Source organism: Phragmites australis, chromosome 17 (assembly GCF_958298935.1).
Source record: "Phragmites australis chromosome 17, lpPhrAust1.1, whole genome shotgun sequence".
NCBI lineage: Eukaryota > Viridiplantae > Streptophyta > Magnoliopsida > Poales > Poaceae > Phragmites > Phragmites australis.
In genome coordinates this window covers 14,400,773-14,472,323 of record NC_084937.1, presented here as the reverse complement: position 1 = coordinate 14,472,323, position 71,551 = coordinate 14,400,773, and the positions used below count along the sequence as shown (strand labels likewise).

The window sequence follows — 71,551 nt, the reverse complement described above, 5'->3', positions numbered from 1 at the left end:
TTGGGTGTGGATGCGGCTGCCATTATAATATCGCTTGAAGGGTCAAAGCTATGCTATGCCGCCAGGCTCCATTTTCAGACGACCAACAACATTGCAGAATATGATGCAGTGTTGTTGGGGCTTCGAAAGGCCAAGGCCCTGGGGCTTTTAGTAAAAACAGTTTCATAGCTTGTGACGGGCCAAGTTGACAAGTCCTTTCAGACCAAGGATCCAGAGATGGCCAAGTATTTTTAATCGGTGGTCCGAATGCAAAGTCACTTCTTGGGCTTCATGCTAAGAGCCATCTCGAGAGGAGAAAATCAAGAAGCAGATGCCCTCACGAAGGCTGCGGCCCAGGGCACCTCTCTACCCTCCGAAGTGTTCTTCGAGGTTCTCGAAGCCCCGGCGATAAGGTCAAAGGAATATTCGACAAGTGTCACAGTGATAACGGAGATTGATTGGCGAACCCCTTTGTTGGCCTACGTACAGGATCAAACAGTACCTGAAGATGAAGCTGAAGCAAAGAGAATATCATGCATGACCAGAATCTACCGAGTAAATTACGGCAAATTGTACAGGGGGTGTACTCCTTTTGCGATGCATGTTGAAGGCCAAGGGCTAGGAGGTACTTCGAAAGATGCATCAAGGGATTTGTGGATCTCGCATAGGACCTAGAGCTCTCGTATCGAAGGCGTTTCAATAGGGTTCCTATTGGCCCACAGTGGTTTCGGATGTGGAGGCCATGGTTCGAACATGCCTAGGATGCCAGTGGATGGGGAGACAGTCACATGTTCAACAACACCTTCTATAGCCCATTCCTCCGGTGTGGCCATTGGACAAGGGGCGAACACCCGAAGGCCCCCACGTCTCTACTGAAGACATAAACGACGAGCAAATGACCACCTAAGGCAGAGTGAAGGACCGAAGGGAAGCTTGAAGGTAGTCTCCCGTAGCGATGAAGGGCCAGCCGACACATGTACTTAACGTAATGATGATGGGAGTGGTTGAGGTGTAGCTATAAATACCCCCACTAGTGATGTGATGATATGAACAGTCGAAAATACCACCAAATACTAGTCCGTTGTTGCGGCTAATTATGTTAGTATTGCTTATTGTGTTGTGATCGAGATTCCAACAATAGGAATCCCTAGAAAACATATATAACATGCTTCCATGGAAACATGTTTGTTGTATGTATTCTATATATGAATCAATTCTTAATGAATTTTGATTTCTATATATATATTTTACGAGAGACAACCAGATGGAGGAGTGCTTAGTGGATAGTTGTACCACTAACACTATATAAAGGGAGACTAAATATTTTTATACTCTTAAAAAGAGGCAAGGAAATACTATGACTACCGTTGGATGTGAAGTTTTGATTGTTGGTTCCGATAGAGCCACAATCATTCTTCCAATGGGCAGGGATGGCCAAATGGGCCTATCAGGCTGGCTCGGCACGGGCCCGACTAGGCACGACTTGGCTACGGTACGACCTAATAGGCCCGGTGAGTTTCATGGGCCGGGCCGTGCCGGTCCACGCCCACGGCCCACGTTGTGGCCCATGAAGCACAATGTTGCGGCATGACGGGTCGTGCCGGGTGGGATGGTCGGGCGGCGGTGCAACTAGTCGGGACGGGGGTGGCGCGACACGGCTAGTCGAGGCGGGGGCGGCGCAGGGGCGGGCGGCCCGGGTGAGGCAAGGCGGTCGGATGGAGCGGCGCAAGACGATCGAGGGGTGGCACTGGGGCTAGGGCGGGGCGGTTGGCCGGAGCAGGGGCGGTGCGGTTGGGCGGAGCGGGAGCGGGCGACGCAAGGCGGGTGGGGCGGGGCACGGATGGGACAGCCAGGCGACCAGACTGGCTGTGCCCGTGCCGACCCACTGTGCTGAGGCGTCGGCCCAGGCACAGCCCGGCTAGCCGTGCCGTGCTGGCCCGCCCCATCTAACCTCGTGCCTAAGCTGTGCCTACAGTGTTGTGCCTCAAGCCGGCCTAGTAGGCACTGCCCAGTTAGCCATCTTTACCAATGAATACTCAAATAGTAATCGAGTATGCCCTCTTATATCCTAATTCAACATGTACCCTGTTAAGTTATAAAAATATCCGTCAAAATAGTTTCCACATAAAAACCCATAATGACAACAATGATGAATATATCTTTATCATAAAAAATAATGGATATAACAAGCAAGTACTTGAGAGAATTCTTTCTGTATCCTCTGAGTGGTACTATACATACATCAAACTCGTACCATATGTTATGTTCAAGATAATTTTTCAGAATCTTAATGAATTCAAGACTTGGCATGATCACCATGATCATCCTGGTATATGGATGATGAGAAAAGTTATCACCAATTCTATTGGTCGTAGTATCAATGTTGTAAAATTTTCAAAATTCTCAAATTTTGTATGCACCGTATGTACCACACGGAAATTAATTTTAAGGTCCTCTTACATTAAAATTAAAAATAAGCCACTAAATTTCCTTAAACACATTCAAGGTGATATATTTGATCATATTTAACCATTAACTAGACCAGATACTTTATGGTGCTCATAGATACATCTACAAGAGAAACACATGTGTGTCTACTATCCACAAGGAACCATGTGTTCGCCATACTTACTGTTCAAATTATCAAATTAAGAATGGATAAAATCCATTATAATGGATAATGCTACTAAATTTACTTCATGAGCCTTTAATGATTATTATATGGTCTTAGGTATTAACATGGAGCACTCAATACCTTATGTGCAAAATGGTCTGGATGAATCTCTTATTAAAAGAGTTAAATTAATTGCAATACTATTATTACAGAATTACAATTTACCAACCACATGTTGGGGTCATATGGTTGTACACGCCGCAGACTTGTTTCAAATAAGACCAACCGCATATCATACGTCTTCCTGTTACAATTTGTACGTGAAAATTAACCAAGTATTTCTCATTTGCTAAAATTCGATTGCACTGTATACATATTGATATCACCACCGTAACATACATTAATGGTCCCTCACAGAAAATTAGGATCTATATGGGGCATAATTCTTCATCAATCATAAAATACCTCGAGCCTCTAACATAGGACTTATTTATAGCCTGATACACTGATTGTATCTTTGTTGAGGATAATTTCCCGGCATTAGGGGATCAAAAGTACCACAAAAAATGCAAGAAAATAAACTGGAAGGTCACAAACATTCGGTCCTTAGATTAACATAGTAAAGATTATGAACTTGAAGTTCACATAATTATAAATTTGTTATTCATTGCAAATAATCTGCTACATGTATTGACTGACTACAAAAGTATCACTAAATCTCATATTTCCGCTGTCAATGTGCTAGAATGAGTGGAAATACCAAAACCCACTCAACTCCCAAATACAAATAAGAGGGGGAGAAGTATAGTCATAAGGAATAATGCTTCTCAAAAGCATCCACGTAAACAAATAAAAAAAGCTAACTTCTAAAGTAGTAAATGCAAATCAACTTGAAGTTGAGAAACACCTTATTGATATTGAATATCCAAGGCCAATATATGCTCAACATCCAAAACCTAGCACAAATATGTGTAATGATTTAGGTGCTGGGATATTAGAACATTCTAACTCCATTGTTGTGGAAAATCACAAGAAGTTGGAAGGGGTAAACAAAATGTCTACAAATTATATTGATTCAGAAAAATCATATAATAGAAAGGCTAAAATTGTCAACATCTAATTCACCTAAAAAATAGCCAAAAACCTCAAAAAGATCCAAAACCAAAAACCATAGCATAGTGCATAAAGCGTTCAGACTAAATCAAATAAAAGGAGGCATTGAAGAAGAATTACGTTCACTTAAAAAAATAGGGGTATTTATATCAGTAATACCTACTCCTCACAATACCTTCCCTATGGGTTCAAAATGGGTTTTTGTCTGCAAACAGAATAAAAACAATGAGGTGGTGAGATACAAAGCGAGACTTCTAGCACAAAGGTTCGCGTAGAGACTTATTCTCCTATTATGAGTGGAATAACATTATGATACTTAATATTTTTAGCAGTTCAAAAGAATCTATTCATGGAGTTGATGGATGTAGTGACCGCATACTTATATGGGCCACTTGATTTGGATATTTACATGAAAGTCCCTAAATGACTTAAAATTCAGAATCCATATATAAATCGCAACATGTATTGTGCTAATTTGAAAAGGTCATTTTATGGCTTGAAGCAGTCAGGTAGGATGTGCTACAACCGACCGAGCGGGTTTCTTTTGTAGAAATATCACTCCAACAATGGTGATTACCTATGTGTATTTACAAAGAAATCCTTCAAATGATTTGTATCATCTCAATGTATCTCGATGATGTCAATATTATCAGAAACACACAAGATATAAATGAAACATGCAATCATCTAACGATGGAATTTGAGATGAAAGATTTGAGTAAACCAAATTCTGCTTATGTCCTCAACTTGAGCACCTTCTCTCAGGAATACTTATGCACCAGTTGTAACACCCCTAGAACCAAGAAACTCTGGGATGCCACCCAACTACGCTGCAAGAATGTTGAACATAAAATTTTGGCAGCATATACATAGGAAAAAAAGAGCAACACCGAAGTAACAACATATAAGCATGTTAAGAACATGATATTGTTCAAGCTGAACGATATGAATAAGTCAAATTAAGGAACTAAACCACATGTTTAACATCACTATGTTTCTTATTAAGAAAAAAACTTTGTCATATAGATTCTTAATACAACACAACATTAAAGGATTTTGGGATAATGCAAAAGTGAATAATGTGCTGCTAATCTCTTCTCTTCATGCTAGCTTCAAGCAGAGAACCTGGGTGGAAAATTACAAGAGTGAGATTAGAAAATCTCAACAAGTGAATTACTTTAACAAGCCATTTAAACCACAATTATTAAAACATCAATTTTATACTTCAACAAGTATAAAAGATAATACATAATATGATCATTATTCAGCGGATTCATTTTACATAAATGTAAAGAGGCACTTCTTCATATATAAATGTTAAGTGATCATAGTAAAACAACTACAATATAAGATGCTTGAAGTATCACTCATCACATATGACATGGTATGAACAACATAAACAAAAATCTAAATTTCAAAGACTTAAATAAGTAAGATGTGAGGATCACTCCAGCAAGGACATCATGAATAAAATTGAAACCACATGAAACAAAGTACATCAACTCCACTAAGATCATCCACTTTTAACCCCATACAATCTGCAAGTAATATTATTATTTAAATAACTGTATGCGATCCATCACAATCAAAATCAATGTAAAAGCTTCTCCAATGCAATATAGTGCATGCAAATGTTATGCAATGCAAATCCACATATAACTTCACATTCTCTTCAAATCCACAAGTTACAAACTACATATAAACTTCTGAGAAGCATCACTTCTCATAATAACTTTCATGACAAAACTTTAATATATAATACTTCAATATGAATAAATTTCAATGATTGCGAATGCAATGCAAATGCCATATCCTCGTATTACAGAAATATACGATGTTGTACCGGTACGGTCACAATCATAGGTTCACGACATAACTTCAAAGGCAATGCAATGCAATTCAAATAATATACTTCAAGCGCCAAACAAAGCATACATAAAGACAAATAACATATACATAAAGATAAATAGCATAAATCATGATTTTCCACATATACCTACATGTAAAGCATACTTCAAATAGAGCCATAGACTACACCATTATAAGATCCCATATGAATAGAACTGCTTCTATGCAAAGTATCACAAGATAACTCCTGATCAACCCCTTTCATCTTTAAAACATGTATAAGACAACAAGATTTCTATCGAATATCTAACTATAGAGTATATATGCATAAGGAATATATCATATATGAATAGGGTATGTACAATACATATTAAGAAGTTTTAGATATCACGAAACCAAATCAGCGGTACCTAATACACCCAGAATCACAGAAGTACATATAAGGAAGGTTGCGATTAGTTACCTAACTCGATACGGTTAGTACTCAAAATAGATCTATCTACTTGGATGTCAAGGAAGACAACTCCCTATCGACCACAGCTGGATAGGAGTCGATACTCCCACCCCTATATAAGGCGAATAGGCTGGGGGGAAGAGGACACGAGAAGACACACAAGGAAAACATAGGAAGAGAGAACTCGAGGCAAGCATCAAGACCCTAGCAGAGAAGGTACTCGGCGACCTTAGCTTTAGGTTAGATCAGATCTGATATACTCTCTCTAATAGATTTAGCCCCATTGCTTGTACTCAAGATCATCAATATACGGCAGCAACACCCTCACGGGACGTAGGGTATTACTCCAATCGGAGGCCCGAACCTGTATACATTTATTGTCCCGTCTCATGATTAATCCCTGCACTCCAAGGCACCCAGTCTATTTACGGACACATTGTCAGAAATTAATGTTCGACAGTTGGCACGCTAGGTAGGGACCTTCTTCTGCTCTACAGGATTAATCATGTCTTGGGCTCACGTTTACGTTGGATTCTCCGATGACAGCTTCTACAACCACTTTGAGTCGACGACGGATAGCTTCGAGTCCCCTCTCGTCAACTCGGAGGTCATCTTCAGATACATGGTTTTCCATTGGGACGGTCAAGGTGGACTGATCCATACCGGTACCCTCGAATCTAGACCAGTCGATGCGTACCGTGAGGTGGGATATCTCGAGTGGGATCCTACGGAGCCTAATGTTCTCCACTTTATAGACACTGACAGCGACGAGGGTGGCGGCAGTGATTCTAACACTAGCCAGAGCAGCCAAGCAGATTGATTCGTGTATATGGCTAGAAGCAATGATCCCCATCAACTGACCCAATGGCGATAGATCCAGAGGCCGGAGTCGATCGTGGCACAAAAATTCCCAAAGGTCAGGCGATAGCTATCGTCCTGACGGTACCAGCACCGAGTTACCACCAGAAACATCCGCAGCTGGAGCCTTGCGTGCACCCGACATGACCCTTCACCGATGGACCACAGGAGAACAGATGCCTCCTGGCCTCTCCTGATGACTTTCGGTGGATACGCCTCTGCCAGTGATGACTCACAGCTCGAGGGAGAAGCTCCCTCCGAACAGTCACCATGAGGCCTCATCGGCTCGACTGCCATCGAGCCTTGGTAACAACGTGTTCAATACTCTGGATGCTAACATACGAGGAGCGCATCTGATCCTTCTATCCCTTCCAGAGTTAGATCCGATGAACCCGCTAACCCATATGGTTAATCAAGTCAAGACCCTACTCGATACAGCTCAGATCCAAGTTGCTCGAGCAAATAATCCCAGTAATTCCAGACCCCCCAGTCGGTATGGTCCCGGCTCGAGGAGCCACAAGCGGGAACGCTCTCGAGTATGGGAATCTCAGACGGGAAGCTTAGGTGGTCGAGCCCAAACACGACAATGTGGGCCAAACTGTAACTACCCCGTCCATAAGCACAAAAACCAGGAAGACCTAAGGAATCGTATTCCTCGCAATCGGCATGATCTACGGATGATGATCGAAAACCAGCGTGAAGAATGCCATGAAGATGATCGCCGCTACTATGACCGTAGATCTACGGGACGGGATGGTTGACATGACTCCCCTGCTCGAAGAGGCAGGCATGAAAGTCCCCCACCACCTCCTCCTGATGAGTTTGACAGAGGTTGTGAGGCTTTCGTACACGAACTTCGGTCAAGTCGATGGCCTGAGAAGTTCAAAGCAGGCCTAATCCAGAAATATGACGGGAAAATCAATCCCAACGAGTGGTTGCAGATCTACTCCACTATTATTTGAGCAACCGGTGGTGACAATCGAGTAATAGCCAATTACCTGTTAATCACCCTCGATGGACCCGCAAGGTCCTGGTTGCTAAACTTGCCGCCCAACTCGTTTAGTTCATGGGCAGAACTGATGGCTCAGTTCATAGCCAATTTCCAAGGCACATTCGAGCGACCAGGAATGGAGAATGATCTCCACCAGCTACACCAAGGTGATAGTGAATCTCTTCGAGATTTTATCTGTCGGTTCAACGACAAGCGTAACACGATCCCGAACATCTCCGACGAGTCAGTAATCATCGCTTTCAAATGAGGTGTTCAGGACACAGATTTACATGGAAAGATGGCTACTCGAAGATCTGTACGGTCAAAGAGCTTTTCGAGTTAGCCAACAAGTGCGTAAAATGAGCAGAAACCTTCAATCTAGTAAGGACAAACCCGAGTCCTCGAAGAGTGGAGGAAAGAAAACCAAACCCGGTGACAAGCGCAAGGGACCCGATACGACTATAGATGCAGTCGACAGGAACAAATCGCGCAACACCAGGGACAACAAAGGCCTCAGTCGAGGTGGCAGGAAGTGGTGTCCCATCCATCAGAGCAACCAGCATGACTTCGATGAGTGATATGTGTTCAAGAAAAAGCTTGACAAAAGATCAAGGCGAACGCTGAGGTGGCAATAAGCAGGCTATGTTGAGGGCAGTGAGCCCCAGTTCCATGAGGCAGACCATAGCTTGGCGCACATCTTTGGAGGATCCGACACGTATGAGTTCAAAAGGCAGTACAAGACGATCGAGCCAGAAGTCAATTTGGCCCTAACTGGGCCCACTCGGTATCTCAGGTGGTCGAAACAATCGATCACCTTTGGTCAAACCGATCATCCGGTTGCAATACCACATCCTAGTTGGTACCCGGTTGTGCTTCAGCCGACCATACTCAACGTCAAAGTTTCCAGAACTCTGGTCGATGGTGGTAGTTCACTCAATCTCATTTTCTCCAAAACCTTGGATAAGATGGGAATTCAAAGATCAGAGCTTAAAATAGGAGTCGAGCCTTTCCACGGCATAACTCCCAACTCATCGACCATGCCTCTTGACTGGGTCGAGCTGCCGGTCACGTTTGGCACACCCGACAATTTCCGCACAAAAAGCTAACCTTTGATGTTGCGGACTTCGAGACGACGTATAATGTGATTCTAGGCTGCCCAATGCTTGGCAAGTTCATGGCGGTGGTTCACTATACTTACCAAATGCTTAAGATCCCGGGTCCTAAGGGGGCCATTACAATTAAAGGGGATTAGCGCGCAATGGTCAAATGCGACAAGCAAAGCCTGAATATGGTCAAACACTTCGGTTGAGTAGCTATCATCCCCAAGGACGCGAATTCTAAGCGACAAAAGGCACCAAGATGTCATCGAGGCCAAAAACTCCAGGCTCGTACGTCTTGCTAGCACCTCTGAGTTTGACGATGCCGAAGGCAAGATCAACGATGGCATCAACGATAAGAAAATCGGTGGTTGTGTCAAGGCAGTGCCCCTCGACCCGTCTGAACCATCTAAGATGGTTAAGATCGGGGCCAGACCCTAAATAGGAACTTGAGCTCGTCACCTTCCTCTAGGAAAACTAAGACGTGTTCGCATGGTAGCCGTCCGATATGCCGGGGTCCCCTGGGAGGTGATCGAGCACCGACTAGCTGTTAAACCTGATGCCAAACCTGTGGCGTAGAAGTAATGAAGATTTGCGGAAGATAGGAAGCGGGCCATCCAGGAGGAGGTCGATAAACTCCTAACGGCGGGCTTCATTCGAGAAGTGCGTCATCCTACATGGCTTGCGAACCCCGTCCTCGTCAAGAAGGCCAATGGCAGATGGAGAATGTGCGTTGACTTCACTGACCTCAACAAAGCTTGCCCCAAGGATCCTTTTCCTCTCCCGCGCATCGACCAGATCATCGACTCTACGGCAGGCTGCGAATTGCTATGTTTTCTAGATGTCTATTCGGGGTATCACCAAATTAGCATGGGATTAGAGGATGCAGAGAAAATAGCTTTTACTACTCCCTTCGGTGTATTTTGTTATATAAAGATGCCTTTCGGTTTAAAAAATGCTGGTGCTACGTATCAAAGGTGTATCCAAAACTGTCTACAACCCCAAATTGGGCGTAATGTAGAGGCATACGTCGATGATGTTGTAGTCAAGTCGAAAACCAGAAACGCATTGGTTAACGATCTCACGAAAATATTCGACAACCTCAGGAAGTATTGCATGATGCTCAACCCCGAAAAGTGCACGTTCGGTGTGCCGTCCGTCAAGGCATTGAGGCCAACCCACACAAAATTGAGACTCTCGACCAGATACGGTCACCTCGAATACTGAAGGAGGTTCAGAAACTGAGAGGTTGCATCGCTGCTCTTAGTCAGTTCATCTCTAGGATGGGCAAGTGAGGAATGCCTTTCTTCAGGTTGTTGAAGAAACAAGATCGATTCGAGTGGACAGAGGAAGCGGAATGCGCCTTCCAGAACTTAAAAAGGTACTTATCTTCCCCATTGATTCTTACACTGCCTAACGAGAAAGAGGAGCTCTTTTTTATATTGCAGCTACCCCACAAGTCGTAAGCACGGTACTGGCAGTCGAGCGGGAATGCCCCGAGAAAAAGGCCAAGGTCCAAAAACCTGTTTATTACGTGGGTGAAGTTCTACACGATGCTAAGCTACAATACCCGCAAGTACAGAAGCTGATATATGCAGTCTTGATGTCTTCTCAAAAATTACGGCACTACTTCCAAGCGCACAGGATCACGGTCTTAATGACGTATCCACTGAAGGATGTAATACACAACCGGGAAGCTACTGGACGAATCGCGGAATGGGCGGTAGAACTAAATGAGTTCAACGTAAGCTAGGCACCACGCACAAGCATGAAATCCAGAGTGTTAGCAGATTTCATCGCCGAATGGACAAGCGTTGAGGAAAAAAGGCCAAACATGGTCGAAGATCACTGGACGCTCTTTTTCGATGAATCACTCATGCTCTAGGGCTCAGGGGCTGACATTGTGCTCAAATATTCAATGGGCGACGAACTTAGGTATGTTGTTCAGTTAGACTTCAAAGCCTCTAATAATGTTGTAGAATATGAAGGACTGGTAAACAGGCTCCGCATAGCTGCATCGCTTGGGATTAAATGACTTCTTGTGAATGGGGACTCACACCTAGTCGTAAACCAAGTTCAAAAGGACTACCAGTTCAAAAGCTCGAGCAAAAGTTCGAAGGGCTAGAAGTGACGCACATCAGAAGGAGTGATAACTCTGGTGCGGATGAACTTGCTAGACTTGCTTGTTCTTGAGCACCGGTACCCATAGGGGTCTTCGTTGAGAAACTACTTAAACCATCTGTCCCGACAGTTCGGCGAACGGATGCTACCCAACCCGACTAGCTATCTGGTTAGGTCAGCGAGGCAGAACCCGCACGCATGGATGCTGCACTACTCAAATGCAACCCGATTTGGATGACTCCGTACCAATCCTATCTCGAGGGTCGAGACATCCCTGATGATGATGCGTCTGCAGAGAAAATTGCTCGTAAATCCAAGCTCTACATTTTGGTAGACGGCAAGCTCTACCGAAAGAGGAGTAACGGAATCTTGATGAAGTGCATCACTCAAGAAGAGGGCAATAAAATATTGCTCGATATCCATGGAGGCACATGTGGTAATCATGCATCTTCTCGCACCTTGGTCGGAAAAATTTTCCACCAGGGATTCTATTGGTCGACTGCCCTTCAGGATGCTTCCGAGCTGGTCAAAAAGTGCGAAAGCTGCCAATTTTTTGGAAGATAGACCACTCGACCAACCCAAGCTCTGTAAACAATCTTTCTTTCTTGGCCTTTCTCCATCTGGGGTTTGGATATCCTGGGACCGTTCCCAAGGGCCCAAGGTGGTTACAAGTTCCTATTCGTGGCTATCGACACGTTCACCAAGTTGATAGAGGCCAAACCCGTAGGAAAAATAACTGCAGAAGAGGCCAAGAAATTCATTAGAAGCATCATTACTCGATTCGGCATTCCGCATCTGATAATTACGGATAACGGTAGCTAGTTCAGAAGCGGAACTTTTTTTGTGTTTTGTGAAGAATACGGCATTAAGACTTGTTGCGCCTTAGTAGCTCACCTACATAGTAATGGTCAAGTTGAGTGTGCTAATGGTATAGTCTTGCAGGGTATCAAAACTCGGGTTTTCAACAGGCTAAAGGCTTACTCGAAACGCTGGGTAAAAGAGCTTCTTTCGGTACTATGGGCCATTCGTACGTCGACTAATAGGGCCACCGGTGAAACTCCTTTGTTCTTGGTTTATGGAGCAGAAACGTTGCTCCTGACTGAGTAACAGTTCGGATCACCTCGAGTGAAAAATTACTCTGAAGAAGGACAGGAGCACTTGCGAGTGGATGGCATAAATTTACTCGAGGAGTACCGAGATCGAGCGTCTATTCGAGCGGCTAAGTATCAGCAAGTGTTGCGTAGATATCAAAGCCAGAAAATTCAACCCAGGCAACTCGCTGCTGGGGACCTTGTCCTACAGAAGGTGTAGAAATAGGCCCAGCGCCACAAGCTATCGCCTAAGTGGGAAGGACCTTACATAGTAGTCGTGGTCACTCGACCTGGGTCGGTACGACTATCTACTCCAAATGGCGAGATACTCGAGCACTCGTGGAACATCGACCAGCTCTGAAGTTTTATTCATAGAAAAGATAGGTTACAGATAAGTCGATTACATTTAATTCGGTTGGCTACTCGATTACATAGTTTTTCTCGTTCACGCTAATCTGCATGTCTAGTGCAAAATTGATAGAATGGATCACCTTAGATCTTTAAAAAAAACCTTATTCGCCCTTGAACGAGTCGAGGAACCTTTTATACTCCTCCCTCGGGCAGCAGCTGATCACCCCAGGAATCGGTCGTCGACCAGCATAAAGGCCAGGAAAAGTGGCCGAGGCGAAGGCCCTGCTGAGCTGATGACCGACGCCGGTGATGCCGAGTGGTCTTCTGCCTGGTGCGAGGGCGGTCTGGTGGTTGTCAATGAGGAAGACGACCACGCCTCCCTAGCTGGTGATGACCTGAAGGCTCCACTGCCGAAGACCTTGATGGCTGCTTGGTCGATGATCCGGTCGAGATCACCACCATCCTCAATCCTCCCTCATGCAAAGCGTTGCGCCGTCTAGCTTGAAGCGTAGGCCTTGATGTAATGGCGAACGCGCTGAATGGGGGGACGACGATTGTCTGCGGTGGGCACTTCTTCCTTCTTTTTCTTAGGCCTACCACTCGAGTCCTCGTTGTCGGGAGCAAACAATGATGATTTCAGGAGGGACCATGGCAAGAGGCCTAGGGGAAAGGACTTATGGGATTAGTTCATGAGGAGGAGATGGAGTGGAGGCCATGGCTTCAAGCTCTACAAATCCTAGAAGGCAATGGGCAAAGGAACAAAGGGTGGGGGGGGGGGCGATATGAAAGACAGACGACTTTGAGTCCACTCTATTTATAATGGGGGGAACTGGTCTTATGTTATAAATGTAGTCATTAGGATCCGAAACGATGGTGTCGCCTCAGGCGCGTAGCGCGTTCAGCGAAGTCAAGACGCCTTTATGGCTTGTCTCGTCTCTGCAAAGAGGGATGGACGGTCATTATGGTGTGTCAAATCAAGATTGCGGTGAAAACGAGCACAAACGAGAGTGGGTTTTTAATGCCCACCTGCCCGACGGTTCGAGCTCACTCGATATTCACATCGCAGTTAAAACAATAGTGCTCGGGGGCTTGCACTCTCGAGTGTTCAGTCGAGGATGGTGTGTCAATGCATATGCTCTACTCTCTGTCTTGATTGCTACAACAAACAGAGAGTCGGGGGCTACATCGCATACCTTCGATGCTGGAACTTTACTCTTTGTTCGACTACATTATCGACCAACAGTACAGGTATGTCCTTTTTTACTCTCCGATCGAGTAATTTCTTCCTCGACCATAGAGTCGGGGGCTACATCATAATACCATATTTTTTGCAAAATTTTATCTGTGCGTTGATCACATTGAATAGAACCAGCAGAGACATGTGTTAGGTCGATAACGGACGACTATACCTCAGGAGGCATAACAGCACGAAGATTGTCAGACATCTCACGCCTAATGGCCAAAAGGTTTCTGAAGTCCTAGTCTGCCTCGCGTGTGCTCTCTATCGAGTTCATGTTTATGTGCTGATTGAGTGCGCAAGTTGATAAAAGTTCGCAGAAGATCCGATATGTTCTAAGCTCTGTATTAGTCTTTTTCCTTACTATTACGGTCTTCTCGAGTACTCGAGGGCCGTACATCTAATGACTTGTTTAGCTATGATTTCAGGTATCACAGATATACCATTGATCGATCTTGAGAATAACGATAGCATGCTCTGATCGGTTTTGCATCTATTCGTGCTAAACTCTATTTCATAGACAAGGAAATAGTAGTGGTAGCATATTAGACAGGCAAAATATCAGCAGCACCTCCAGTACAATTATCAAACAAGAAGAAGCCTATTACATATTTAAGGAAAAAGTTTTGGTGATATCTATTTACAAGAACGCCACTTGAAATTTCCTTCAAGGGACTTTATGGTTCTGGACACTCTGTCATAGGAAACTTCAAGCGCGTTATAATTGTCTCGGTCATAAGCTGAATTCGTCTGGCGGAAGCTCAGAATTCAATTAGGATTGGTAATCCCGGGTACTGAAGAGACGGCTTCAGACATCAGGCCCAGCAGGATTGTTCTTTCCTTCGACTAGGGGACATCTTCCCATTCTAGCGGCTCCCATATGTTATCACCAAATGTGTGAAGGGCAATCGGCGTTAGTGTGCTATGCTCGGATGGATCATCAATCTGCTCTCCAACTTTCAAGAAAAATGCATAAGTGTCGACCGGAAGCAGTCAAGAACCTCTCAGACTAGGTTGCCAGATCTCGAACTCAGGGGTCAATTGCTCTAATGATGCCACTGCGCATGATGGATCTCCTGAAGCCACTCTATCCAAGAAATCCGCAATATGCCACCAAAACTTGCTACTGGAAACTCGGAACCATCGCAGTGGCCTGTCAACAAGATATGCATGCACTCCCTCTGTCATCTAAAGGTGAAAGCAATGCATCCTCAGGACAACGATGATGAACAATTTCCTATTCCTCCGCATTGCACATCCTTCTAGACTGACCCAGAATGCGTTGTACAAAAGCAGAGGAAGGTCAGAAAACCATCGTGTTATCGGGTTGATCACCCTACCTTTGACTTGACACCCTCATTCAATGACGATTAGGAGCCCGTTCGAAGCCCCGATTATCTCCCAGCTGTCGCCAGCCAGGCCTCGGAAACAAAGGTCAATAACTGCTTCACTCCCCAGATGATGCACCTCCACAAAGCCGTCCTCATGTATGAACGGCCCTTTCAAGATCCATGGAGAAAATTCTGCCGTTCTATGCACTTCTCGTCACGCGGTGTAGACACATCGAAAGAAGGCGAAATCCTCCGGATGAACCAGCTTGTTGGAGATGATGTTGAGCACTCCCAAGGGAAGAGCTGCGCAATCAAAAGTCTCCGCTATAAGAATTAGGGAAAAGATGAAGTTCTCCGAGTAGAACGCGAACAATGGTGGACGAGATCGAAGGGCAGGGTTGAAATGAATGTCACAAGAGTAGGGCGATAGAGCTTTCTACTTAGATAAATAGGCCCTGCCTCAAGGTATGACACGGAAGACGTTTCCGCTTTGGAAAAGGAGGATTTACCGTCTCTTCGACAACAACGCACATTTTTACCATGCTTCGACTGGCGTGAAAAGCGGTATGATGACAACGTTCAAATCTTTGCACACCCTTCTACCCGCATTAAATGCCCTATACCCGTCGTTTCAAATTTTGAAAGGTTTTTTTTAACTCTACTCGGAGTCGGGTGTCGATCAATTGAGTTCTTTAGTCTTTTCCTTTAAGTCTCGAGTGCGGTTAACCGCAGGGCGCTCGACCCAACTGAGCTTCCATTCGATACTCGAGAAAGGACCCGCCTATGCTCGATTCCTTCGACCATGAGACTGATCCACTTTACTTGACCAAACTTAAACTTGGCGATACTCAAGTGGATGCTTATGGAAACCTCTCCTCCTGAGTAGAGTTAGGGGCTACTGTCGAATATCTAACTATAGGGTATATGCGCATAAGAAATATATCATATATGAACAGGGCATGTACAACACGTATTAAGAAGTTTTAGATATCACGGAACCGAATCAGTTGTACTTGATACACCCCGAATCACGGAAGTACATATCAGGAAGGTTTTGATTAGTTACCTAACTCGATAGGGTTAGTACTCAAAATACATCTATCTACTTGGACATCAAGGAAGACAATTCCCTATCGACCACGGTTTTATGGGAGTCGATACTCCCACCCCTATATAAGGCGAAAAGGCTGGGGGAAAGAGGACACGAGAAGACACACAAGGAAAACATAGGAAGAGAGGACTCGAGGCAAGCATCAAGGCCCTAGCAGAGAAGGTACTCTGTGACCTTAGCTTTAGGTTAGATCAGAGCTGATATAATCTCTGTAATAGATTTAGCCCCATTGCTCGTACTCGAGATCATCAATATACTGTAGCAACACCCCCACAGGACATAGGGTATTACTCCAATCGAAGGCGTGAACATGTATACATCGATTGTCCCGTCTCATGATTAATCCCTGCACTCGAAGGTATCCAGTCTATTTACGGACACATTGTTAGGAATTAATCTTCAACAATTTCATTATCAATAATAGTTATCAGACATACAAAACAACCTCGAGTTATGAACTTCAATTAAACACCTAACAACGAGTCCATTTTTAGTTCCATATAGTATAGTTTACCAATTCTACTTCACTATCCCATCAAAGGTTAGTATGTCCACTCCTATAAGCTTTCACATAACCACATTATTATCCTCATGTATTACAACCATTGAAAGACATAAGGAGTGGATGTGCTAAAATGACTAAAACCCACAAATAAGTAATATTGCCACTGTATTAAATTCCACCTTCTATGTAACCAATAAGAATTATTACATCATCTTCATGAATATAACAAAAGTGGACCATAGCAAAAATAATCTACATGTGCATATGTCACGTATGTGCCTTATAAATTAACCAGACTGCAAGAGCCTCCATACAGAGCATACCCATGTAAGCAACATACTATCACCATACTCGCATAGCAAAAAAAACTCAACCATCTTAACATAATTAAATCATCACTTAAAGTCATCTTTCATATTATTAAGTCTAAACATTTGTATTACGTTTATAGGTGGAGGTAATAAAAATATCATATTAAAGTTATAGACAACTGCTACATTCACTTGCCTCTACCAAAGATGAAGATAAGCTATACATGCCTTGACGTAGCACCACCTGCTCAAGCACTTAGGGTGTGTTTGATTCAGCAGATGGGGTGGGATGGGAGGGACGATCCCTATTTTTATGGTATTTGGTTCAGGGGCAGTAGGGATGTGATCATCACTGTTAGGGAATATTTTCTCAATATACTGGATGAAGCTATCCGTCCAAATCGGTTGGACGAAGCCATCCACCTTTGCTAATTATGCTCATTAGTAAAATGATTAGTGATATTAGTATTTTGTATTACTTATTAGTATATATTACTATGATATTAGTATTTGTAAGGGTTAATGTGCTAATTAGTGGTAATTAATGAGTTAATTAGAGTATGATTATGGCTAATTAGCATATTTTATTGTTAATTAGTAATAAATATGGTAAGAATAACATTAATACGCGTTGTGCATGTTGATTAGTGTATTATTAATATTATTTAAAATTAAAAGATATAATTAGTTGATGATTCTCTTCCCCATCTGTCCCCGTCTCTCCAACCAAATAAAAAGAGGCTCATCACATCCATCCAACTAAACAAAAAAGAGGATCATCCCATCTAAAAACAGAGACGACAGCAAGGAACGTGGTACTACAACCGACAACCCATCAAACAAACAAAACAACAAACCATACTTAAAATACCATAATTTCTAGTTGGAAAGCATTGTGAATATTAAACTAAATCATAATAAAAAAATAGCTACAACACTAATCCATCCACTGCAGTACAATTGAATTGTTATTTTCATATCTATTTCTATACAACAGGGAAAATAACAAATAAGCTCACTAGAATTATCTATACAGAATTTTCTACAATTTCGGTATTCACCACACAATTTAATTCTGGTGTTTTCTATATCTAATATGAGTCACAAGGTAAACATACAGTTTTCCCCGTTGGTCTGCAAACATATTGAATCAAAAAAATCTGTATGTGCTGATAGATTCATCCAAATTCAGAGGTTGAATACCATTAAGGAAAGATAATGAAGTTCCTTACAACTCTCTAATACATCACATTCTAAGATTTGGCACTTAAGAAATCCTAAACTTTGATTAGACCAAAACTACGCAGACTAAAAAAATCTGCAGCAGAAACCCTCACGAGCAGCATGATGTCCGGCGAGATTAGGCCTAATTACCCACCCTAAAGCCAACCTTCAAATGGTGGCTTGATCAACCCTGCACGCAGACCAAAAAAATTACTGCACCAGAGTTCACGCGAGCAGCCAGACTTCAAACAAGGTTCAGCCTAATTATCAGTTCTAAACCAAACCAAGACGGTAGCGACAGCAGAGAAACGATTTTGGTTTGATACCTAGCAAAAACAATCGGATAGCAACCCGTCGCTTCCCTCTCCCTCCCCTCCGTCCTTTCACCCTTGTTGCCTGCAACACGTCACAACCCCCTGATGCTACAGCGAGCAGCACCCAATCAGAGAGAGAGAGACAGCAGACAACGCTAGGGGAACCTCGTTTTACCTAGCGGCGGTCTGATTTGCACCCAGGCCACGCTCGGCAGAGCATGCCACACTTTGGAGCGACGAGGGGAAGGGAGGTGCCACCGCTTCCTTCTGTCAATAACTCCCGATCAAAGGCAGTTGCTCACTATGGCAATGACATGGGAAGGGTAGGGTTTACTAGGTTTCCTAATCTCCCACGAATTGGACTCTAAATTTGCCCATTTGACCCCCACAATCAGCCCACTAATTAGGCTATTTGGCACTAATACATACATATTTTCCAAAAGTCCATAATATTAATTATTTTTGTTATGGGATATTACACTAGTATGTTTATATCTAAAAGATATTAGACAAATTCAATATGGATAAGGCATATCTATTGAAAACACATATAGTTGTTAGAACTCTTTATATAGATAAAAATCCATTCAGATCTAGAGATGACGATGAAGAGATATTGGGACCAGGACCCATATCCTCAGTGATATTGGAGCGCTAATATATCTTGCAAATTGTATCAGACATGATATTGCATTTGCAGTGAATTTACTAGCTAGACACAGCACAACTCCAACTAAATGCTATTTGACAAGAGTAAAGAATATCCTCAGATATCTCAATGGCACTAAAGATCTTGTTTTATTCTATCAGAAAAATCAAGATATCACTATGATTGGATACACAAATACTGGTTATCTATCATATCCTCATAATACCATATCTTAGATGAGATTCATATTCCTATATGATGGGACAATATTTTCACGGAAATCATTTAAACAGACCCTTATGGCAACTTTCACTAATTATTCTGAAATAATTGCATTATATAAAGTATCAGGTGAATGTGTATGGCTTCGCAGAATGATTAGTATTGGTGCATTAGAATCACCAACAATGAAGATAATACAACTTGTATTGCACAAATGCAAACATATTACATAAAGAGGAATATTATAAAACATATTGCTCCTAAGTTATTCTATCATCATGAATTACAGAAAAATAGAGAGATAGAAATTTTGCAAATAAAATCTTGTGATAATGTTACAGATTTATTCACAAAGTCTTTACTGAAATCTATATTCTGGAAATATGTACATGGAATTGGAACAAGAAGACTTCGAGATTTCCAAAGTTCAGAGAGATTAAACTCCTAATATATATATATTTGTTAATTATTCATAGATCATAAATATTATACTCTTATTCTTTATAAATTTTTCTAATATGGTTTCTCATATAAGGTTTTTAATGAGACAATATCAATACAAGCATATATATGTTATACTATTTTTTTTTATTTTTTTCTACTATGTTTTTAAGGAATTTTTTATGGCATATCACGGATATATATTTCCTCATATTTTTTTCAATGAGTTTTCAGAGAAGTCTTCAAGTTGATGTATACAATTGATGGTTTTGATCGAGAAACAGTGTTACGAAGATCAAAAGAAACCGCCTATAGCGGTTGCTCCCATCCGTTGAGAAATGATGTCTCTCAACCTATAAGACGCTCATTAAACATGTATATAGATGTACATCAAGATTATGAATGAAGTATTGATTTCACTCTTATTTTCCACTGGCTTTCTCTACTGTTCCGATTACTTGCAACAGTTTCACCCCCACAGAGATGTTTGGTACGCTCGGCTCGGCAGCCTGCAGAACAGCACCGGTATGCCAGTAAATTAATCTTACACGCCCAGCGGACTGTCGCCGTCGTGTCATCGTTTTCTTAAAAAAAACACATCATTATCCTTAGGATTAAAATGCACATAGTATCTTTTAACAGAACGACTGATCCACAGTCACTCGTTATTCGTTGTGTTTAGGTGTGGCAATTTCCCGGACGGGACAGGGAAGGTTACCCCATGACAGACCGTGGGGACGTGATGCGAATTAAGAAAATATACTTTTATTTATGTCTCATAGATTTCTGGTATGATAAATACATTTTTACACATTTGAATATTTGTATTTAGACAAAAAAATGTGTCTTTTTAAACTTTACATCGAGAAGTTACGTACTTAAAGTACTTACATATTAATAAACTAGTAAGGTGCCCGTGCTTTGCTACGGTATCTATGTTTCGGACACAAACACTACTGTTATGATAACATAAAAAAGAAAGAAGAAAAATATGATCTAAAAATACTATATTATTCAAACACAACATATTGCATAGCGATAGTCCCAATTGTTTTGCCCTTGACATGATTACAAACAAAAATATTAAATTATTATGTCAAACATGACATGAATACAAACTGTAAAGTGACGTAGCACATTATAATTCTGTAAAGGGACGTAACATATTATAATTCCTGAGTTGCCTCCTTCCCCGTAAAATCTCTACAAGGCAAAAAAATAATTAAAATAAGGCAAGAACCAGGAAAAACAAGCCATAACTATGACTAATTATTGTAGAGTTGGCGAGCAACATGAGTTGAAAATTTGCACACAATAACATTCCTCGACTATGGTGTGAGGATCTCTCTGTAGACGATATTCTTAGTGCACGTCCCACTCTGATTTGAGCGCTTCTCCTTTTTCTTACCTTCATCCGGGGCGGCGAGGATCTTGATGTTCCTTCTAGCAGTGGCTCTAGATAGTGCGACGTATAGCTGGCCATGAGAGAACACTGGCTGGGGAAGGTACACACCGATGTTCGGGATGGTCTGTCCCTGTGCCTTGTTAATTGTCATGGCGAAGCTTGATAGGAAATTGCTTCCGCTTGAACCGGAAAGGAAACATCTCATCATCAGAGGGACATAGGGGGATACGAGGCAGGAAAATCCTCTTCCCAGCATGCTGCCCGAGCACGATCTCTGCGTCAATAGCATTTCTTTGGAATCCCCGGACCACAAGCCTTGTCTCGTTGCAAAGTCCATTGGTGGGGTCAATATTTCTGAGCAGTATGACAGAACAGTTAACCTTGAGCTTCAGCACATGCGGAGGCAGCCCGTTTGGGGTCAGGGAGTTAAGGAATTCCGAGGGGTAGTAGTTGTGGGGGTCATCTTCAGCACAATCAAAGCTATGGTACACCATCTCGTCCCCCCGGAAACGACTAATCATCTTCATGTTAATCGTATCCACGCACTCGTTTCGTGTGGACAGGATGGTTCTCGACGTGATGTAGTTCGGGTCAGCTAGGTTAGCGTCGAGCATCAAAAACACGCTATCTATAAGTTTATCAAGGTCTGCGTCCTTTACTGTATACGGCACACATATATCATCAGGAAGTCGTATATTGCCATCACCATCACCCTCCTCAGTGCCATTACTGATGCGCAGTAGGTATTCCGCAAACCATGGGTCGCTCTGAGACCTCATGTTACGCATGAGCCTTAGGTGTTGCATGCGCTCCCACAGGTAGGACCTGCGTAGCGTCGAATCAACTATCTGAGATCTTGACCCCTTTCGAACAACAGGAAGGACCTGTCTAAAGTCACCACCAAACACAACCGTCTTCCCGCCAAACGTGACATTTGACCGACCCATTTGTCACGCATGCTGTTGTCCAGGGCCTCCACCGCCTGCCTCTTAGTCATGGAGGCTTCATCCCACATAATCAGTGATGTCGCCTGCAGAAGCTTAGCCGTCCCACTTTGCTTTGTGAAACTACAGTAACCCCCATCATCAATGGTTAGAGGTATCTTGAATCGTGAGTGCACGGTTCTTCCTCAGGGCATTATAGAAGCAGCAACACCAGACGTAGCTGTCGCCACGGCAATCTTCCCCTGGCCGCGGACCATCGCAAGCAGTGCCTTGTAAAGAAAAGTTTTCCATGTGCCTCCAGGGCCATCAACGAAGAACATGCCTCCTTCGCCGCTATCAACCGCGGCTAGAATCTCGTCATAGGTGACCCTCTGCTCGACGTTGAGGGAGTCAGATAAGGCTATGTGCTCATGGTCCACACTGATCATAGACTCCTCAAATATCTCCCTCGGCACACCGTTTGCCATGTCAAGTGCCTCATCGATATCAGGAAGAGGGAACGATCTTATATCCTTCCCCATCGACTGCAGCATGTTCCTAACATCTATCAAAACCTTCTGCTCGACCGTGTGTGTGCATTGATCGGTGTGGCGGTAGTCATCCGACATTGCCTCAAGGTGTCTGTTCCAAAGGCCACGCACATCGCTGGGCTCACAAAATACCAATATTGTTGCAAAGAGCCTTTGGAGCGACGATGGCATCTAAACAACTCGGCCTCCATGAGGCACTCGTCCAGCGTATTGTCTGCCTCAATCAGTCCCCTTCTCTCCGCGGCATCACGGAAGGACGGTAGTATCTCGCCATCAACTGTCCTCAAGTCCTCATAGGATGTGGCGCTTGTCACGTGGTTCAGTAGAACCCGGAGGTAGTAGCGTTCCCCCTCGGTCGGATGGGCCGTCACAATTCTACCGACTTGTCCGCCACGTTTCCTCGTTTGCCAAAACTTTCTATTTTTCCCTGTTTGCCAAGTAAACCACTCGGGGAAGTCACGGTAGAGGATGCCTCTTGCTTGCTCGTGTACTCTGTTTGCCTTGAAGTACTCTGTCAGCATTGACTTCTTGGCATCATCACGGTCGAGCACCTCCTGTATGTCCTGGCCCCCTCGGTACGAAACCATGTGCATGTTTGGGAGATGAAGTTGTAGTTGCATCACAGGTGGAGAGTTCTTGCTCAGGTCAAAGCCGTATATCCTCCACAAGGCTTCCGGTGGGGTAACCCACCTCGCCTCCCTGTACTGCTTAATCTCGTCGATGTCATTGTTGTCGGCCTTGTTCACAGATACGGACGCCAGGTCGTGGCCCTTGTATATGTACTTGAAAAGGTACTTGACAACCTTTATGCTCGAGTAGACCTCAACATTGATGTGGCTATTGAACAGCCGCAAGAGGTAAGGATTGTAAGGGACGACCCACCTATTGTCTAGCTGGAATTTTCGAACCATTGCATGGCGACCGTCATCGCGTCTCCTGTACACCGGGTAGGAATCCTTGCCTTGCATGGTAGCCACATTGAAAGGACGCGGATAATGGTTCTTGCATGACCCATGATCCTTTGTACACGGGCACTGGGAGTTCAACACACCACAAGGGCCATGCATCATGTGCTTGACGACCATCTTGTATAGCTCTAGGTACTTGTGCTTATCCGGGAGCTCGGCAGAGATGATACAATTATACTGCTCCGGACACACGAGCTTGTACTTGCCCTGCATGATCAGCAGGAAGTGGGCGTGCGGCAATCCCCTCTTCTGGAACTCCACAACATAGACATAGGCCTGGACCTTGCCGAGCATGTACTTCTCAAACAACTGTTTCTTTAGTTCCTCGAGCTTCGCCCTGAAAACACGCACGACGAGATCCGGGCAATCCTGGGTTATTTGGCCATGCTCGAGCCCACGTGTGATCTCTTCCCAGTTAGGGTTGCAGGTCATCGTGAGGAAGACGTCCGGCTTCCCGTACTTCCGCACCAATGCCATAGCATCCATGCATCGACGCCTCATATCTCGAGGTCCTCCGATAAACGATGTAGCCAGCACGGTCCGTTTGTCGACCGCGTTCGCTCTGCTCTCTCCAGCATTAAAGCTATCCACCAAGCCTTGATAGAGATCCGCCCTTATCTCCTTCTGATGATTCCATATGTAGTCTAGCCGCGAACTCTCGATCTTGATGTAAGTATCGACAGCGAACTGCTGAAAAAGACGTTTGCCGAACAGTATTGGGTTGAATATCCCTAGCCTCATCTGGAATTTGTAGCAATAGTAGTCCCTCACAGAGACGCACAACCTGCTATTTGAATCTGCGTGGAGCGTAAGATGACAGATGTTAGTGCGAGATATAAACGAATGCAAAGGTAAAACATGTGCTAAAAACATTAATTGTACGAGAATATCAACCTGGGTCCTCATTATTGTTACCACGAGCCGCCCGAGCCGCATCCATAGATACACCAACCTTTGGGATATCGGGATGCCAGCCAATTTCGCCTCTCGGGAAGAAGAGAGGGTATAACAGGGGGTCATAACACGCATGATACGGTCGGACGCCATACGTCTCATTGTTGTTCCCATGCAGGATAACGCTACAGTCGAAGTTTTTCCGTTGCTCGCTGCCCTCGACCCACACGACTGCCACCTCTGAAGTGAGTGGTACATTGTACATCCTCTGGTCAAGCCTATTATCAAGATTTAGTGTCACACGGTAATCCTCAAGGTCTTCGACCTGTCCCATACTCCTGAAATGCTGAGAGTATGGGTTGTCACGAAGTATGCCAACCAGCCTCGCGATGACTTCTTGGTCTTGCCGGTATTGCTTCTCGCGACATCGCCGATACCGGTGCTCTAGACTTGGGTCATCATCATAGAAGTACATCTCTAGATGCTGGGGGTCCAAGCCATTACCTCCAAATGAATGTATGTTGTGGTACATTTGGCCGTGGGCTCGAAACGTGTAGATACCACTAGTTGCCATGTTAGTGGTCTCGCTGTCAAGGCGACAGTAAAGAGAAGTGAATGAGAAATGACCATTGAAGAACCTAATACTGTCCCGAAAATGCTTGGCGTCCAAATCCGCGCTTGACCATAGCCTCATAAGTTCGGGTGGCGTATCTGGATTGGACAGACTAATCTTTCCGTCACGGCAACAGAACCCCTTAGGCTCACACTCGAACTTCTTCGCGTCACAGAATTCACAGTTCGGTTGGGGCTTAAGCACGTGCGTGCTTTGGGGTATGTTGCTATACACGTGGTCATACGGATCGGAGACGCTCGAGGCCGTGACAGTGGAATAGTCAGCTTCATCAAATTCGACATCATCATTGTCCCCATCTGAAGAGATTTAGCTTCAAGGGGTTAGAGGAGGCTTAGTGTTATGATACTAACAAGGGATGCGACCGGTGCAAAAAGTACCTTGACCAGTGAACATGTAGTCCTCCTTGTTCGTGTCCTCTTCGAATATGGCTTCATCATCACCTGTGGAACATTACGATAAATAGTGGTTCCTTTTGTATTGTATTTCAAAAGCAAACAAATACAACATAGAACTTTACTGTCTTCATTAACAGATGAGCGTGTTGGAGACGTTGTGATGTTGGCAGGTTGAGAGGTTGAAGAGGGGTCTTCTGTCAAATGAACATGAGTTCATGTACATGAGGGTAGGTTTCGTATTGGAAATACAAGAAGAAATATACACAACTGAGGGAATTACCATTGTTTGCAACGCCTGATTGTGTTGGAGGGTCCACACAGCTGGTGTCCTGTGTTTCTGTTGTAGGATTTTCTTCGGATGCAACATAAGCTCCCGTGCATCGTCTAGCTGCTAAGGCTGCATTACGACGGGCAAGTAAGGTTTGCCTTTCTCCTAGTGTTACCCGTTGTCTATGTGATCTTTGACAATCATTCATATCTCGGATCTCCACCTCTACAGGGGAACATTCAACACCAGGTGTGGGACAGTCGTCAGAGATTACACCATCAGGAACAGATGCACTAAGTGAAAGAGGCACATCTAATTGGTTATACAAAGGGTTCTCCATTGCGATGGAATCTTTACTCGGAGTGTTGCGTCGCAACGCACGGCGTGCATTTTCGTGGTCTCTCTTAGACTTCATTTGCTCGGGTGTCTTTTTGGCATAACGTGCCCTAGCACTTGCACGCCTTGCTTCGATTTGCTCGGATGTTAGTACTTGCTCAGTACGGGCTTCACGAGTTTTTCTTTCTGCTGGTCAGACATCTGTGCATATCGATCCCTATCCCTTTGCCTCTTACGTTCTTTGGGATCTACAAGTGATGGTAGAGCACTGGATGTCATGGATCCACCAACATTGCCAATGATCATGCCATCTTAAAAAAGTACAACACTTAGTCATGGATAGCAAGCTATAACGTCTGAAACTATTACATACGATACAAAATCGTGCGTTCACTTTTTTCGTTACGATACACCGATTTTAGATTTTGAATTGAAATATTAAAATATAGCTGCAGATTATTGTTCAATGTACTTAGGATAGAGCAAGTTGGGGACTGACTGCAATTCAAGATGCTTTCCTGGCCAACCATCTTTCCAGTAGGTGGTGTGAAGTCACCTGCATCGTGTTTAGCAATGCAACAAAATTTTAAACAAATGTATATTATTTCATATTGGAACTTAAATCATATAGTCTTCAATTTAAATTGCGTAGTGGACGCACTTGACGATCACGATACTTGATAGTTGAATAGTGGAAACTGTTGTCTGAGTACCAACCAAGATGTTTTCTTGGCACTCGAATAACATATTCACTTGTTGCCTCTGGTACGTATCGTTTCTATGTAGCCAGTCAATACTTTCGATAGGAGGCATATTTTCCTGGTTGCTTGTGGTGGCTCCTTCAAACAGTTTGGTGCACTTAATTAGAATATGTAAAGATTATGCTTACAGATAATATGGTGATTTGTGTTGAAGCGATACCTTCTGAAGTTGGAGTGTATCGTAGCTCGCTGAGTGCAGATTGTCCTGGTTGATGGCGTTCAACATTGCTAATGGTTGCAACTTTCTTTTGCTGACAGGCTTCACGACGCTGTTTTAATAATTCTTCTTTCCGTTCGACCGACATTTGTGCATATCGATCCCTGTCCCTTTGCCTGTTATGTTCTTTTGGATCTAAGAGTTGAGGTTGTTGCGCATTGGATGTCGTGTGTCCACCAACATTGATTGTGTTGATGGTATTAGTTAGGTCTCTGAATGGTGTGGATCCATCAGTTCCATTCGAAGAAGCCATCTACGAGAAAGATGAACAACATTTGATCTAGGAGTTGATCATATACTAATACTAACTTAGCAAAAAAAAAAATTAAGTCATGCAACCTTCTCATTTATATCAAATAAAAAGGTTTTTTTCGATACAACAGTAGCATCATTCCATCGATCCATACATACACAGACATGGCCTTTTTTCACTATGAAAGAGAAAAAGAAGGGGATTAATACCTATGTGTAGGATTCCCTCAGGCCAGGTCATCGGATCGAGCAGGGGAGCCGGCAGCGGGTTCTCTACAAACAAAGTGTAGATATTTATTTATTGAAACCAATTGTATGAGGCAATGAGAACAACTAAATGCAAGGAACAGACTCTTTAAACACTCAATACTTTACTAACATAAGGGGTTCTCTACAAACAAAGTATAGATATTTATTACTCATCCAGAAGCAGCCAAGATAAATAAATATTTTCCTGTGGAATTCAGCATGCAGCATATCCACTCAATGTGGCTTAGGCCCCATTTGAAACACGGGAATATCAGAGGAATTTCGTAGGAGGTTTATTTCCCCCCAAAAAAACCTGCTCCCAAACAAGGGTTTAAGCTGTGGATTCGTAGGAGGTTATAATTAGTTGCAAAAGTACATTCGTAGAGGGTTGCTGTGGATTTTATATCATCTCCAGGGTTTAGTTTCAAAAGTATGGTATGCTAAGAGAACTAAGTTAATGCAAAAAATAGCCTACCTTCGTGCACCTTGGTCTTGATATTATTAGATGCAAACAATTTAAATGCTTGTCTGGAGTCTGTACACAAATTGTTTGCATACAAAAGATCAGTTGTTTTGATGTACACAAATTGTTTCTTGTGAACTGATGACCATTACACTATCATCTGGTAGGCGTATGAAAGAATAGAACAGATGCTTCCAGAAGGGAGGTGATGACTGCCAGGAAGAAAAAGTAGGCGAAGCTCCGGATGCTCTATAATGCAAGCTTCATCTACCGTTCAATAATTGAATGACTGAATCATATGATCATAATTAATCTTATAGTTTGTTCTGAGAGTTTTGCACCCCTATGAGTCAGTTTATCTGAAAAAGGCATAACTCCTATGAGTCATGAGAGGTACTGATTTTTTATCCATTGCTGTTCAAACAAATTTTTAGAGACTAAGTTTGAAATGTTATTATAAAAACTGATTTACTGATGTAACTCTCTTCTCTCTTGTAATGAACTCTTGGGTCACAGGAACTTGTTGTGTGGCAGTACGTGTGTTGCCTAGGAGTCTAGGACACCGAACTTGAAGGTGAGGAATGGCAAGTGATTTTTCTACAGAATGGGACACCGCATGGAATGCTGCTGCTTTTGTTTTCCATAGCTCTTCTGCTGTATGCTTGGGTTATTATATGTGTAGGGCTTCAAGCTCTCTCTACAAGGGGATGGCTGTAGTGTTAGAATCAGATTGCTGTAGTGTCATGTAAGAAGGTTGTTGGACAAGGGGATTGCTGTAGTGTTCTGTAAGAATATACAGGTTAGCTAAAGAATGTTATAGTGCCCACCAGATGAGGGTTAGCTAATGCCACAAACATAAAGTTCAGGTACTATAATTTTGTCATTTCCTAGTAAGGTATCCGTGTGTTGCAACAGCTCAAAAATATGACACGCAATATATAGATTCCACGAGATAAAATAGTTTACGAGTGGTTGTTCCCCATGTTGTAAAGAATCAATGTGTTTTACCGTACGTTGTAACAGGAGGAAAAAAAATTCCACGAGTTACATGCCTGTACGTTACAACGGTTTCTAAATTGTATATCCGAGGTATTTTATTTTCTCACATAAAGCGAACAAACAAAAATAAATAGGTAGTTCATGCATAGCTACCTTGCACTCGATATTATATTAGAATGGAATTAAACGAGACATAAGAACGCGCGAAGAGCCATTTTAAAGCTCCAGTGTCTACTGATTTCTTGAGCTCGTTGCCGAGGCTTACCAGGAATCTATCAAAGGTCTTCAGCGGATATAGCAAATGGACCAGAAATTCTTTCCTATACCACAGTTACGCTCTACAAAATGGGACAGACCCAATCATTTCTCCTCTATAAAATCTAAAGAAATGCTATTCAACTAAACTTGTTTCTCTCATCATCAAATGAGTTAGCCTCTACACACATTGGGACATGCACAAACGTTTGCTCTATGTAAAATTTAAAGAAATGCTACTCAACCAAACCCGTTCCCCCGTCATCAAGTGCTAAGCACAAGAAAATTGCCCATGTTGTAAAGAATCAATGTGTCACTATATCTAATTTTTGAAAGTAGCAATTCATATCCAACCATACAACACAAAGAAGTCACTAAAGAGTCATTTTTACCGGACAATACATAATGCTCTTCCATGTCATCGATCCGGCCACAACTCACAGGGCAATTTTCCACGACGTTTTGCACATCCATCATGTTGTTAATATCGTGTTTGTTTTTTTTTGGCTGATTATACCACTCAATTCTAATATACTGAGAATTTCTGAAAATTTTAATTGAGCTTAACCATGAGCTCTCCACATTAAACTGCTACCAAATTGCCCCATCTAATAACTGATATCCATGTTTATCAGCGGTGGATCCATTTGTACGTGGATTCTGCATTAATTCCATATGATAACGAAGAAAGAACTCTATTACCTGATAATGCAAAGATACGATGCTCTCGAACAGCAGCGTGCCAAGAGGTCGACGTCAACTGTAGAATCGCCTCAACATTCTACACACGCTCACAAGTTGCACCTCAGCAGTCCTCCCTCTATCGGCTGCTGCGAGCTCGATCCTGCCCCTCTGGCTGATCATCCAGCGCAAAGCTTGTCACAATAGCAGGCCACAATTCAGTGCTAGATCTGTTGGCCTGAAAAAAAACATGGGGTCAAAACGTCAGGCCGGAGCCCAGCTTGATGCAATCAGCATAAGCCCGATGCCCAGCCTGAAGCCCGACGCTCCCGTAAAAGAACAGCAAAAAATAGCTTTTACATTGCGGAATACACATATTCCAAATTTACAACAGATAAAGCACAATATATCTCATAGTTAAAATTCACATAAATACTGTAGCGCATAAGCTATCTGGTATTGGAGCCAAGCTAGGGCCGGGTGGTGTGTCAATTAATTTGGCCTGATGCTGCTCCAGACGATGTAATCGTTCTTGTGGCCATGGACTTATCGTCGGCCTCTAGTTAATGGAATCACTTTCCATCTCAAAAGAACAAAATAAATGAACACATTCACAAATAAGTGATGGAATGAATCAATGAAGATGTGCAAAATGCACACAAGTTGTGCTTCATTGTTCAGGCTCTCAAAATTGATTTAAACCATTGCTCACGTACGCAACACATCCAGTAAACCGAGCCATTGACTAAGAATTGAGAAATTAACCGAGCAAGCAAGTACGTACGTTTCAGTTTCAACAACGCTGCATCTAGTATTCCAATTATCCATGTGAGAATGTGGCTTATGTCCGTCAGTACGAACCTTGACTCCTTGAGAACTTGACAGGGGACCTGCCGCTGGGGAGCACGCTTGGCAAAAGAAGGTCGCCGCTGTGCGCATGCGCTACCAAGGGTCGTCGGCTCGCCGCTTGCGTACGCGCGACGATGGCTGCTGCTAGGCGCACGCGCAGCCTAGGGTTGAGGATGATCAAGGCGTCCTTGCCATCATCGCTGTCAACATGGCTGCTGGCGGATGGTGAGGCGAGGAAGAGGAAGGACGCCGCGCTCAGATCTGCCGCCCTCCGCTGGCGCCTCCACCATCCCGCGTGGGGTCGACGAGGTCCTCCACCTTCCGACGGATACCTTGCTAGGAAATAACAAAATTATAGTACCTCCTGGGTCAGGCGCGCGCCTACGCAGAGCGCGCGGGAGGCGTTAGAGAGGAGGCCGTCGGCCTGGAGGCGGGCGAAGGCGCGTGCGAAGGCGTCCACCTTGCGGCGCCAGTCGCGAGTGGACCAGACGCGTCGGAGGCGCGGGTCGAGCGTCTTGTTGAGCTGGTGGCGGAGGTAGTCGTCGTAGGAGCGGAAGCGCGCGCGGCGCATGCGGATGTGCGGGGACGGCGAGGAAGGGGTGAGCGGCAGCGCCGCCGTGGATGAGCCAATGGCAGGGTGCGAGGAGGAGGAGGAAGAGGAGTAGACGTAGAGGAGGAGGAGAAGTGAGAGGAAAGGGAAAGCGAGGAGGAGAGGGCGGACGGGGATGGTGGCGGCGCGGGGGGCCTTTGCCTCGGCGGGCAGCGTTGTCCCGGACAGCCGTCCACGAGGCGGCGTTATCCTGGATGCAGCTGTTGAGGGGCGATGAGGGGCGAAGCGGCGGCCGTCTGGTGGAAGGAAGGATGGAACGGGGGGATTTGTTGCCGAGGTGCGCGAGATTTTTGGTGCGCGTGGATCGCGGACGGGGAGGGAGGAGCGAAACACGACGAGTTGTTGCCAAGGCGATCAGCCGAAACGTGCGTGCGGGGAATCCGGGAGCGGAACGCGAGGGTGAGCGGAACGACAACGCTTTACAGATGTTTTAAGTAGTACAGATAATAGATGTTGACCGGACCGGGCTTACGCGGGGGCCAGGTGTGGGAAGAGCCCTTGTAGCTCCCCACCACTAGTTGTTTGCTTTCGTATTGGACACCGTAATGGCTTCATGAGGATACGCTTACACGTGATTAGAGATTGTGTAAGGTCACTTCTAATATTTTGTTTCTTACGTGATGTGTAAGAGAAGAGAGAGTAAAAAATTAAAGTTAAGAAATTATTTTCTAATTGATGCATATATCTTACTAGTTTCTTAAGATCTTCCAAAACAATTTATTATCTCACAATAACTTAGGATTGCTCAAAAAGCTAATTTCTTCTATAATAAACAATTTCATTATCTTTCATCTTTAAATTATCTGTTATATTATCTTTTTCTTAGATGGATACCTAATTAATATCCAAAAATTAGCATTGAGAGTAGCCTAATATATGATTTCATCTGTCACCGTTCAGATCTTGATGATTATGTTTTACACTCACAAATGCTTTCAGTGGTAATATTCGTGTATGATAGGATGCGAGTATGGTGTCTGTGCATATTGGTGTGTGCACGTCTTGTAATAGAAAAGGAAAACGAATAGAATTGTACCTTTGAATCTACAAACGCGATTCTATGCTTGGGCGATCATCGCTGCTGGAAGCAACACAACTTAACATCAAGCTGAACCACCAGTCTCTAATTAAGCACTTCTCCGTCCACGCGATCCTCCAAACGGTAATCCAATATCTCATTCATGAGGTCGTCGTAGAACTTCTCGAGAGCCTGCGTGCATACAGAAATTAAGAACATAGACTGGAGTGGCATTCTATATCCTTATGGGCAACTGCACTGAAACTATTCATAAGTCTTAACAACCCATACTTAAACACTAATTTGATTGTGATGGAGATTAGAGACAAGAAGTAGAGATAAAAGCACGGCGTCCAACTTACCCATTGTACAACACTGATCCTCCGGTTCATCAAAAAGTTCCAAAAGAGTAGACACGTCAGATTTAGCAGTAAGCTCAGAGGTCCGGATCGAAGTACTCTGGATCAATGTAGCCCACCGTCCCTCCCAATGGGACAACATGACCACTTCCTGAGTCCTGACAATCCAGAACAGCACACCTTCGCTTTGTAGCTCTCCGTCAGAAGGATGTTTGATGTCTTCAAATTGTAACAGATTAATTACCTCTTCCCCTGTTAACAAGCTCGTATAAAACAGAATTACCAAGAAATAAAAGACACGATATAAATACTTCGATAGTTGTTGTAAACACATAATTCTGTCAAACAATCCACATCACAAATTTATGTCCATTGGCTTCCTCCTATCCCATTTTCTTCTTTTTTATTTATAGTGGGAATAATTTGCCACCGTATTCTTTTAAGTGCCCACTGTTAAAGATAGAACTAGCTTGAGTATATTTGTAGACAAATCAAGTATTCATGATTGTAACAATTTATTATAGAGCTCACAATCTCTTCTGTTACCGTTATTATAAGTTCTACAGGTTACACCTAGCCTGTTCTTTATCTTGCTAGGGCATGCCTTCTTCGAGGATACGTGGTCTATTCATTAGGCTAAAGTATCGGTTGGATTCTTACCGCTTAGATTTCAACGATACAACGCGAACTTTAAAGTTCCTATCCTACAAGCTAAATATCTCAAACCTGGAAAACTCAGTTTAGACTCTAGAACTGAAGATATCTTACTCATGAATCTCTTGCTTTATTTGCCCAAAGGATTATTAATTAACTAAATTGGGCATGGATCTTCCAGCGAAAATTACTAATTCATCTTGTGATTTATTAGTACTATAAATGAGGGAAATAAATTTTAGTTGACTATTTAGTAGACCCAAGAACATACAATTGGTCCGAAAAAAGCCTGAGCAAGGCCGACAGGCCGATAGCCATTTAGGTAGAGTCTAACTGGCACACTAAACAAAAATTCACTCATTTTTTTTAGAAATCTAATTATTTTAACCAACATAAAATCAATATATATTTGAATATATATATGCATGTATATGTATATTCAAATATATTATTTTGGCTAAGTATTTCAAAGAGCACTAAACTAATTTTTGAATTAATCCCTACAATAAATTGATCATATGCATCTTTGGTTTATTTGTTATTATGTTTCCTTGTGTGGAGATTTGAATTTGAATGTCTCTCAAATTCAAATCCAAATTCTTTAGATTCAATTCAGCTGAAATCCAATTAAATTCAAATCCCTTGAATTCAAACCTCTCTCACAAATCAGGGCTTCAAGTTCAAATCCAAATCCAAGTTCAAATCCAAATCCAAATTCAAATAAATCTATTTGAATTTACCCCAATCAATTCCAAATTCTTTTCTTCTTCTTGGGCCGCCCTTTTCCTCCTCAGCATGGCCCATCTCTCTCTCTCTCTCTCTCTCTCTCTCTCTCTCTCTCTCTCTCTCTCTCTCTCTTCTGGCCCACAGCAGACCGGCCCGGCTCGCCCCTCCACTCCTCCACACATGGGCCGCAACGCACGCTCACGTAGCCTAGCTGGCACACCAGTGTGCCACGCCACCCGCTCTCCTCTCACCACCACACGGACCCCCGCACCTAGACCTTTCCTCCTCCTCCAGCTCGCACTATATGATCCACCGCCATCATTCCCACTTGCATTTAAGCATCGATGACTTACTGTCCGTCCTTCCTCTCCTCTCTCTCTCTCCCTCTGCGCTCACAAGCGCATAGCTCGAGAAGATGCACTGATAGCGGGTGACTTCAACAACCGCTCCTCCGCAGATGGCCGGTGGTCGAATTGCCACTTGTGCCGTGGAAATTCTGGTGGGCGCCGCTCCACCACTACACTATTTGAGCATGACATCAGGTCGGCCACCTCTTCACCCCACTCTCTCCCTCCTATTTAATGGAGACTACAGGCCGCACTCTCCCCCTCCCTCCTCTAGCGCCTACACCCTCCGTAGAGAGTCAATGCTGTTGCGCCTGTCTTCACCACCGCCGTCGCGTGCTTCCACCCAGGTAGCAAGAGAAGGAGAGGGATCGTGGAAGAAGGAACCCACTGGATCTTGGCATCATCAACCCGCATGGTGACGCTAGAATCCGAGGAATTCCATCGCCGCCCTTCCTCTTCTCCGGCCGCCTGAGCCCCTTCAATGCTGGTGAGCCCTAGCCACCTTCTCCCTTTTGCCCTTCGCTTGTAACCCACTGTGACTCACCTTCATGCGGCATAGGGCAGCCAAAGCATCCTCTTTGCCGCCGCCATGATGAAATTGCTGCCAGCTACCTTCCCCTTCTCCTGTGCCGACCTCTATGCCAAGGACCCCCCACCCCTAGAATAGCGTAGGATTGCTTTGTAGGTGGCCCAGAGAGCACAATGTCAAGGGGAGGTGCTACCCAATTTTGCGCCGTTGCCATCTTCTCCGGCACCGATATGGGCACGCACCGACGATAGGTTAGTACTAACCAGGACACGCAAAATGGATCCCCCATAACTAGTAGAAACCCAGTAGTAGGGTCTTGAGGTAGGAGGTCGTTGTTTCCCTGTCTCGGTGAGCTCTTCGGTGAGGCGCCACCGTGAATTCCTCACATCCGACTCCCTTTTCGCTGCTCTGCTCTGCTCTGCCAGGAAGCCCACTTGCACGCTTGCGCGGCTAGGCTCTAGCCACATTGGCGTGGCCCGATTGAGCAGGTCATGGCTCAGCCCGTTAGCGACCAGCCTGCTAGCCAGCCCAGTGGCCGAAGGTCGTATCCCTGTGGGTTGGGCCAGCTGCCATTAGCCCACGAGCCAATATAGTCCTCTGATGAGGATGCTCTTGGGGGCTTGAGTTACCATGTGGTACTCATTGCCAACGTTGAAGATGCCTGCCTCGGCTATATAAGTACTGGATCATCGTGCCGTCATGCTAAGCCACTCAAGTGCAACCATGTGTCATGTATGGGCATGACTTGACTTTTTTTTATCTCCCGACCAAGCTGGACAATTTACTAGGAGGCCAGCAGAGCAGCAAGGGCCTAGGCATCTATCAGATGCTCTACATGGGTGTTTACCGACCTAGCCACCCGACGATGGTCAATGGGGTAGTGCACCCAATACGAGACCTACAACACTTGGTGTGTCTTGTAGTATAGTCCGGCAAGGGAAGGTGATTGAAGTGTCTCGGTATGATTCGCTCCTCCGATTGCAACGGTTGGAGGTTGAGCATATCACATGAGTACAGTGTACAACCTATACAGAGTGTAAATCTATTCGAATAGCTTTGTTCATGGTCATAGAAATGCAAATCAATGACCTCACTTGGTTAGACTCAAGGTGTGTGTGTATCTTTGACGAGTGAATGTTTGGGCTAGATGTTCGTATGATCAGGTTGCTGGCTCGATCTGTCAGGAGTTGTGTAGTATTAGAGGTACACCAGACACAATGATAGGGACTGTGAAGTGAGGTGCAGCCTCTCTTAGGATCGAAAAAAACCCTAGATATACCTTGTTATCTTGTTTAATCTGTTTTAAGGTTAACAGTAGAGAATATAACTGGATATCTACATGAAACTATTTTATGCTTAAAACTAAACCGTAAAGCATTGTTCTTGAGTTACCCTTTATGCATTTATCAACATCTTCAAGTAGCATATGACTTGTTGAGTACCTTTCGTACTCATTCTTGTTATCATTCAGATGAGAAGGTGGATGTCAAATTCACGGGAGACAATGGCGCGGATGATGAGTAGGTTTAGTAGTCACATTCGCACCCTAGTTGTTTGTAGTTTTGGGTTGTTGTTCCACTATTCTTTTATTGGCCAGTAGGCTATGTTTGTAATATATCGTATGGTTTTAAGATATTTTGTAATCTTTTTATATGATGTATGACTATGATGTCACGAATGTTGTACTATATGTATCAGTATTTAATCCAGAGACTAATACAAGAGGTATAAAAGATCCCAGAAAAGAGGTCTTACAGAGACATACACTCACACCTCCATCGTAACGCCAAGAGGTGGTTTCTGGTTTCGGAGGTTATTCGGACAACCAACAAACTTAAGTGGAGTAAAATAGACATTTTCCTTAAAAAATATTGCATCATGCTATGCACATTCTTGCAACGTCATGATGCATGATTTCCATTTCCCACTTGCAATTTACACAGTACTAGCTAAGTGCCCTTTAACAAAAATATAAACATTGAACACGGTAACATCAAGTATAAACTCAAGGTATGAAAATGTGGATGCAATATGGGAGCACCACAGAACGAATATGTTAGGAGAGATGTCGTAGTTTAATTTCAGATGGAATTTGAAAAATGAGGAAAAGATTATCTGCTAATTTTCCTCCTAATTTTTTTTTTCATTTATTTTCATTAGTAAACTGAGTCATGTATCTGTATCTGGTATCAGGGTGGGGAGACTAGAGGATAAGAGTAGATAGCAAAAATGGATAAATTATTTGAATTTTAGAGATTTTTTATTAGATGTGAGGAGACTAGATAAAGAGGTAATACGAAAAATAACTCGTGTTGTATATAATAGAGATATTCATCCATACAACTTCAAATCAAATGTGGCATAGGAAGCAATGCTCCCTCGGACCATGCATGCATTTTGACCGGTGATGCCTGTAATTCATCAATGTGGCATAGGAAGCAATGCTCCCTCGGATTTTCTCTATCGGACGGACAGTTCACGCTGTCAGTTGAATTGCTACTGAAGGAGTATAGGCTCCAGCATAAATTTTGAGATTAGACCTGATCAGTACCTGTGTACCCTGCCGTTTTTATGTCCTGCACGTCCGGAACAGCCTGAGAAGGTGCATTCTAATATTTTGTTTTGAGCTCTGACTACCTTCAGTGGCTACTCGTTGATCCTGGTCACTTGCTGTGAAGTCTGTTCTACCAGCTCCCCAGGCTGTATCTTGTGGCTTGAGCTCTCTCTGTACTCCTTACTTTCGGTAATGAGAATGGAACTGGGGATTGCTAAGTGCTTGGCTCTTAATATAGGCAACATTAACCGAACCCGAACTGATAGCACTGGAGGCTGGAAAATAGAGAAATGCTAGAATCATACTACATCGATTTATAAGTACTAACGACTTCTGAGCTAAAGCCATCACCTTCACTTTAGTAGTAGCAGCAGCAACAAAGCCTTTTAATCCCAAGCTTGTTGGGTAGGCTAGAGGTGAAACCAAACAAGAGTCACAGCATAAAGGATAAAAAGTGAAAAAAGATATTAGTCATAGTAGCAAAAGTAATTTTTCCATTAATCTATTAAAACGTTAAAACAAAACTAGAAAATGATCTCATTAGTTGAGAGAGAAAAAGGACCATGCTTATTTTGATAGGGCAAGATTATTATTGTGTTGAGACTACTTAGATATAAATATTACTTTCATTGCAAATGTAAAACAGATACAAATATTTTTACAATCATACATATTAAAGTTCAATAAGTAATAAAATTGTATATTCACAGTGAGTGCCTGAGTGGAAACTTTGTACTGACAATATAGTGTAATATTGGTGAATGAACTGAATCGAAACCAACATAGGGGTCTTGGGTCAATCCAAACTGTTGTCGGCTGCTATACCCAGACCATTCGCCGTGCTTTGTTGTCGGAGAACAGGAACCCACTGCCATCTCTATATCCTAACTTCTCTCCCGCTCGTACTGGTTGTGCCGCAAAATTCCCTCCTCTTCAACAAACTCTGCCCAGCTTCTTTCGTACTCGAATGGTTCTCCTATGTGCATTCTATGATCCTTCCATATTTTCCATAGCCTCTCCCCGACCTCTTCTATGCTTGGGCGATCATCGCCACTGGAAGCGACACAACTTAGTGCCAATCTGAGCAAGTCTATGAGCACTTCTTCGTCCACATCACCCTCCAATCGGTAATCGAATATCTCATTCACAAGGTCGTCACAAAACATCTCGAGAGCCTGCGTCCATACAGAATTAAGAACATTGTCTGAAGTGACATTCTATATGAAATTTTGAAACAATAAGGAAAAGAACATCGTGACAATATGAAATTTATTGTCCAACTTACCCACTGGACAATGCTGCTCCTCTGTTGCTTCATCCAAAAGTTCCAGTCTTGCGGTCCGTGAGAAGATAGGATTTCTAAGAGTACTATACCAAAAGAGTAGACATCAGATTTCACAGTAAGCTCACAGGTCCGGAAGTACTCTGGATCCATGTAGCCCAACGTCCCTCTCCATGGAACAGCACGACCACATCTTGACAATCCTGAAGAGCAAACTTTCGCTCTGTAGGTCTCGGTCAGCAGAATGTTCTTTGTGTTCAAATTGTAACAAATTGCCACTTCCCCTGTTTAGAAGAATAAGGCAATAATAATTAATACGCTATTTAGAATATTTAACCATGCATGACGAAACAGAACGACATAATTGTTTTGAGCAATGGCAAGCACATGTTTGGAGCGAGTGTCTCGAGAGCTCTTTAACCAGTTTGGATGGAAGTCTAGGATACACATTGAAGCCAATCTCAATAATCGTGTCTAAGAGTTTTCATTCTAGCTTGTTGCCTCCCTTTTTAGCTTTGCCACTTTGGTTTTTTGTTTTGGCTATGTGCATATTAGCTATGCAAAGGCCGGGAGGATACTATTGTGTTGTATCACCTCGATATAATATTGAGAGTTAATAAAGCTTCCTCTTTCAAAAAAAAAAAAGTCTTCAACAATTGATGTATGGTGTTGACAACACATAACTCTGTCAAAAAACCATATCACACAGTTTTTCGTCCATGGGTCTACTTCTATGTCACTTAATTTTGTTTGGATAATGGAACAATGTGCTAATATCATCAACTTACTGCCCACAACACACATCACAGGATCAGATACCAGAAATAAAGTACTGACTATCTACAAAATAGCGTACCTAATATAGTGGAATTAATATAGTGATATGTAGTTGGTGCGAATCGTATTCTGATCATCAACCAAAAACCGAAGTGCATTATGGAACACTTGACCCAATGAACAATCCTTTCTTGATATTCACAGACTGAATTGAATACATGTACTGTAAAATTTGTCTCAAAGGTACCACCCTATCCATGCCATGGGATTGTAGGATCATTGAAGGCTATTGTCACCATAGTATCAAAGCAAAATTAAGTACAAAACACTGCAAATTGGAACAATGAGAGTGGTACTGTTTTTAGGTAATAAAGGGTGTGGTCCGAACCAAGTTCAGCCATACCTGGCATGTCCAGGGGCATCCAATGACATTTTTTATTGTCTCTGAACTAGAATCATTTGGATTCTTTACTACTTTAAATATTTGAGTTTGTAAGGGAAGCGTTTCTACCATATGCTCCCTCCAACTTTTATCCCTTCACACATCACACCCACACATTATTGTCACTCACTCATTTAAAAAAAAAATGACTAAAACTAGTGCTGCCATTGTCATCACCTACTCTGGCGAGATTTTCTCGCTGCTCCTAGTGCCGCCACCAAAACGGGCGCCACCGTCGAGCTCATGGTGCTTGCGTCATGTAGTTTCCTTCTGTACCTCTGGTGCTAAAGCCCTACTCTTATATATCCTTGTTTTGCCGCCACCTTTTTCTTCTCTAGTGACGAGATGACCACGGTTCATATGTTGTCTCCGCCGCCAGGTCCGACACCGTCTGTTCTGCCGCAACTGACGAAGCCTGTTCTAACCTAAGTCCACGGTGGGCCAAGACTAAGCTTATGGGCTGACCTGCAATACTTTAACTATTGGTCATGGATCCGAGTCAACCATTTTGACCCAATCAATGTTTCCCTTGACTAAGTCAACTTTTCTAGTTGACTTTGGCTGTTGGTCTAGGCCCATTTGTCATTCAAATAACATTTTTCCTGATTTTTTGAAAATAATAATTAATTAAAAATCCATTTAAATCTAAGGAATATTCTTTCCCCTTTTTATGGAATTACCCTTCCAGTCGATCTTCCAAAGCTCCTTTTTTTTCTCCGTTTTAACTCCGATTTTAGTGATTTCTTCATTTATATTCATCTAAAATCATGACCTATCTCTCTATCCTAGTTTGGTATTTTTTGGAGTTTCTTTTTTTTTTAGTTTGTTCCTTTGTTGTTCATCTACAATGCTATAATTATGCATTCTTAATTTAGTTAATTTAAATTGTTGAAGAATTATGACCTAGCTTGATTATGCCACATCTTGTTGTTGATTTTTTTGTTTACCTTAAAACCCTAGAAGATCCCCAACATTAACTATGCTTGATTGTTTAGTTGACTACCTTGGTTACTAGTATGCTTAAGAGTTATACTCTTTAGAGTTGAATCATGATATTTAATCATCTTAATCATGCTTTGCGAAAAGTGTGAAATATGTTGAATGTGCTTGGTGGTGCGAGTGTGTTAAAATGTGTGAAATTAATAGAACCAAAAGTCTAATCTTGCGAGGGTGAGTAAGATGTCCCATGTTGGTGGGTTTGCTTTAAGGGTAGGGTTTGCCTTTGTGGTATTCTTACTAGGAGACTCTTGCCCTAGCCGTATAAGGACCGATTCATTGTGCCGTCATACTAAGTAATCCTTGTGTAACCACATGTCCCTTTTATGGGAAGGGCTTGGCCTCACACCCTAGTAGCTGAACCCAAAATCTATTCAGAGGCAGGAGATGCAACGGGAACCAAGGGAAGACACAGATGACCTAAGTGATGTCCCGTGGTCTGGCAAGAGAGTCCAAAGTTTTTTTGAGCCATGTTGATCATGAGCCCTTGATTTAGTATCCCGTGGGTGAATATCATGGCAATGTTGGGTGGATACGAGACCTTATTATGTCCACTTCACCAATAGCTAAGGTTGGAGGCGAAACATATCTTGTGGGTAAAGTGTACAACCTCTACAAAATTTAAACCTATCTGGATAGCCGTGTCAATGGTCATGGACGCGAGGCACTTCGGCTACACAACGATTAGCCCAATTGTGTGTGTACCTCCTTGAAGAATGTGTGTGGGCTATACACCCATGTTTTGGGAAGTCTAGGGAAACACCATGGGTTGAAGACGACCCTGTGTCCACCAGCTAATAAAACTTGAGAATTGGCGAGATGAATGTATCTCCCCTAGGGCCAACAAACATAAATTGACTTAAATCTTGTTTTACCAAACGCTTTCAATGTTGTTATGCAAAACCAGCCCTCCCGTAAAAACTGACTTTACACAAAAACTAAACTTTATGGCCTTATCCCTGGTTATATCCCTTATGCATTTAAACCCCTTGAAGTAGGGTTAGGACTTGATGAGTACCTTAAGTACTCACTTTTGATTATTGATTCATTTGAGCTAGAGTACAACATCGGTAATGATGATGATGAAGTCTTCTCTTGGGCTACGTCCGCACCCAAGATTGCTTCCAGGCATTGGGCGACCTTTATTTCCTTTGTCATGTTTGTTTTCAATAAGGTCCGTCTGCCGTGGTTTATACTAGACTATGTGTTGTAAGACCTTTGAAGACTCTTTTTATGGTATTGTCATAAACGGATGTATGGTTGTGATGTCAATTTGTTGTAAATGTGCGTATCTGGTACTGATCCAAGGATTGATATGAAATGCACAATGGAACCCAAAATGGGGGCTGGACAAAAAACACCTCCAGAATCAAGAATTGGAAACATAATTAGAGTAACATAGATAATGAGCTTTTTCATAACAAGTTTTTATTTGTAATAGTGCTTATGTAACACCCTAATCAGTGTGGCCCAATCCAAGTTTGCAGTGGTGTGTATTTGAGATGTCAGGGATGGTTTTTACCACAATAATACATTTGTAGTATCATAGTTTTTGCTACTAAATACCAGAAGACATGGGAAAACCAAAAGGTCAACAAATTGATTTGCTCCCATATATCTCATTTTAAGCAAAGGCCCTCCTACAAGTGTGTAGAAAGTAAAAAGATCCCCCGTACAGTCACTTTTCAACCGCATAAGGATATGGTTGAAGTTATTGGAGACAAAGCGGGAGAGAATGTCACTTTACATCCAAACTAACAGTGCTAGCTATAAAATAGTTTTGTGATAATGTGGGAAAAATTGTGTAGTTATGTCAAAATGTGTCACAAAAAGTATAGTTTTGTGATAGTCTACATCAACTAAATGTAGTTCTCAGAAATATACTCTTTTTCATTCATTCACATTATTGAACTTTACAAGGTTTCATAGACATTCTAAAATGCAAATTAGCAGTCAAATTTGCATTTGGATAGTGTGCCAATGTTTGAAATTTCTTTGTTTTGGGGGGGGGGGGGAGGTGGGTATATCACAAGTGTATCTGAGTATGGTACAATTTTTTGAAAGCATGTTGAATTGTTGTTCACACAATAAGATACTGCTTTCTTACCAGTAGACAAATGGAGGTAAGTCAAGGCAATAGCAACATCAATAGCAATCATTACGCGTTGATTAAAATCCAGGATTCTCTCATGTTGGCCTGCAGATAGGTTTAGAAAAAGGATTCAAGTAATTGAAACTTTCCAACAAAAAAGAGAACAATGTAAGAAAACTTAACATACCATTCAAGTGTTGTCTAAGAGTACCGTTTGAAACATACTCTGTAATCATAATACACTCATTCCTTTTATCAATAAAATCTAGAAACCTCACCAAACTCCAGTGATTAACTTCTGCAAGGAGCTTCACTTCCATGAGGATTTTTGCATCTTGAACACAACCCTGGCAACAGAGAACAGCATGTAATCGTTTGCTGGTGAAAAATAAAAGCACATTCCTGAAACTTTCTGGTCACTACTAGTGCATAATTATGCTGTATTAATTTACAGATACTCAAGCTTATATAATTCATTCGACTAGCAGGTTGGTCGATTTCACCCTTGAGGTTAATGTGCTGACTTTTACCATTTAGATTATCCTTAAGATGCAACCTTCTGTTGTTGGTGTCTTTATCCTGATGTCATGCTATATAAACTGCTTACCATTTCCTATGAGGAGGTTGGGGACTATTCTCCCTTTATTGTAACAATAAATAAATCAAGTACGATCCAGAGTTAGGTTATCAGCAGAACAAAGTGTGCATGAGGAATAATAAACTAACAAGTATTCATAAGCATGTAAACAGAAATATGAGAATGTGAGAACACAGAACCACCTTTTTGGCTCTCCGGACAATAATAATCTGGTTATCTGGTAATACAGCCTTGTAGACGGTCCAGATTCTTCCTTCACCTAACTTACATGAAGGTGAAAATTTCTGAGTAGCCTTCTGGACTTGCTTAATGCTTAAGGATCCTATACCAGGTATCTGTGCGGACATTTTGGACCTGGACTGTCCGCGCAAAGTTGATGGAGCCTTGGATGGTGTGCTTACTTCAGAGGATGAAAAAAAGAGACATTGAAAAAGGAAATTGTTAAGGTATGATAGTCAAAAAAATTCTAGCACTTCCTTATTTTTCATTGTTGTAATATTTATCTCACAACTAAATTTACTTCCAAATGTTTGCTTTTCAACATGGTAGAGCAGATGGACATAGTTCTTGGAATAGCAAATGTGGCGACAAAAGATTGGTGAAAGCTTATTAAATATTAATGCTTCATGATATACTCCCTTTAATTCCAAATGTCCATTTGGCCTCGTATATGGGAACTAAGGTGTGGGTTATAATGACCTTGTTTCCCATCAATCATTATCATAATTAAGGTTGTTAGCATGCTCACTGCATTGAGTATGCAATCTAAATAGGGTCAAAACATAAAAAGAGAAGTAGAAAAAGGTGCTTTTAACTTGTTTATGGACTTATTTTAGCAGAAGAGCAAGGAAGGGTAGGTGGACCTGTATTTGGAATCAAAGAGAGTATTTAGGTAAAATCTATGCTTTGTATTTCAGCTCAGTATACCACAACAGCCTAAATTGTATTAAAGGCATCTAAACCACTTTATCTGTTCAACATTTTTTATGCATAATAAATATACAATTTCCAATGACTATCCTTTATGCTAGTTTTAATGTATAGCTTGATTTGATTTCTTAGCTTAGTGTAGAATATCACAAATCCCAAATCTATCTAATAAATAGCTTACAATGCAACCTTTAACTTAATAAACTAGCTTATCTTTACTTTCATGCGGAAGTACTCAATACTTTTATGCGGCCAACCAACCTTTGATGTAAAACATGGTCATAAGGCCTGTTTCTGACTCTTTAATAATATTATGTTATACTTTTCTTCATTTGAGTATGGATGTGATAGATCAATAGTGTAATCTATGTGTGCTATCATGAACAGGGATAAGTATAGGAGACAAAGAGGGTTACTAACTTGGTAAGTCTGGGACCCAATTAGTCTTAGATAGAACACTTCAATTTTATAAATAATCACTGGCTCTATTTGTTTTTACAATAAAAAATTGTATGCACCTGACCATTTACTTTCTGTAGCTAAAAGATTATTCGAGATATACTTATGTTGGAATGCCTTTAATAATAAATCCACAAGACCACAAATATAAATTCCTTGTGAAAAATCCAAATATATTAGTATTATTCTAGGATGATAGGTAGTCCACAAAAGAGGTTGTATGAGGTAAGCTAATGTTTACAGATGCTTTATTATCTACAACATAAATTTGCGATGATAGCTTTGCTTATAAATCGGCGTTACTATGACACCAGAGTCCTAATAAATTTTGGTGAGTTGGACACCCACACAACCCATGTTGGGTTTAAATACCCATGCCAGATTCCAAGCATTATTTGGTGTATCCAAAAAAAAACTTTGCCGAGTCGGACACCTGCACATGAGGCAGGACTCTGACACCTGCACCAGTGTGGGGAGTAACACTACTTATGATAGAGCAAGTGTCCTATCTCAGGGCAATGCTGTATGAAATCTAAAATCAAAGAAGACCCACTAGATGCAGACTAATTTTTTTCACCCAACTTGAGGTGCCCAACGTGGCTTATATGGTATTGATGTTGGAGAATCACCTTTACATGCTACCATGCAGTAGTAGTTGGTGAGTTTAGTTCCACATCGGAATGTTACAAGGGATTTTTAGCCTTTTATTGTGTTTTTTTAGTGTACAACTTCTAGACAGTTTACTCCGCTTCTGTTTTTAAGGAACTTCAAGACAATACATAGCGTCACTTCTATTTTGTTGTATACACAAGCATATTAACTTGCTTAAAAGATACCTAGCAACAAATAGGATAATCTGTTTCCACAAAAGTAGATAAAAGCCAGTTACAAGCACGAAAATAGAGCAACATCACAGAGGTTTCCTGCTCAATCTAAAGCGACAAACACTATGCAATAACTTTAGTTGCCATAGAGGCTTCATATTCAATATAGAGCAACAAATATTTTTGTGCTAACCTGCTAAGTGTTGTGAAGTGGAGTTAAACCTTGGAAAGAGTTTCCGGATTATTGAGCTGCTACTACCAGTATTTTTAGGGACACCACTCTGCATTTGTACAAGAGAGCTAGATTAGAGGACCATAAAAAACTATGAAATTTTAATCAATTTATTAAATGTGATCATGTCCATTAATCTGTCATGTCTGGTATGGCAGGCGATAGGAGAAGAATAAGATTGAATGTGTTGCAGAAAGAAATATGGTGATAAGTGAAGCACATGGGTTCGTTACCTGAACGATCAGTTCATGTGAAATGTTTGTCCCAGATGAAGTTTCATTTGGAATCCTGGGAATAGATGACTCTTGAGTGTCCTTTATTTCCTGGAGCTCAAAAGAGGTTAACACTGCACCATCATCTCCCACACATGCATCAATTACTACTCTCTCTAGAGTCTGCAAGGATTTAAGCCATTGCAAACAACTGGAAGGTATCGTGCACCCACTTATTTCCACCTTTGTTGGTGACAGAGACCACGATGGCCCCAAAGGTTGCCCACATGACAGAGTCCTGCTACTGTCTTTTATGTCATATTTCGCACACTTCGGTAGAGATGGTTTGAAAATGAGCTTAGAGCAAGACAGCACTGACAACTCCTCAAGAGCGGGGAACATGAATGGCTGATTCTCATTCCCAGTCGGCAACAATAATATGGACAGCTCCATTAAGTTTAGTAATGTTTCCAATTTGAGGTGTTTTAATTTCTTGAAGGGTTCTTCCCCCCACGAAAGTCCCATCTTTAGGTTTCTTAGGTTGGGCATATCTTTTATGTGCAAGTAGCGCAAATTTCTTAGCTGACCAAGTGGAGGGAGATCATAGCAGTTCTGCAGGTGGAACAAACGAAGACTAACAAGGTATGGGAGTGAAGTCCTCATGTTGTTCATCATCCATGTAGGGAATACATAGCCCGCATATTTAACTAACTCAAAATTCTCCAAATTGTGGTTTGGTTGGAGCTCTTCCAGCACTTCCTCTTCTAATACATCATCAACGGATTCATCTCCAGATGAATGAGAAGTAAGAGTCCACTCCAACCTAAGGAAACGAAGCTCTAGTCGGTTATGTAGGTTCAGTCTCTCAGCAATACTTAAGCCCTTGGACCCTCCTGTGATGTCTGTAACAACAATCTCATCCGTAGTTACGTACCATTGTTCATCAATGCCAATGGAGAACCGGATGTGTTTTGGTAAAGAAGACACTAACACTGGATCATTCGTCAGCACATATTTGAGTCCTGTCATTTTACCTATTATGTCTGGCAATATTTGATGGACACTGGAGAATTGACGTATTGGAGCACAACCAGTGAGGTCCAATGTGTGCAACTTCTGAAGCCTTGTAAAAGACACAGGTAGGTCAAGGAAATTTTTTGACAGGTTTAGATATTCTAAGTTTAACAAGCAACCAACAGATGTCAGACAATCAATGGTTGGGAGGCACTGAGAGAGATTCAGAAACTTCAACTTATTGAAGTTTTCAAAACAGGATGGTTGAGTCTGCAACTTTAAGCACCGCTGAAGGTTCAGATACTCCAAATTGGTTGTTAATATCTCAGTACTTACATGAAGTGCTTCACAGCCAGCCAAATCTAGAACTCGAAGGTATTTAATGGTTGCTAAGGAGGGTGGGAGATTTTGAAGTCTGTGGCATCTCCGGAGCTTAAGAACTTCCAATTTCTCGAGGTTAGTAACGGACTCTGGTAACCGTTGAAGCTCATAGCAACCTGATAGACTCAGGAACCTAAGGAAGTAAAGGTTACCAAACGATTCTGGTAGCTGCTTGAGGTTGAAGCAACTAGACAGACTTAGATCCTCCAAGTTTATTAAGTTACCAAATAAAGGAGGCAAGTGTTGCAGCCCAGTGCACCTTGATAAATCCAAAAAACGTAGATCATGAAGACTGCAAATGGAGTCAGGTAGCTCACTGAAATTGTTACAACTTGACAGCCTAAGATGCTCAAGCCTTTGCAGATAACCAAGGGCTGAAGGCAAACTTTGCAGTCTGTCACAGCCTTGCATGTTCAAATATCTTAGCTTTCGAAAATTACCAATAAATGAGGGTAATTCCTCGAGAGATGTTTTTGATAGATCCAGTGTCTCGAGGTTTGTCAACCTACTCATTGGGGAAGGTAATGTTTGAATTTGTACGCCTGAAACATCAAGATATCTTAGATGCTTTAAATGACTGATAGAGGCTGGTAATTCTCGAAAACAACATCCACTAAGACTCAGAATACGCAAGTGCTTCAGTAATTCAAATGCTTCACTATGAAACGTTATAGCTTCAGAGTTCCTGAGATGTAATGCCCTTGCCCTGGTAAGTAGTGAATTGGAAAGTGTTGATTGCCCTCTGTAATATGTCAATAGTGCATATTGGAATGTTTGCCTTTTGGCATTGCCCTTCTGCATTTTGCTACCATCCAAAATTATAATATCATTGCAAGCAACATGCCTTGCAAATTCATGGACGAAGCTATGCATGTAGAGTGTTGTCGGAGCTATTTTGTTATCTGTTCCATCATCCTGAAAATAAATAGCACATATATTCAATCTAAGCATTAGTGTTCGTTTGATCTGGTTGTTATTGTTTGGCAACTAAATAATATGATCTCCTCATAGTTGCATGTTTTTCATAATGTTTGTTTCAAACTTCTGATCATTTATGTTGTTTTGTGCATCCAAAGAAATAACCACTAATTCCGTAACTCTCATTCTATTTTTGGTGGTTTCCGTAAAGTATCATTGAAGCATTCAACAACAACTAAGGCTTTTGTCCAAAGCAAGTTAGGGTCAGCTAGAGATGAAACCCATCAACAACAGAAAGAACGATTTCCTAGGTCATAGTTCGAGCATGGGGATTGCTAATTTTTATGCGCTCCTTTGTACAAGGATAATGATTTGGGTATACTCCACATTCCTTCAAGTCTGTTTTAACTTCTTTCTCCTATGTCAAATTTGGCTGACCCTACTGCCCCTTGTACTATTGCTCATTGAATATGTCCAAACCATCTCATGCAATGTTGGACAAGCTTTTTGTTAATTGTTACCGCCCCTAACCTATCACCTATATCTCCATTTCAAACTTAAGCCTTCCCAGTGTGACCACAGATTCATTGCAATATATAAATTCCACTTAACTTGATCTTTTAGTAGGCCAACATTTTGCACCGTACAACATCACCAGACTAATCGCCATTCTAAATAACTTGCCTTTTAGCTTGTGTGGTACCTTCCTGTCATAGAGGATATCATTCATCCAACCCACTTTGATTCTATGACTAACATCTTCATCAACTCACCATGGCTCTGTAGTGATCCCAAATATCAAATGATCCTTCTTGGGCATGAAGTACGACTTGTCCTTCCAAACTAACATCTCCCTTCTCATTCTTAATAACATTCAAGTCACATCATGGACTCGATTTAGTCCTAATAATTATAAACATTTAAAGTCTATCTCGAATTGACACATACCCTACTCTCGTCAACTCGCATCACATATTCAGCTACCTAAATAAAATCTTGCTAAGTGCTAATTAAACTCAGTAATCCCAATACAAGTTACTATCAAGTTAACAAGTTTCACAATAAAATAAATGTTGAATCTATTTACCATATGACAAACTAAAGTAATATCTCTCCTCCCAATGGATTATAGAATAGGCTGTATATTCATGAATCCACAGAAGTAAATTATTTGCATTTGTACACTAATATTTGATGTTTGAGAAATCTTTATAATATGAAAGATATACAAGAATGACGTTAACAATTAAACTATTCGATATAAAATATTTTTACATTGTATTAGTTAAGGGCATACTTCAAAAATGAAAAGAAAGACTCCCAAGCTAACAAGTATTTAGTGACTTACAGTGTGCGTCGTTAGAACTTGGAGAAAATACATTGACAAAAGGTCCTGAATGCACATCTCCCCGTGCACATAGGAAGGCAAGGAATCATGCTTTGATCCAATCATATCAAGCGCAATCCACTGTCGGATAAGCTTTTCCTTATCAATAGCAGATCCCTTAGGAAATATGGATAAATATAGAAAGCACAGTTTGAGTGCTGAGGGCAAGTCATAGTAAATTTGATAGAATGGTGAAAACACTTCCATTTTAGTGACAATTATTCTCTCTAACTTCCATATTTCCTCATCCCTTGCAGCTAACCACACATTTGTAATTTGATTTTGTAAAATTGAACCAATAGAATGAGCTAATAATGGTATTCCTTCACACCTTTTCACAATTTGCTTCCCAATATCCTTAAGGCTTGCATTGATACTATCCCCATTTCCAAAAGCCCTTTGAGAAAATATTGTCCAACAGTCGTCTTCAGATAAAGGATCCAACTTGTATGGTGGAACAGTGTAAACAAGTTCTGCTGTTGTTTCACTGGAGGTGGTCACTAAAACTTTGGTACACTCCTTTGTACCTGTTAGCATTTCCTTCAATTCATCCAACTGGCTTTTATCCGTGCTAGAAAGGTCATCCAAGACAATTAGACAGCTTTTCTCACGAAGTAATTCTTGCAATCGATTCTTTAGCAACTGCAGGTTATCTTGAATCTCAATGTCTGCATGAGCATCTAAGAGTTTTTCTTCTGTGTGATTACATTGCGAGATTATATCACTAGCAACCTTTTTTAGGTCAAATTTCCTATTTAAGCATATCCACATACGAAGGTCAAAATTCCACCCTTCTCCCTGTTCACCGAAAATTAATCTTGCAAGAGTAGTTTTCCCCAGCCCCACAAGGCCAACAATGGGAAGGACTGATAACTTTTCTGCATTACTTCGCAAGAGCATGTCCTTTATATTTGCTTTGTCCCTATCTCTTCCGACGATTGCAGCTCCATCAAATACTCCATTATCAAATTGCTCAATATCAGGACAATGGTGCTGCATCAAACTGAATATGATATAATCTTTTGCTGAAACGTCCAATCTCCTTTTAATTGATTTCATCTGTTTTACTCCAGTGCTATGCAAGAGGAATGGACACGACCAACGGAGCGCTGTTGCCTGTAAATTTTATTTGAAATGACCAAGCATAGACAAAATTAGTTTCTAATTACTCGTTATAGTTACCATAATTTTTAAACAAACAGAGTTGCTAAACTTAGATAAAAAATTTGATGCAGCATTGTATTAGCTTTAACTAAATTTTGATGACGCATTAGCCATGTCAGAGAATTAATATGTGTACTGGTAATTTAGTTCTTGTGAAGATATTTGACAGGAGCAAGTGTAAAACAAGACCAATTATTTTTCACGTGAGTTGTAACCAAATTATGGTCTGCAAACGAAATGGTTGGCATGCATGTGGCTGTAAAATGCCAAAACTTGCTTAATTTTAGTTAGATTCTTGGTGGTTTCTTAATTTAGGCACGTTACGTTGCAACAATCCTACAACCTTCCACGGTGCAACACCCGAGGTTAGGGTCGAGCCGGTAGGGGTTCGAGCTCCCGTCCCACACCCCCCGGGTCTGCAATGAAGACCGCGCTGTGGGAAGCGCCGTTAAAAAAACGGATACTCCTTAAGAAATTATATATAAGCATTACTCTAGCATTTACAGTACTCCAACAGGTATCTATTATCTTAATATTTTAGGGAGAAAAAGAGTTTCTACGTTTGTTCTTCGTTCTTAAGACCACAAAATTATCACGTTAATTAAAAAAAATAGACCACTTATTATTATAAATATCTAACGATCTAAATTAAATCAAATAGTCCATATCAAATACAATTAATAAATAGCTAAATTCGGAATTAAAAATTATGAAAAAATAGCAGTTTGATTTCTATATATTTTGGGAAGAAAAATATCTAAATAAAGAGTTCAAATAAAATAAAATAAATAATAATTAAAATTAGGGTTAAAATAGAAAAAAGAAATATCCATATCAAATATAGTCTTAGAAAAGATTAATAAATAGCTAAATTCGGAGTTAAAATTATAAAAAATTAGCAGTTTAATTTTCATACGATTTAGAAAGCAAAATATATAAATAAAGAGTCCAAATAAAATAAAATAAATAATATTGGAGTTAGACTAGAAAAAAGAAAGATCTATATCAAATAATATAATCTTATAAAAAATCAAATACCTAAATAAAGAATTAATATAAAATATAATTAATCAAAGATTATCATGATAAAATATTACAGTGAGATTAGTCACACTATTAACGTGAATCATCGTACTAGTTACTTTTAAGTATCAAAGCAAACCTTTGCGATTCTGCCGCTCCTCTGAGATCCGATGCTGTTGTGGTTTACAAATTCATCCAGCAGATCCTCCATGACATAGGCGATCTGCTTGATCTTCCCCATCCATTCCTGCACTTCCGGGCTCACCCTGAAGTACTGCCTCTCCAGGTCTACCAGCACATCTTGCAACCCCGCCAGAGTTCGCCCCACATGCTCCACGTCCTCGTCTATGTACGCCGGCAGCTCCAGCCGGCGAGCATCGGAGGCCAGCCGGCGTAGCAGCCGGTCCACGACGGCGGCGGCGTGGGCATGCGGCATGGCGAGCTTGGAGGAGAAGACGAGAAGACCGACTCATCAGCCCTGACGAAGGGCCGAGAAAGTGGCGTGCATACTTCGGAGGGCTGATTTTTATCGCAAAGAATTGACCCAAGAGGAGCGGACGCGAGTCGTCATGGACGTGGACGTTAACAAAATTTTGTGCTGACAAGTCGTTCCTGCACACCCGTTGGCGATAAGATTCCAAGGGGTTTCCCCAAAAAATTTGGCCAGAAGCTGAAGGTCTATGGAACCGTAGACGGAACGAGTGATCGTGAAAAGTTGGTAAGATCATGACAAACTAAGTTGAAAAGTATTTTCATTTATTTATGATGAATGATTAATATTGGTATTTATTTGGTTCGATGGTATTCGATTTTGCATGAGCTTTGATGATTTGAATTGATTTAGAATTTCAAATGAGTATTTTGATTATGGAACTAATTGCAGATGTAGTTGGAGATATGTGTTTGTTTGTCTTATGGAACTGATCGGTGCCAAGCAGGGTACTTGATGCCAGACGATCAAATAGGCTAGACGGAGTCAAAAGTGATTCTAATGGTACACATAGAGGTCAAGCAAAGTATGAAAGATAGATGAAAACGGCGTGTTGATAAAGTCAAGCGAAAGGGGTGCAGTGTAAGTGACAAGGCGGTCCAAGGGATCAGGAGCGGGAGAGATTTGACAGCTGTCAGGATTGCATGACGGGGTACAAGCGTCGATATGGAAGCGTTTGCTTAAGGTGTAAGCAAGGCGACGAGTCACGCTTTGAGAAGTATGCATGCAGTTTCGCGGTTTGGCCTCAAAACCGTGGGAGGATTGGAGTAGTGCGTGGCACCATCGTGAAGCTAAGTCATGAAGGCGTCGCGACCGTCCGATAAATGGAGAAAAAAATAGACTAAAATATCCTCGGTGGTAGGTAGAAATATACTATGAGAGAGATATTTTAGGAAAAAGCTAGAAAATTTATGAGTTAAGTTTCCTATGCTATAAATAGAGGGATAGAGCTATGAGAGAGTTTGAACCAGTCACTTAAACCCCCTCGTGCCACCCATTTGAGAGTTTACAGTCAGAATTTTAGAGTAGAGAAGGATGAGTACTTAACCTATGTAATATGTGAGAGTTTTGAGAGATAAATATTTGTAATCCGCCTAAAATAGAGTTGAAATCTTTGAGTAATGAAATTTATATTTTTGCATATGCTTGAATTCCCCTTCTAGTTTCTCTCTTATTGGTTCCCTCGAAAGTTTGCAAGTTTTTTAGTTTTTAGTTTTGATTTTCGTTTTAGTTTTTGGCTGAAATTTCAGCACCTTGTGAGGTTATTCTTCTTGTTGCTAGAGACATAAAATTTGTATACATATATTTATATGATGGGGTCTTGAATTCCCTTACCTCTAGACAATCAATATGGAGAGTTTCGTTGCATGGTGTTCATCTTTTCTTGTTTATTTGTAAGTTGTGATCTTTCGAGTTCTAAGACACATGAATTAATTTTAAATGAAACCTATGATTTATATACCATCCGTGGAGTCGTGTTGCCTCGATTTTCTCTTGTTAAAACTTCTCTTTATTTTTGCTTCTGCTTGAGTTTTGAGGTGCGTTGGGTGATTCAAATAGGGAAAGATCATCGATTTCATAAGAAATTTATTGAGACGTCTATTCACCTCCCCTCTAGTCGTTAATCTCGTTCATACAGATCCTTGTGTGTAGCTTGTCTACATGGGTTAAGTCATGGTATGAGCCAGGGGCAATTGACTATTTGCTACTCTTCCAAATGGCGCACTCTCATTTGCCATCGTACCGAAAGAATCACCAAAATGCCACTTGGACCCGCATGTCAGTGACTGAGCATGAATCGTAACCGCTAGAACAGTACCAAGAGTTGAAAAAACAGTATTGAGAGCTAGAAATCTTGTGCAATTTAAACTAAAAAATACCAAAAAATGTGTCAATTTTTGTACATTCTCTATAATTTATAAGAAACTTATTTAATTGAATTCACTAAAAATTTTACGTAGAATTCAAACTAAAATTACCCAAAAAAATACTACTTTTGCAACTTATGGTAATTTTTAAGACCTCATAAATATTCCCAAAAAATCTAGAAAAAATTACTAATATTCTTCTGATGTGTTTTACTAACTTCTAAAATTATCTACACCCTAGGTTATAAGTGAAAAAGTGAGTTCCTTTGTAACGTGCATTATTAATAAATTAATACATCACATTATAATAAATAGGCATTACAAAGGAACTTATTTTTTCACCTTATAACCTATGGTAGGAGACAATTTTAGAAATTAATACATCATATTAGAGGAATATTAGTGGATTTTCTCATATTTTTTGGGAAGTTTTGTAAGGTCTTAAAATTGCTAGAAGTTGCAAAAGTGGCACATTTTAGGGAATTTTAGTTTGAATTATACACAATATTTTTAGATCAATCCAGTTAAAATATGTTGATTATGAATTATAGTGTATATGGAACCGTAGACGGAACGAGTGATCGTGAAAAGTTGGTAAGATCATGACAAACTAAGTTGAAAAGTATTTTCATTTATTTATGATGAATGATTAATATTTGTATTTATTTGGTTTGATGGTATTCGGTTTTGCATGAGCTTTGATGATTTGAATTGATTTAGAATTTCAAATGAGTATTTTGATTATGGAACTAATTGCAGATGGAGTTGGAGATATGTGTTTGTTTGTCTTATGGAACTGATCGGTGCCAAGCAGGGTACTTGATGCCAGACGATCAAGTAGGTTGGACGGAGTTAAAAGTGATTCTAGCGGTACACGTGGTGGTCAAGCAAAGTATGGAAGATAGATGAAGACGGCGTGTTGACAAAGTCAAGTGAAAGGGGTGCAGTGCAAGAGACAAGGCGGTCCGAGGGATCTGGAGCGGGAGAGACTTGCCGGCGGTCAGGATTGCATGACGGAGTACAAGCGTCGATATCGAAGCGCTTGCTTAAGGTGTAAGCAAGGCGACGAGTCACGCTTTGAGAAGCATGCATGTAGTTTTGCGGTTTTGCCTCAAAACCGTGGGAGGACTGAAGTAGTACGTGGCACCATCGCAAAGCTAAGTCATGAAGGCGTCGCGACCGTCCGATAAATGGAGAAGAAAATAGACCAAAATATCCTCAGTGGTAGGTAGAAATATACTATGAGAGAGATATTTTAGGAAAAAGCTAGTAAACTTATGAGTCAAGTTTCCTATACTATAAATAGAGGGATAGAGCTATGAGAGAGTTTGAACCAGACACTTAAACCCCCTCATGCCACCCATTTGAGAGTTTACAGTCAGGGTTTTAGAGTAGAGAAGGATGAGTGCTTAGCCTATGTAATATGTGAGAGTTTTGAGAGATAAATCTTTGTAATCCGCCTAAAATAGGGTTGAACTCTTTGAGTAATAAAATTTATATTTTTGTATATGCTTGAATTCCTCTTCTAGTTTCTCTCTATTGGTTCCCTCGAAAGTTTGCAAGTTTTTCAGTTTTTAGTTTTGATTTTCGTTTTAGTTTTTGGCTGAAATTTCAGCACCTTGTGAGGTTATTCTTCTTGTTGCTAGAGACATAAAATTTGTATACACATGTTTATGTGATGGGGTCTTGAATTCCCTTGCCTCTAGACAATCAACATGGAGAGTTTCGTTGCATGGTGTTCATCTTTTCTTGTTTATTTGTAAGTTGTGATCTTTCGAGTTCTAAGACACATGAATTGATTTTAAATGAAACCTATGATTTATATACAATCCATGGAGTCGTGTTGCCTCGATTTTCTCTTGTTAAAACTTCTCTTTATTTTTGCTTCCGCTTGAGTTTTGAGGTGCGTTAGGTGATCCAAATAGGGGAAGGTCATCGATTTCATAAGAAATTTATTGCGGCGTCTATTCACCTCCCCTCTAGTCATGGTACGAGCCAGGGGCAATTGACTATTTACTACTCTTCCAGATGGTGCACTCTCATTTGCCATCCTACCGGAAGAATCACCAAAATACCACCTGAGCCCGCATGTCAGTGACTGAGCATGAATAGTAACAACTAGAACAGTACCGAGAGTTTAAAAAACAGTACTGAGAGCTAGAAATCTTGTGAAAATTAAACTAAAAAATACCAAAAAATTCATTTTAACTGGATTCACTAAAAATCTTATTAGAATTCAAACTAAAATTCTCCAAAAATGCTACTTTTGCAACTTGTGGCAATTTTTAAGACCTAATAAATATTCTCAAAAAATCTGAAAAAATTTACTAATATTCTTCTGATGTGTTGTACTAACTTCTAATTATCACCCTAAGTTATAAGTGAAAAAGTGAGTTCCATTGTAATGTACATTATTAATAAATTAGTACATCACATTATAATAAATAGTTATTACAAAAGAACTTACTTTTTCACTTATAACCTAGGGTAGGAGACCATTTTATAAATTAATACATCATATTAGAGGAATATTAGTGAATTTTCTCAGATTTTTTGGGAAGTTTTGTAAGGTCTTAAAATTGCTAGAATTTGCAAACGTGGCACATTTTGGGGAATTTTAGTTTGAATTATACACAATATTTTTAGATCAATCCAGTTAAAATATGTTGATTATGAATTATAGAGTACGTACAAAAATCGACACATTTTTTTTGGCATTTTTTAGTTTGAATTACACAAGATTTTTAGCTCTCAGTACTGTTTTTTCAACTCTCGGTACTGTTCTAGCGGTTACTATTTATACTCGGTCACTGACATACAGGCCCGGATGGCATTTTGGCGATGTCTTCCGGTAGGATGGTAAATGGGAGTGCGCCATCCGGGAGAATAACAAATAATCAATTAAAGGTGTACATATTTTTCAGGATTAAATCATAGGTAAAAAGAGTACATACACACCTGAGTAGCTTTAGTAATCAAAGCTCATACTCATACTATGTGAGGTTAAACCTCCAATCTAATCATTTGCTAGGACGCACTCATACGGTTTGTGAGTGTATATTTAGTGTACGTGCGTGTGTCCATCCAACTTGTACTTAAAAAAAGGATTGTATGTGTGATTTGTAGCTAGAAAATAGAAATAAAAAACTGAAACCAACTTGACTGCAAGCCCCATCTCTCATCTAGCTATTTTATTTCTCTTTTAAAAATTTCTAGAAAGGTGTTAGAAAACGATCTTCCCTCTGTACCGGTTAGATTACCTCTATTGAAGGTCAAGTTGCCTCTACGGAACGGCATTGTACGTATAGTAGGGAAAAATAATTTGACAACCCACTGCTATAAAATTTATGTATCTAGCATATTTTTTTTCAGAAATCCTAACGTAAAATGTGGACCTACATATATACGCGGACTTTCCTTCAAAAAAGAAGGGATGGGACGCATTCTACCCATGCTGGTAGTTCACTTTCTCCTTGGGCTCTCCTTCCACACCTAGGCAGCTAGCCCAATACCATTCCTATTTCCCTGTCGTCCCCGAACTCCAGCATGTCACGTCTCGTATGCGTGCACGCCGCTACTAGGAGGTTTGTGCTGCGCCATTGCTTGCCCACCATAGGAATGTTATAGGCCACCCACGTCGACCTATAACCCACCGTCCTACGGCCGCATCGCTGCCGCGCGACGTTGCTACGACAGATGCTCCAACCTCCCAACCGTCTCCGGGACGTTGCCGCTGCCCCTACCGCTCCGGCCGTCTTGGCGTGTCGTCGCCAGACTTGGCTCAAGTCCTTTCCGTTGCCAACCGACGGTCCTCGTCCCGTTCTCGGCCGCCGACGCCATGCCGGGAACATTGATTTTGGTTTCTAGAACAATTGGGTTTGATGGGTGGGGCATTGATGTTGATGCGTGGAACAATCGAGTTCCTTGGTTGGAACATTTGATTTTGATGTCTAGAACAACTAGGTTCTATGGTTGGGGAGATGGCAAAGAACTGTGGTGGCGGCGATAGGAGACGAAGAGGAGGAAGAGGAGGGTTGCTATCGAGCTAGGCCTTCGGTTTGATGGGCCGCGCTTTCTTCATTGGGCAATTCTGGCCTCTGGGAGGTTGGCCGCAGGTGTGCGAGAGTCGCCCTCTAACATGCTCCTGCCCACCCACCTTCATTGACAAAAAAATGATATCTGCAAAAGTTTTTATAGAGAATAGCAAGGGGCAAGCCCCTACTGATTAATATATTAATAAGGGAAAAACTTTTAGGTACAAGAAGATAAGAAAAATAAAACAAAAGTTTAGGTACAACATTTGTGAACGGGGCTCTATCCATTCTGTAATTTGAGGGAAGTATCTTGATTTCACTCTATGGATAACAAGGCGATTTCAGAAAGAAATCTTGATTTGCAACCAGTATGTGTTGGCTACTTGATTGAAAGTCTAGTCATTTCTCACTGTCCAAATGCTTCAGTTCATGAGATGATTATCTTTAAAAAGAATGGTATTGCTATAGTTGCCATAGGATCAAGAATGGGGACTTGCAAGCCAATTGATGTCCACGAAGTTGACGAGCATGAACCAAACGGCAAGGACAAACAATAAGTTGTAGCAGTGCCTCTTTGCTCGTGCGGTGTCTTATAGCCGTTGGAAGTTTGAATGCTTAAGTGGATACAGTTAGATTATGTTAAGCTACTCGGTCATGTGACCCACGTTCATACTTGGGTGAATACAGTTAGATTATCCTTTTGTTTGGTTGGGTTTCAATGTACGTCTTCTTCGTTCTCACGAGTCACACCCACCCACCCGCACATGCTAGTTTGAAGGCATCTAGATTATTAAATTATTACAGAGAATCTATATTAAAACGATATTTAATTATAAATAGTTTAGATTACTAAGTAAATCTTTCCTACAATATACCAGTGCTCCCTCTTCTTCGTGGACTGCAGCCGTACAGCAGTAGTAGCAGCGGTACACCAATTGCAGCAGGGGCGGCGCGGTCACGAGCAAGGCGAAGGTGGCGGCGGCAGGAGCATCAGGGACAGTGCGAGCATGGCGGCAGGGGCACGGGCATGTTGGCGACAGCAGTAGCAGCAGGGACAGCGGCACGAACATGGTGTCGCTTTCTCCGTAATCTGTAGCTGTCGTCTTCCTCGCCGCCGCCGCTGCCTACTCCTTCCTCCTCGCCGCCGACACGTCGCGTCGCGTCGCGTCCGTCTTCATGTGCCCGCCGGGACGGTGGCAGCAGGCGCGGCTCAAGTGCTCAACAACGAGCAGCAGTGCGCACGGAGCAGGGAGTGTGGCGTGGCGGCGGCGCAGGGTGGCGCAACAAGGTGACAGCTGGGGTTGGTTTCCATGGCGTGGCTACTTGTTGGCCCTGTGCGGATGAGAATGAGAAAGATAGGGGCTGAAACATGGAGAGAGAGAGCACAAATCTCATCCGAGCTCGATTTGGACCGGGTGGGCGTCGATTGGGTGCTACAGATGCTCCTATGCACAAATCCCATCCGAGCTCGCCTCTAGAGCATGAACTCTTACGGGAGGAGCACACCACCGGCAAGACAGAGGGGGGATGGAGGTTGAAGATAGAGGCTTCCTGGATTGGTTGTTTTTATTTCTTTCTTTTTTAGTGCGAAAACGATCCAGGAGGATTAGCGCTGGAAGGCTGCAGGAAGAATGGAGGAAGGAAGGAGGCTGGGAGGCAGACACGTTATTTTACACCTCTGTCACGCATTGATTAGTCAACAATAGCAAATAAGCGTAGGGTTTGTAATTTGATGGCACAAATAGGATTAGCCAATTTGCGATAGTAGGTTCTAAATTAGAGACATTTACAGTGGCAAATAAAAAATTATCCTTTTTTATCTGTTACTGAAAGGAACTTCTTTTAGCAAGAATCAGATTTTAAAAAAAAATACATTCGCTCTCTACCATAGCTTTCCGGATCAAGGAGGCGTCCAAATCAGCGTAGGATCCATTAAACTGACTGTCATATGCTGATTAGAACAGCAAGTACTAAGTACCATCTGACGTTTAATTCCAGGATACAACACTATCCGGCAAATTTGACAGTTGAACTGGACTTGCTGCAGTTCCAGCCCCCATGCCTACAATCCCTTGTAGCCCACTGAGGCGAACTAAGGCAGGATTTTGCAAGCCAACCTGAACTCCCTTGCAACATAGTCTAAACCAAACACCTAAGAACCATCCCAAGGGCAACTTGAACAAATTTTTTTTTGGACATTGGTCCATAGCTCAGTGGTAAAGCAAGACTGCATCCCAGACTGATAATTTCTTCCCAACAGAGAGCCTGTATATGATCGGACATCTGTCCCACAGTGAACCAATATTCCTCCAGTTTGAGAGCCGAAAATCAACCGTTTTTCCAGCACTCAAACCCTTGGATGAATTCGCAATTGATATTTCACACAACCTTGGTGTACCATAAACGATCCAAAAGAATAGTGGCTTTCACCCATGTAACTGTGCGGGCAGTTTAACTAGTTCGAATAAACCAATCCAATGGAAACGTACTACCGAGGAGATACTATAATGTCAAATGAAGCAGACGGAGACCGCCAGTGTTTGTCGCCGGGAGAAGTGTAAGCTTCTTGGGTAAATCCAATCTGTTGGCTGCTGGTACATTCAGGCAACCCCTGGTGCTTTGTTGTCCACCCTTCTGTAGGGAACTCCGTATCTAAACTTCCCTCACACATGGACTCCTCGGGCATCAGAATTCCCTCCTCTTTGATAAACTCTGCCCAACTTCTTTCATACTCGAATGGTTTTCCTATGCGCAATCTATGATCCTTCCATATTTTCCATAGTTTCTCCCCAACCTCTTCTATGCTTGGGCGATCATTGCCACTGGGAGCTGCACAACGCAATGCCAAGCTGAGCCAGTCTCTGAGCACTTTTTGATCCACGTCATCCTTCAAACGGTAATCCAATATCTCCTTCACCTGGCCTTGATTAAATTTCTCGAGAGCCTGAGTGCATACAGAATTAAGAACATAAACTGAAGTGACATTCTATATGAAATTTTGAGGCAAAAGGGAAAGAACACAGAAATGATGGACTTTTTGTGTGGTTATGGGCTTATGGCCTTATAGGCTACTACTACTACTACAGGTAAACTACTCTAACTCATACTTCCATAGCATGTAATTGATAGTGACAGAGACAACAATTGAAGATGAAAGCATGTGAAGTCCAACTTACCCAATCTTCAATAGGGTACATCTGGCTGTTGCCGGTCTGATCAAACGGTTTGTGAGAAGAAACAATTTCTAAGAGTACTATACCAAAGGAGTAGACATCGGATTTAGCAGTGAGCTCAAAAGTAAGTAACCACTCTGGATCAATGTAGCCCGGTGTCCCTCTCACTGGGTCAACACGACCACATCCTGACAAATCGCAAGAGCACACCTTCGCTCTGTAGCTCTCCGTTAGTAGGATGTTCGTTGTCTTTAAATTGCAACAAATCGCCGTTTCCCCTATTTATAACAATAAGGCAACAATAATTAACAAGCTCGTCCAAAAATATCCAACCATGCATAATGAGACAAAACTACCAAATTGTTTAATCAAAGACAAGCACAGTACAAATACTTTGATAATTGTCTACCGTGTAAACAACACATAATTCTGTTCAACAATCCATACCACAGATTATGTCCAAGGTGGGTGTAAAGGTGACTCAAATCCAATTCAGATTAGGATCCACAGAGGTGTGCTATTAGGATTCCTATACTACTTAGATGAGGGCTCCTGATCCTACTGGGTGTAGGACTCGTACTTGCATGTGAAGAGAACTCATGGAAGGCTAGAGTTCTATTTGGTTGTTGCCTAACGTTGCCATAACTAAGTTCGGAAAAGTGTGGTATGCCACAAAAAGTGTGACAAAGAAAAATAGTCCCCACAATTGTGACAAAGCTAGGCAGAAAAATGTGTCTATGACATGTGGACCACAAGGCTAAGGAAGTGTGGCGAGTCATGATTGTGGTAGGACAAAAAACCAACTTCAGAATAGTGTGGTGCAACTAAAGTTAAGCACGGCAACCTTAGGCATCCAACCAAACGGATATATATACGAGGGGTGGAGTGGAGGCCATAACAACCCAAGCCAACAATCAACGTGTCTCATCCAAGCAAGTAGAAGAAATTAGAAACACTCAACAGGATCAAAGGCTAGGTAACTTTTTAGCACTAAATTCTTGTAAAAGGCAGGAATACAAGGGTCCTAAAAGGTTTGAGAGGGTTCAGAGAGAGCACCCATCTGTTGTACTCTTTTATTGACAATTAACCATACATGGTGTACTGATTGTTCTAATAAACATGAATTCGTATAAATAGAAAAACAAGGCGTACTGCAACATAATATGCATATTGCTTACTCAAATTCATATGCGAATACGAATAGTTCGGATCCAATGACATTTTGGGTGCCAAAATCCCATACCGTATTCACATTCATATTTCTTGTGAGATTCAAATAAGATAAGAAGGAATTTATTAATCAGGTGGCAAAATCTAAACAATATGCATATCTCTGGATGTTACTAGAGTCATTTCCATGTACCCTCTCGTGTACTCTATATATTGCTCTATTGGTGCTACCATTGAATACAAGCTGATAATCCTAACATAGTATTAGAGCTATGTTTTCTTTTGGGACGCTGCAACTCGTCCCGATCTACCCTACCCGCTACTGGTTTCTCTTCTACCCGTCACCGGCTGGATCCGACCTGTTAGGAATATAGTCTTTATCCATTATGTAAAGAGGGTTACTAGAGTCCTTATCATGTACTCCTCATGTACTCTATATATTGCCTCTATGGGCTATTATTGAATACAAGTTGCTATTTCTAACATGGTATCAAAGCTAGATTTTTTTCTATGGGACACCGCAACTCGCCCAAGACCCTAAATTTTTCTGTTAGGAATATAGAGAATATCGGTTTTTTTTTGCGATACCACCACCCGGTGTGCCGCCATCTCCCTACACCGCAGTGCTCCCTACACAGCCCGAATCGCCTCCGTTGTTCCGCTCGGCGGGCTCTTTTTCTCTCGATTCTCTCAGCGTGCTTCTGCTTATCTGAGTGTCAGCTCGTTGTCCCATCTACTGCGCCGCCTTCGCCTTCAGTGGCCGGATCTTCCTCCTCACGCTGGATCCGGCTCTCCTATGGCTGGAAATGGCGGTGCATGGTGGCCTCCTCTTGGGCAACGGCAGCGTGCCCCAACCGCTCCATCGCATGTGCCACCTGCTTCAATGGCGCGTCCCTGCCCATCAGATCGTGTAGGTGGGCTGCCGCCAGCTCCACCAACCACTGGCCTCACTAGCCGCCGGGGTCGCCTGTCGTGCACCGCCTCACTACCGATGGCGGTGGCCGCCTCCCGGCTCCTTCACCTGGCACTGTGCAAGCTCTCAAGTCCCAAGCGCTCCTCCCCACTCGCCGCGCTCTCGCTCCCGTAGTTCATGCCGCTTTCCACTACCCTGAGGCACCACCGCTTCTGCGCCGCGGCGCAGGCCGACGAGGGTGGCGGAGGAGGCCATGGGGGAGTTCCGGAAGCGGCTCCAGGTCGTGAACGTGAAGGGTGGGGAGGACAAGGGCGCAGCGTGGGTGCGGAAGGACCTCGCCGTGCCCGGGTGGGTGCGCACCTGCCGCGCCTAGAGGACCATCACCTTCGTCGAGGTCAATGATGGCTCTTGCTTGTCCAATATGCTACGTGTATTAACTCCTGATACAGAAGGCTATGACCAAATAGACTCTATCACTACTGGAGCATCTGTACTAGTGGAGGGAGTTGTTGCAAGCAGCCAAGGTGGTAAGCAAAAAGTGGAGTTGAAGGTTTCTTGTTAAGATTGTATAGATTGATAAAATGAAGGATGATAACATTGAGACCCAATGGGCACTATATATAGAGGTAGAGAGGGGAAACCCTAGACTAAGAGATGACTCTTATACCCTTGACATTTATACCCTTAACACCCCCCTCCCCTCAAATGCAACGTGAATAAGCACTAAACTTTAAAAAATATGATACATTGAAGTCCGATATCAAAGATGTCATCGAAGCGTGAAACTCTTGAACAATGTCGATGTACGAAATGATCTCCTCCACAAGCGGTACTGCCTTCACGACCCATACTTCAGCAAATACCTCAAATATGAATCTTACTTTGGAGACTTTGAACACTACGAGAATAGTGAGATGTATTAAATCAAGCAAAAGGGAGAATAGAGAAGTCACTACTGTAAGACGGCAAGCAGTGAGATAATATCATGATGACGATGAAGGGAGCCATTAGTCATGATGTGTAGCAAGACAGCTACAAATGGACCAAGAAGGCAAGGTAGCATCAACGATGACAATGATGGGATTAGACAAATCGATGGGACTCAGCTAACCACAAAACAAAAGAAGCAATTGGCTGATTGACAGAATTTATGGACACGCACGGCTAAGATGAACTGAAAGAGTATATGTGTGGACTTGAATGGACAGACATGGCGGAAAACATGGAATCTAGACGCAGTGGAAGACAACTCTAGTATGAGACACTAAAATTAACAGGCAGCAGGAAGCAAAGAAGTTCCCATGCAACACTAGAGAAATCACCAAGTAGCAGTGGAAGAGGCCCAATGACTGTGGCAAAGGACCACGATGATGGAGGTTGCAACGATAGAGAGCGCTACGATGGACAGCACTGACTTGCGGAGGATGATGGAAGACCTGGCGACTACAGATCCAATCCATGCGCGATGAGGACCAAGAGGCACGTCGACTGGAGCACGATGATGGCTCCCACCAACAACAGCAACACCACTGGCACGCACATGCGCACCAGTACCAGCACATCAAATGCCGAAGGAGGCCCCAACGCAGATTAGCACATGGCCCCGTGACACCATGCCGCGAGGAAGTGAAGCTCCTCCCCCCACGGTGACGATTCGCCCCCTTCCTCTTTCCTCCGTATGGATCTGTCCATCAGAAGCGTGGATCCGCCTGATCCGCAAGGTGGACGACCAGAGGTGGAGCGGTGCTGAGGGGGGGGGCGCCGATAATGAGGCGACGACGGAGCAGAGGGGCGCGACGGGATTCGCAACGGCTTCGTCTCTGCGGCGGCCGGATCCCGTCGCGAAGGTGACGGGGGCGACGAGCCCGCGACAGCGGACGAAGATGACCGTGACGGCGTGGACGATGGTGTAGCGAACATGCTCTTAGGAAGATTGTAGCGAAAGCATGTATGTGATTTTTGATGATTAATGACAACATAGGCAATAGAACTAACATGTTCGTCAAATATATGTTTTAGTATGTCTCATTGATGCAATACATGAAAAAGCTACCAAAGCCAGGACAAAGTTTGGTTGAATTGGAGAAGTCTCAGGAGATTTGTTCTCACCGGATGATCCGGTGTACTGAAGGCAGTACTCACCGAAGTATTCTCAGCAAAGAAGAAAGAACTCATCGGATAGTTCGGTGTTAAGCAAATTCAACACACCGGACAATAAACAGTGCAAAGAGAAAGCAGATCACCTCATCGAATGGTCTGGTGCTTAGAAAATGTACTCACCGGAGCATTTTTTGCAGAGGCGACTCCAAGTGCTGAAGACTGAAGGTCAACTCACCGGATAGTCTAGTGATCTATGCTGTGTGCACCAGAGGATCACACCGGAGCATTCTATGCAGAGAGAGTTCAAGTGGCTTGGTTGGCTCTAGACAACTCACCAGATAGTCCGGTGATGTATGCTGTGTACACCGGATGCTTTCACCGGAGCAATTTACACAGAGAGAATGCAGAGGCTCGGATGGCTCAAGTGTATTCAACGGATAGTCCGATGATAGAAATGAAGTATACACCGGAGTGTCCGGTGTTCACAATGACTTTGAGTGAAATTCCAACGACTAGTTTATAAGGTTGTACTCACTGGATGATCCAATGTTAGTACTATGGTTGTCACCGAATCATCTGGTGTTCACAGTTCTGTGAGCCGTTGGAAAAACGGCTAGTTTGTGAGTTTAAGGCTATAAATACCTCTCCACTAGGCTATTTGAAGGGGTGGCAATGTGCTGGAGTCCAGAGAAGCTCATATACACCTGAGAAAACATCCAAGCCACCGAAAACATCCAAGCCACCGAAGTGCTTAAAGTGATCATCCAAGGCGATTAAGCACAAGATTAGTGAGTGATTAGTGCTTATAGACCTAGAGAGAAGAGTTGCTAGGTGTTGCTGTCTAGAGAGTGGATCAAGGAGTGATCCTAGCTTGTACCGAGAGGTACGCCGATACCTTGGAGTCTTGGTAACTCGCAGGCAAATTGAGCCGGAGTTGCTCAAGCTTGTTGACCCTCCGACTTAATGTGGAGTAGCGGCAAGATACGTGTACGGGGATGCGGAGACTATTGCCATTAGTGGCTCAAGCTCCGAAGTGAAGACGGCGACAAGTGACCGGAAGAGAGACTAACGGTGAGACCTTGCCTTAGTTTGATGGCTCATCCGGGTTGAGGTATTGTCTTGGTGGTTTGGTGGCTCAAGAACCATAACCGGAAGAGTCTTAGCGACGGGGAGTATAAACCTTGGTGGAGCTTCAACGTGAACTAGAGGTGGCATTCATACCATCATTACCATGGGATAAAAATCCTTGTACCGAATTTGGTCTCTACCTTATTTACGTTTCCGCATTTACATTCTTGCAATACCTTTCTAGATAGGTTGCAAGCTCTTTTAATCGGTAGAGTAGACACGCTAGATAAACCTAGAATACATTTAGATAAAAATTGATATAAGTTTATCTTGTGTAGTTTTTGGAGCCAGTTAGGTTTCTATGTGTCCTAATTCACCGCCTCCCTCCTCCCCCCTCTTAGAACGTCACCGATCCCCTACAGATGACGGCTGGATCCCATGGTGAAGATGACCGACGGGCAGGGACGGGAGACGCAGAGGGCCGCAACGGCTCTGCTTCGGGGTGTCGGATGCACAAAGCGAACGGCGGACGACAATGTGGTGGCGCCCACGACGGACATGCGGCAGCGGCTCTGCGGGTGACGATTCGCGTTGGGCCACAGCGGGGACGACGAAGGATCCAGCGCAACAGCGATGAATGGGCAAAGCGAACAAGCCATGGTGACGAGCGGCAACGAGCCGCGGATCCGGCGTAGATCCGATCCACCTTCGAGCGGATCCGGTCTGAGAGGCCGCGATGGGTTGGGTCCCCGACGGGCATGTGGAACGAGTTAGGGGCGGCCGCCTCAGTGCACATCTGACCGAGAGAGCAGAGAGAGGTCGTCGAGAGAGGCGACGGCCTGATGACGACCACGACAAGCAGACAGCCGCACGACGAGGAACAATGGTGACGAGAGAAAGAAACATGCAGCTGGAGAGAGAGAATGGATCGTGGGTGGATTAGATCGAGATCTAACCTAACCCTAACCAGGCTCTGATGCCATGTTAAGATTGTATAGATTGATAAAATGAAGGATGATAACATTGAGGCCCAATGGGCACTATATATAAAGGTGGAGAGGGGAAACCCTAGACTAGGAGATGACTCTTATACCCTTGACACTCATACCATTAACATTTCTAAGATCACTGTGATTAGGAAAAGTGACCAGAAGAAACGGGCATCAAGAGAATTTCTTAGAATTGCTCTGCTAGCTTCTTTTGCATCTAGCTTTAGTTTTTTTCTTTTGTTTCTTCCGCCGTGTCCATCCAAATTTTCAGTCTCACAGTGAGTTCGTCTATAACGTGCGAGTCCACATATTCCTTCGTCAATTAGTCGATTTCTGTTCCAGTCATTATTGATGCAACTTAGCTATCTAGATGTTTTCGTAGTTTTAGTGACAACTTCATTTGTTGTTTCGCTGCTTGTCATTGTTGTGTTCGCAATTCTTGATCTAGAGCGTTCTTGTGTCATCTTGATATTTCAGTAGTTTTAGTGACAACTTTATTTGTTGTCTTACTACTCGTTATTGCTTAGTTTGCAATTTTTGACCAATGACATTCTTTAATTGTCATCATCACGACTCGACTCGTGTGTTTCGTTTTGCACTTCTTCAGCTTGATTTGAAAGGATTACAAGACTCCACTCTACGATAGCTTTGAAGGGACAAAGTTTATTACTTAGTGTCACTTCTTTCAAATGCAATGCTATTGCATACGCCTTACACTTGAAGGGGAGTGTTAGGAATATAAAGTCCTTATCCATTACATATAGGTTAGGTTACCAGAGTCTTTATCATGTACTCCTCATGTATTCTATATATTGCTCTCATGCGCTGCTATCGAATACAAGTTGTCATTCCTAACACAACCTTCCCCGGCCGGATCCGTCCTTCCCCCCGACCGGATCCGACTTTACCCGGCTGGATCCGTCCACTACCTGGCTGGATCCATCCTTCCCCCCCCCCCCCACCACCCTGGCCGGATCGCTCTGGTTCCCCTCTGCCGCCGCCAAGTCACCTCTGTCGTTGGCACATGCGACATTGTGACCTCTCTCCGTCAACTGGATCTCCATGTGTTCCCGTCGACAACGCGTGGTGCTACCTTGCTGCACTCGCCTCCATGCACACCAGATCACCACCAGGACCTCTCCTCCGCCAGGTTCCTTCGCCTCCGCCAACTCGCCCGCCCGTCGGCTCACTTTTCCTACTAGAGATCCGTCGAGCCCGATGGCGCGGACCGACTCAGCGGTGTCCCCGACACTCCTTGCAGGCATCGTCGATCTATCGCCGACTTCGTTTGGATCGTTGCACCACTGATGCCGCCCCCGCACCTCTATCGTCGTTTCAGCTTCCTTGCAGATGGATCTACCATCTGTTTGGTCTTGTTGCTTTCTTATTGGAGCACTCCGTGTTGCAATTGCCCTCTGTTCTGTTGCCCCCGTGCAGCTACTGACAAGCTACTCTCGATTGGTGGTGACTGGTGTCTGTCCTTTGACCTTCTTGACCATGGCCTCTACATGTGCTCTTTTGGGCTTGCGGCAGCACACAGTATTCGCGTAGACAGTCATCTAGCACGTCTAGACAACGACTAGACACTAATCGAGGGTTTGGCGTCGAGTTTAGGGTGTAGTCGCACCTCCAGACAGGTAGACTATCTAGATGGTCAACTTTGGTCAAAGACGATCTAGTCGGCGGCACTAAACGATTCATGGACATGACTAGTCGACCGTCCCAGTGATGCAGCGTCTTGACGCGGCCACGCAGGAGGAAAAGTTTCAGCCATGCCCATCCGCACAAAGGCTTTAGGGTTTAGCCTTTGGGATACAGAGGCCCCAAAGCATTCCCCATCCATCGTTTATCGGTCTCCTCTCATCCACTGTCTCCAATCGCCGCTGGTTGCAGCCACCCCCACGCCTACGCCGTCGCTCATCAGGTTCATGTCCCCTCCACTCCATAACTCCTCTTCACCGTTCGGGGTCCGTCGGATATGTGCTCTAATCCACTGCTCACCTCTTCCTCTGTCACGGACTCCACCACAACTCGTCCATATAGATATTTGTTTGCATCTCACTTAAAACTATAGTATGATACTCTGGAACATATAGCTATTTGTTTGCATATTTGCTGCTACAGTACAAAAAACATGAGCCTAGGTGAACATTGGCAGCACAACTTTGGTGCTCCTGCTCTCTGTTGCGCTGCTGCTTGGCTTCTCTGAACTAAAATTAGCTTTTTGTCTTGCGGGCTGCTGCACCCTTGCTTTTGCTTTGTTGCCATTGTTGTTGCTGTTGCTGCTCTCGACTGTGCTTTGGTGTTACGAGTCCTTTTGTTTGAGTCTTATCTTCAGCTACTCTTCCTTCTAGCTTTAATCTTTGTTTTCCGTTGCGTCCACATTCAAGTCTCAGTCTCTATTTGAGTTCGTCTATGTTGTGTGAGTCCACATATTCCTTCGTCAATTGGTCGGGTTTTTTTTTTGGTTAGCTAAATATTCGTCTTTGTTTGGCTAATCATTTCTCGTCGTTATTAATGTAACAATGTCTTCCAGATCTTTCCGTAGCTTTAATGACAACTTCATTTGTTGTCTTGCTACATGTCATTACTTTGTTTGTCTTGATCTAGGGTATTTTTTTGTCATCTTGGTCTTTCTGTAGCTTCAGTGGTAATTTTATTTGTTGTCTTGCTACTCGTCGTCATTTTGTTACGATTCTTGACAAAGGGCATTCATATGTTGTCATCATTATGACTCTACTCATGTACTTCGCTTTGCACTTCTTCGGCTTGATTCGATGAGATTACCAAGACTCCACTCTACAACGGTTTTGAAGAGAGTTTTTGGATGTATTACTTTTATTTTGTTTTAGTACTTAGTGTCCACTCTTTCAAATGCAATACTATTACATACGTCTTGCATTTAAGGGGGTGTTAGGAATATAGAATCCTTATCCTTTACGTATAAGTTAGTAGAGTCCTTTCCCTGTACTCTCGCCCCTCCTCTACATATTGCCCCATTGGCCATTGGGGCTACCATTCAATATAGGTTGCTATTCCTAACATGTACAAAGTCAAAGGACAATATCACTTTTGCATCAGAGGAAGTACTTGTTGAGATTTGGGAATCAAGAAGCAAACCAGTAAGTCAAAAAGAACTGAAACTACTCATGTCACATTGTTTACTCCCTCTTTTCACAAAAAAAAATGTTAATGATCTCGAATGTATGCAGTCAACCTATTTTAACACTGATCTTTGTAAATGTTTACAATGGCC

General features: G+C 42.5%; 4 protein-coding genes across 5 annotated transcripts in view; all 4 read right to left on the bottom strand.

The window, feature by feature from the left end:
- Positions 1-21,407: 21,407 nt before the first annotated feature.
- Positions 21,408-22,214, bottom strand: LOC133896893 (uncharacterized). Its single transcript, XM_062337530.1, has one exon. It carries the CDS (start codon positions 22,212-22,214, stop codon positions 21,408-21,410), a length of 807 nt encoding a protein of 268 aa, XP_062193514.1.
- Positions 22,215-22,396: 182 nt separating this feature from the next.
- LOC133896892 (uncharacterized) lies at positions 22,397-26,240 on the bottom strand. Its single transcript, XM_062337529.1, has 5 exons — positions 25,913-26,240; positions 25,615-25,677; positions 24,604-25,533; positions 22,922-24,506; positions 22,397-22,832 (listed from the first exon to the last, which is right to left on the bottom strand). Exons 1-5 carry the CDS (start codon positions 26,238-26,240, stop codon positions 22,397-22,399), a joined length of 3,342 nt encoding a protein of 1,113 aa, XP_062193513.1.
- Positions 26,241-38,366: 12,126 nt separating this feature from the next.
- Positions 38,367-53,021, bottom strand: LOC133896721 (putative disease resistance protein At3g14460). 2 transcript variants are annotated; one of them, XM_062337322.1, is made up of 9 exons: positions 52,630-53,018; positions 50,265-51,419; positions 46,625-48,913; positions 46,353-46,440; positions 44,129-44,346; positions 43,536-43,695; positions 43,364-43,453; positions 39,045-39,325; positions 38,367-38,934 (listed from the first exon to the last, which is right to left on the bottom strand). In XM_062337322.1, the coding sequence occupies exons 1-9, from the start codon at positions 52,924-52,926 to the stop codon at positions 38,644-38,646; spliced, it is 4,869 nt and encodes a 1,622-aa protein (XP_062193306.1). In that variant the 5' UTR covers positions 52,927-53,018; the 3' UTR covers positions 38,367-38,643. The 2 variants fall into 2 exon arrangements, 1 of the variants encoding a protein (XP_062193306.1); XR_009905821.1 differs by lacking the exon at positions 38,367-38,934 and having other exon boundaries at positions 39,189-39,325; positions 43,627-43,695; positions 52,630-53,021.
- A 7,768-nt stretch (positions 53,022-60,789) lies between these two features.
- Positions 60,790-71,551, bottom strand: part of LOC133896720 (probable disease resistance protein RF9) — a 19,228-nt gene continuing 8,466 nt past the window's right edge. Inside the window, exons 8-9 of the mRNA XM_062337321.1 lie at positions 62,059-62,333; positions 60,790-61,826 (exon numbers count right to left, since the gene is read on the bottom strand). Of these exons, the coding sequence (XP_062193305.1) occupies positions 61,371-61,826; positions 62,059-62,333 (731 nt within the window). The 3' untranslated portion in view covers positions 60,790-61,370. The remainder of the gene's footprint in view (positions 61,827-62,058; positions 62,334-71,551) is intronic.

Bases quoted from the DNA above. Each gene is read 5' to 3' on its own strand.
- LOC133896893 (XM_062337530.1), bottom strand. From the start codon at position 22,214: ATGGGTCGGTCAAATGTCACGTTTGGCGGGAAGACGGTTGTGTTTGGT.
- LOC133896892 (XM_062337529.1), bottom strand. From the start codon at position 26,240: ATGGAGAACCCTTTGTATAACCAATTAGATGTGCCTCTTTCACTTAGT. The intron at 25,534-25,614 runs GTACTTTTTGCA...AAATCTCTTCAG, and splicing joins CTACATGTTCACTGGTCAAG to ATGGGGACAATGATGATGTC. The intron at 22,833-22,921 runs GTTGTTTAGATG...CCTTTGGAACAG, and splicing joins GAGTGCCTCATGGAGGCCGA to ACACCTTGAGGCAATGTCGG.
- LOC133896721 (XM_062337322.1), bottom strand. From the start codon at position 52,926: ATGCCGCATGCCCACGCCGCCGCCGTCGTGGACCGGCTGCTACGCCGG. The intron at 51,420-52,629 runs GTTTGCTTTGAT...TAAAATTTACAG, and splicing joins GGAGCGGCAGAATCGCAAAG to GCAACAGCGCTCCGTTGGTC. The intron at 44,347-46,352 runs GTTAGCACAAAA...CATCCTCTGAAG, and splicing joins CACTTCACAACACTTAGCAG to TAAGCACACCATCCAAGGCT.